The 71,554-nt window shown below is 41.4% G+C and overlaps 5 protein-coding genes across 6 annotated transcripts in view; all 5 read left to right on the top strand.

Annotated features, from left to right (window-relative positions):
* The first annotated feature begins 5,084 nt into the window (after nt 1–5,084).
* pard6gb (par-6 family cell polarity regulator gamma b) lies at nt 5,085–47,649 on the top strand. Its single transcript, XM_050034954.1, has 3 exons — nt 5,085–5,431; nt 12,084–12,306; nt 46,011–47,649. The coding sequence occupies exons 1-3, from the start codon at nt 5,360–5,362 to the stop codon at nt 47,081–47,083; spliced, it is 1,368 nt and encodes a 455-aa protein (XP_049890911.1). The 5' UTR covers nt 5,085–5,359; the 3' UTR covers nt 47,084–47,649.
* A 2,996-nt stretch (nt 47,650–50,645) lies between these two features.
* Nucleotides 50,646–56,755, top strand: bloc1s4 (biogenesis of lysosomal organelles complex-1, subunit 4, cappuccino). The gene is made up of 5 exons (XM_050035148.1): nt 50,646–51,021; nt 53,242–53,313; nt 53,429–53,530; nt 55,421–55,555; nt 55,700–56,755. The coding sequence occupies exons 1-5, from the start codon at nt 50,704–50,706 to the stop codon at nt 55,796–55,798; spliced, it is 726 nt and encodes a 241-aa protein (XP_049891105.1). The 5' UTR covers nt 50,646–50,703; the 3' UTR covers nt 55,799–56,755.
* A 2,262-nt stretch (nt 56,756–59,017) lies between these two features.
* On the top strand, nt 59,018–65,710 carry LOC126383871 (nuclear transport factor 2-like). The gene is made up of 5 exons (XM_050034599.1): nt 59,018–59,113; nt 60,508–60,628; nt 62,081–62,152; nt 62,340–62,438; nt 65,402–65,710. Exons 2-5 carry the CDS (start codon nt 60,524–60,526, stop codon nt 65,516–65,518), a joined length of 393 nt encoding a protein of 130 aa, XP_049890556.1. The 5' UTR covers nt 59,018–59,113; nt 60,508–60,523; the 3' UTR covers nt 65,519–65,710.
* Nucleotides 65,711–65,882: 172 nt separating this feature from the next.
* rrm2b (ribonucleotide reductase M2 b) lies at nt 65,883–70,767 on the top strand. Its single transcript, XM_050034598.1, has 9 exons — nt 65,883–66,066; nt 67,147–67,311; nt 67,622–67,738; nt 67,919–68,052; nt 68,520–68,614; nt 68,737–68,870; nt 69,337–69,441; nt 69,553–69,666; nt 70,136–70,767. Exons 1-9 carry the CDS (start codon nt 66,019–66,021, stop codon nt 70,286–70,288), a joined length of 1,065 nt encoding a protein of 354 aa, XP_049890555.1. The 5' UTR covers nt 65,883–66,018; the 3' UTR covers nt 70,289–70,767.
* Nucleotides 70,768–71,257: 490 nt separating this feature from the next.
* The window catches only part of mtdha (metadherin a), a 10,576-nt gene continuing 10,279 nt past the window's right edge, over nt 71,258–71,554 (top strand). The window contains exon 1 of one of the 2 annotated variants that reach the window (XM_050034369.1): nt 71,258–71,554. This exon is cut by the window's right edge and continues 129 nt beyond it. In XM_050034369.1, coding sequence (XP_049890326.1) covers nt 71,339–71,554 — 216 coding nt within the window. In that variant the 5' untranslated portion in view covers nt 71,258–71,338. The other variant, XM_050034370.1, reaches the window with a different exon arrangement.

The raw sequence follows: 71,554 nt of genomic DNA on the forward strand, positions 1-71,554 counted from the left end.
ACAGAAAAGTAAGAAAAACATCCACATCATACTTTTTGGCCTCATTTGGCAGTGACAGCAGCAGCTGGAGCTGTCTGTGGTTAAACATACCAAACGTGCACGCATGATCATTTCACTTCATCTTGCAACATACATGAAACACCGTACACATCATTTATATCACCCATTTACCGGTTCTTCGACTTCCAACTGTCACACTGTCGTACTGTTGCACTGTCTACATTATTGTACTGTTGGACCGACCGCAACTCTCTCTGCTCACTGCTCCCTGCTACGCGCTTGGCAGCTGGGCACGTCACGGCAACATGTCAGGTGAAGGGTCATGTGACGTCATATGATGAACTGGCTGGCGGCAGGTAATTTATTATGAATTATTAATAATGATAAATGTTCTTGTGAAGGGCCGCAGGAAGGCCTTCTGCACCAACAAAAACTTGGAGGGTCAAGGGGCAAATGGGGCACGTGCATGCTGATCAGTCTGCTTTTGCAAAATGATTTAACACTGAAGTACCTGCTGTCTTACGTATGTACGATGTGTTAGAATTACTGCAGACAATTTAGAGTCATAATGAATGAAGGCTTTGTTTAGTCAAGATGTAATTAGGCCAGCTCCTGATCCTGATATAACTAACACTAACTTTTGATTTGATTTTATTGACTATACATACTGTATATATGTTGATTTGAAGTCATCTTTGACATGATTTCGTTCATGAATGTTGTATTTTTGTTGAGCACATAATTTGATTTTTGGAAATTTAATTAAAGGTCCAGCGTGTAGGATTTAGGGACATCTATTGATGGTCAGAAATGGTCATGTCTATAACTATGTTTTCATTCATTTATAATGACTTGAAAATAAGAATGGTGTTTTTGTTGCCTTATATCTAGGCTACAAAGTGAGTGGGTCTTTGTCCAGGAAGTCCACCATGTTGGTCTACAGTAGCCCAGAGCAAACAAATCAAACACTTTTGTGATAGTCACTGTAGCTCTCCTACATGCTTTGCACATGGTAAAAGTTTCAGTTTTGCATTTTCACCACTAGATGCCACAAAATCCCACACACTGGACCTTTAAAGGCGCTGTATGTAAGAATGTGGCCAAAACAGTTACTGCACTCAAATTCAAAATACTGCCGCCAGTCCTGTCCGCCCCCCCTCCCCTACAGATTCGAGGTTGCTGGACAGCGGCACGCTGGAGACTGATTTGTTTGCCCATGGGCGGCTGCCGTGGCAGGGCCGCGTCGCCGGCTTCTCTGCTGCTAACGCTGCTGCAGGGATACAGCGGAGGAGCCGTCTGCTAATGCTATGTACTGGGACACCGCTAATGCTGCTTGCCGTGCTGCTGTAGCTCAGTCGTAACTGTAACTGATGCTGAGACTCTACTGACTGCGTGACTGGTAGACGGCGGTGGGTGGCGCAACAGGCCAAAACACAAATTCAAAACATAAACATGATTTGCAGACCGTAAAATATTTTTTTAAATGCGAATATTCTGGCTGTACTATTGTTGTCGGTGAGATCAGTATGTTATATGAACATTATTCCTTAGTCTCTGTGACGTATTAGGAGGATTTTACGACTATTTGCTTTAGATTTCTTACATATAGCTCCTTTAATAATACGGTATAAAGCTTTCTCCACATTTAAATGTTGCACCAATGTTCATTCTGTTGGAAAAACGAAACAAACGGAGAATTAGGTTCCACATGACATGCTTTCTTCTGAGTGTTGTTTTCCCAGAGAGTAACAAGGAGATGTCTCTACTTCTGTAGCACAAGGGAAAAAAAACTCTTTGAGTATCCAGAGTATTTAATGGTACTTAGCGTTACCGAGGGGGATATGTGCAATACCTGAAACTGGCCTTGAGTGGGCACCATAAGCTACCTAATCAGCCTGATTTACTGTTCACCATTGATCATATCTGAATATTGATCACATTTACTGTACACAGTGTCATCAGTTATCATCTCTTCATTTCAGACTACTTGTATCACTTCACATACAAAGGTATGTGTGTGCACCTCATAGCCCACTGTTAGATACAGCGACAGTGTAATTCAAATAAGTGTCTGATCAAGCCTTCTGGTTTTTCATACCAGTAAACAACAATAATAACAAACAGATGAAACACAAACTGTGGAAAGTGTAACCATGGTGTTTTGAGTGTTTTTATTTGAAAGTTAAAGAAAAATGATGAGCTCCACATCTGAAACTGTCACAATCATTGATCTTTTCATAGTCATTGTCAACAATTGGACTCTTAAAATACTACCACTTTAAATCGAATCCAGTTGCAGCAGAAAACAATATGAGGCATAATCCAACTTGTGAGACAGAAACTCGAGCTCTGCAGCCATTACTGGAACCAGAACATGGTTATTAATATACCAGAAGTAGAAATACTACAGAGTACTACTACACATAACCACACAGGAAACACTGGTACATTTTTAGTCCTTGGTTTCAGTGAAACTAGCATCTGACGGTGGGTTTCTAACTGGTCAACACATTCCTCTAGTGAGTAAACAAGCAAAGGTTGCAGCTACTGTGTGGCATTACAAACTGCAGCTGTTGTACACAGGCGGCTTCAGGGGCCCAGGAATGTTGTAAAGCAGGATGGCAGTCAGAGGCTGCCTCTTTATCAGGATGACTCAAGGGAAATGATGCACTATTTTTTTTTTATTTTTATTTTTTTTTTGGACCTGCACAACATTTATATGTCATTGTGCCAGTGACATTTAGGCTTTAGTGTCGCTGTGGCACTTTGATGCTCTCTGCTGACACAAGTATTGCTGACTACTGGACTTAACACTTTGAGACTTTGATTTGAATGTTTTGATGCAGATTGTTTATAACTTATGTAAATGGTTGTGCATGTATTAGTCTTAAAAGCTGCATCTGAAACATAAACCCTAAGTTACATCTGGCACAGCTATGTTGTCTGGAATTGAATGTAGTAACACCTGACTTGTCTGACAAGTTGAGCAGGCCTAAGAGATCATATAGATAATAGATAATGAGCTGTTACGTGTATGACATGTTTTTGCTCCTTATAAATAAGAAGTGTTGAAATTAGGCTCAGGTCCTCATATTCTGCAGATCTCACATCAATTTTCTTGTCTTATTTGAACTGCAATGAGCTCCACGTGCATGTTTTAATGATGGAAAAGCAATAATGATATTGTCATGTCTCCTGTCTGTATGTTACTCTGTCTGTCTCAAACCTGTGACATTTCATTACTGGGGACAGATGTTTGTACCAGCCACAACCACACAACATCAGACTGCCCAGGTTTTGGTTGTCATACTCAAATCTAAACTAAAACTATCTGTACATATGATTCATGTGGTGATTACTGCTATTCCGAACTCCAGTTTCCACCATATTCCAGTATAATCAGCTGTTTGGCCTTTTAACTAGAGGCTTTGAAATAGTGTTGAGAAATGCGTCCTCTGGCGCTCCGGAGGACCGGAGTGCGTGGCGATGACTTCAAAGACTGTCGGAATTTTTAGAGCTATTATTAAAGTGTCCTAAACGACCATAAATGTTTAAATAGGAATGGGGAAGTTTAAGTGCTGGTTAGTATTCATTAAAAGCCTGCTTGTCAAATGCAAGCCATTTAAATTACTGTGTTCCACATTTATCAAACGATGCTCAGTTAAACATGGATGATTTGCTTAATTTATCTTCTTTAATGTTCCTCAACTGCCAAAGCTTGATGGGGGAAAGGAAAAACTTGGCCACTAAAAAATAAATAAATAAAATTTGTATGGGATAACGGGGTTACTCATCACACAGTTAAAAAATGGAGGCAATCCTAGAAATGAATTTTAAAAGTTTAATTTCATTGAAATGTTGTATTGAAATGCAATAACCTGACACACCTCCTCCATCGAGAGAACATAAACAGGAAAAAAATCATTCCACTGAGTGCATTTTTGAGCCATATATGACTACGAAAGAAAAATACAAAAACATGTGACAACCGGCCCTGATGAAAAAGTGACAGGCCCAACTGTGATATTTTTTTTTGCACAAAATCATATTTTTTGTTCTATTATAAACTCATTGTGTGAAAGCCTACAAGAGAAACACAGAGGAGCTATATCTACATTTTCACATAAAAAAACCCCAAAAGATTAAAAGCCTTCTGACCTCAGTGTCAAGTTTCTTACATCTGAAATGACCCTGTAGGTGACCCCCGCGGAGCAAGATCTGATGAACATGACAACCAAACCTGTTCTCCCCTATTTCATTTATATAAAGCATTCATGTCATTTTTATCTGTTCCAATATGACCATAGGCTGCAAATAAGCCAGATATCTGGAGGAAGCCTGGGAGAAAAATAAATGTTTGGCAGGTGTTTGTTTGTTTGTGAGAGCAGTTTATTTGGGATGTTGTTTTTTAATTTTTTTTGGAATTTGTTTGTGTTTTTTCTTCCCCACATGTTTTGTTTTGTACATGCAAGACCAGAAATAATAGTGTTTTGTAATCCCAAATGTGCCATATAAATGAGTGCATTTATATAACCAAGCAAGATTGTTATTTTATTTTTAATCAGTGTCTTAATATATGTTTATGTTGTATTAACCCTTTGAAACCTGGTGCATCAACACTTTTCTTGTGCTGCTTTCAGATGCCTTTCGCAAGTATTTCATTTGAATCCTGAGCAAATTTTTTGCAATTTCTTTCACAAACATGGGGGAAAAGGCAATGAGCAACCTGATAAGAAATGTCCCACAAATTGCAAAAAAAATAAATAGATTCAGAAAATTATTTTTTTTTTAATTTAGGGAAAAAACTAGGGGAAAACTAGCCTATATTTTTTTAATTATTATTACTTTTTGAAATTATGCTCTGGATTTTTAAAAATATTTTTTAAGCACTTTTTCAAAGTCTTTTCCTTCCCTTTTTTTGTTTTTTATTTTCACTAATTTTCTTGTTTTTTAAAGCAATCAAGTCAAGTTACATGCGATAGGGCTACTACGAGGTCTTGGTTGAGGATACTGGGGATTACGAGCCGTACATGAAGGCCTCATAGGATCCCTTTTTTTTTTTTTTTTTTTTTTTTTTTTGGGAGGGCTGATGTCATTTCAAAACTTAACTCACACTCCCGAGTCAACGCGGCGACTTGCTCACCTCCTATTCTCCGGTAAACTCGTCTCTTGTGTCTGACGGAGCGCACCTAAAGAAAACTGCGGGAGGTGAAATAAAACCAAAGAAGACTCAAACTTCTCGACCAGACCCGAAGCAGGAGGATCTAACAGCACAAACCCCGGGACCAGAGCCCCTCTTTCTGCGGGCAAAGGCGGCTCAACTTTTTTTTTTCTTTCTTTAAACTGCAACCATATAAAAATGAATCGGAGCTTTAATAAGTCGCAGCCGCTGCGGAATGCGGATTGTAACGCTGTGGAAGTGAAAAGCAAGGTGAGTGTTGAGGCTTTGTTATTTGTAGGGCTCCAAATGGGGATTTGAGCAGAAAATAATGAGTTCACATGGTCGTCCCGTAACGGAGCTGGAGCTGCTCGGACAAACTGTGTGCAACTAACACTAATTCATCCTTTCATTCACAAATCTCATGTCTACTTCATGAACCAGGAGCAGGACGCACCAGAATGTGGATGTTTCTGTAATTTGCACTGATTATCGTCTTCTTACTTCCGACCATGCACATTGTGCTGATTTGGCTCTTTCCCTCTCTGTCACGGAGCTGATGGGAAAAACTGGTTTGACATTAACAATCCCTATTTGTTACAATAAGGAGGTGTTATCTGTTGGGTCGGATGTTTTTGCCACATTAGAAGCTTTCACTGCGGGTTTGCTGCCACATAGTTTCAGCCTACTCATTGTTTTGAGGAGTTGGTGAGAGGCTGACAGTGTAATAGCTGCATAAATTAAGTTAACCAGCAAGTAAATGACCACAGTTATCTGCTCATTTTGGGGCTTATGTAATGCAGACCACCAATTTATACAGCATGTGAGCAGGCTTCACATGCATTACGTTTTCCTTATTTAAAAAAGCATCAGATACATTAAAACATTAGAGCTTTGACACCTCTGATAAGATCTGCTACAACCTATAAACTCAAAAACTTGACATCTGTTTACACAGCATGTGGGCATAGTGAAAATCCTCCCAGATAAACACACGGCACTGTATTCAATCCTGACCACAAAGTGGAACAAACAGTCAGCTATTTATAATTTTGCCACAGCCTCTCAAGGACTTCTTGTAACCAACATTTTTCTCCGGATTCCAGTGAAGTGACGACAATCTTGAGTGGCAGTCATACCTGTGTGTTTGCACATGAGTGTGTACACGCACATACGAAGGACTGGCTCCTGAATCACACACTTGACATGTCAGATTGAGATGGACAAGAGGTGACTCACTCAGGTCTTTTCTTAGGGAGAACACATACTCTGATGGTGGGTGAGAATCTATCCCAGGATGCTCGTACACCATCACTGAGGAGTTGTGGGTTGTTGTGAAGCAGGGTGGGTTTCACAGAAACAGGAGTGGTTGCTTTTAGATTGTTTGTGGGTGGAACTGACAAAAAAAAAAAAAGAAACCCAGGAGCTGCTGGGGCCAGAACAGACAGGTTTAACAGCGTCATCATCACAGCTGACTCACTGTCATACAGCGTCACATGTTTCCCTTTTTGGATCCGGACTCTTATCACGTCACTTTGTTCCTCTGGTTTTGTTATTCAAAAATCTAGAACATTTAGTCGAGTGTCATCTGGCTAAACCTGAATGATAACTCAGAGCATTTGAATGCTTGTAAAAATTCCTTATCATGTAGCGCCACTACTGTGGAGTCTCGTTTTGAATGTGTAAAAGCAGCAAGGGGGAATTTCCTGAACACACAGCATATGTGTTGCAAGCTGAAAAGACATAAATAACAAGGGGTTCATCTCAAGCCACTACCCAGAAATGGTACTTGAAATGTTCAAAATGTGTCCATGGATGGTGTAAAAAAAAACCAAGATAGAAACTTGTACAAACTTTGACTTAGCATTTACAGATATTGTATGACCCGAACGACCGAGAATCTTCACGTAAAACCAAGTAAGAGCTTCCATACAGCCAAACATGATCAGGTAATGCCAGAGATATATGTTTAAGTCCCAAAAACACTTCCCCAAATGATAGTTTAAGTTGAGCATCCACATCCGCTAGTGTGCCAAGGTGTCGTGTTGGTGTGTTTGTCGTCCGTACAGTGCAGTGTGGTGCATGTGATGTGCTGCCCGGTTCCCACTGGTTAGCGTTTGGTTTTCTCAGGGGAAACTGTTCCAGTGATAAGCTTATCAGGGATAACACTGGAGGTGTCTGGCTGCCTGTCGTGGAGCCTTGGCCAGGAGCTGGTTTCACTCACTTAATCTCTTATCAAGGACAGAGAGAGTGCGGAGGGATGTTGGGGGTGGGGTGGGATTTTTTTTTCCCTCACTCCCTTTGCATTTATCTTGACTCAACCAGATTGTCAAGTACTTTTTATTTTAGATAAAAAGTAATCAGGATATTTGCTTGAAGCCTGATCTGTACCTGTAGCACTCAAGATCAATCTCAAGCCCGCTTTTTGAAGGTCTCGGCCTCGCATTTTTACTCAGCCTTGATTCTGTGCAAAGAAGGAGTGTTGAATAAAGATGGACAAGTTCACTTTCTCATAGAAAACAAAGGAAAATTTGCCTCTGCGACACCTTTTGATTATTTATTTCTCATGGTACACTTACGCATACACACATTTATACAGTAGGTGCTATCTGTGGGGGTTTATATGAAACTGTGGATCTTTTTAGATCAATTCTAGGAGTGCCTATGATTTGCATGCTCCACATTTTATTGCATGTGTGTCATTTAGTGCAGGACTCGCACTGGTCTGGTTTTGACTTGGTCACAGCCCCTGAAAGTCTTGTCTTAGGGTGCATTCACACCAGGATAGTCCGGGGGACTCGGCTCAATTGGGCGGGGAATGCCGAAAAATTTCACACCCTCATTTGGTTCGGTTCACTTTCACACTACACTTTATAAAGCGGACCAAACCGCCTGGACAGCGTCACGCAGCTGGTCGTTTGGGGGCGGTATTGCCCGAAACGACCACTGACCAGGAAGAAAAAAAGCACGAGGAAGAAGAAAACCCAGCTCATCGATTGGCCAGGACTGAAAACGGGAATCCATCCCCTTCAGTTATGGACCTTAATATATTGCTGTCGCAGTTTATTTTCACCTTGATGCGACACTGATCCGGTGACCAATTAAATCCGCATGCCGCCATCCTCTCGCTAAACAATTTAAAAACTGCTTCTACCAGTTCGCGCTGTTGGCTTTTTTTTCTACCCAAAATGCATTGCGCTCTACGTCACTTCCTCTCTTTGGTTCACTTCCTCTCTTTGGTTCGCTGGATAGTCCATTTGCATTTCCCCCTGTAAGCAAACCGCACCAGGGTTCACTTACAAGTAAACCGAGACCCCCAGTTTTCAAGCGGACCAGGGTTCGCTTGTTTGGTCCGCACCAGAGTTCAAATGAGCGTTCACACCACTCCAAACAAACCGAACTATCCGTGGAAGCGGACCAGGGTTTTTTTAAAGCGGCCAAATAGCGCCAGTGTGAATGCGTCCTAAGTCTCGATACACTCTGGAACTTGATCTCAGTTTAGGTGGTCTTGACTACAACACTGGCCTGATACAATCCACAATAAGCTGCAGATCATGTTACATATTTATTCATCTGTTTAATGCCAAGATCATGTTGGTGTTTCTCAGGTGAGTTGTCCCCGACTTGCGGAATATTGCGTAAGGACAAATCCAAAAGACGGAAGTAGGGCTGGGCAGTGTATTGATATCAGATCAATATTGTGATATGAGACGAGATATTGTCTCAGATTTTGGGTATTGTGATACAGTAAGTGTTGTCTTTCCCTGGTTTTAAAGGCTGTGTTACACTAAAATGATGTATTTTTTCTGAACTTACCAGACTGTTCTAGCTGTTGTATTGTTTTCTTTTTCCAACTTAGTCATTAGGCCTATATCGACAACACTGATTATTTATTAATCCAATATTATTAATACAATATCGTCAAGGTGTTTGGTCAAAAATATAATATTTGATTTTCTCCACATCCCCTTGCTCTAGACAGAAGTCAGCTATGTTCCCTTTTCTCCAGTGTTTCAGAGTTCAGTGTTTCCAGACGTGTTTCAACCTGTTGACATCACCTCGCCCTGATAGGCTGGGAGGACAGGTGATGTCACGTTTGTAGTGATGTATTCTTAGGTTTAGCTTCGAGGCCCCGTGATTAATCGTCCTGTGTTCAGACTTGTTCATACCACAGGGCCCTGCGTTCTGCTTGTGAAAACAGATTGTTCAGACTGAACACAGAACACGGTGCCAAAAGAACATTCAGGTTCAATGCAATGAACGATTTTACTGATACGCAGAAGTGTAATTATTCGGTAAGTCAAGTGTGACATGTTTAAGTCTTACAGTGTTAATTACAGTTCAGCCATGTGTAGGTTTCAGTTTTCTAAATGTGAAGGACGCCTACTGAGGACTGTCAAACCCGTTAGTCAACTTCTTGTGCCATTTTTTTAATGTAGGTTGAGTTTTATAAGCTGGAATCCAAGTTACGCTTTGAAAATTGGAGTTCACATGTGCCTTTGTTGCCTTCAGTGAATCTGGCAGCAAACTACACAGCCGCCTGGCATCCCCCTCGTCCCATAACATGCCTCCTCTTAAATTCATATGTCATCTTCTAATTACAGAGCTGGTTAATGTATCCCCCGCTCTTCTTCTTCTCCTCCCAGTCAACACTGCTACTCTTTTCTGCTTCTCTGTCAGCAGTTTTCCTTTCCCTCCCTCCTCCTCCTCCTCCTCCTCCTTCTCCTTCTCCATGATCATCATCTCCTCTCCTCTGCTGTCAGCTTCCCTCCGCTGTGAGCTGATGATTACAGTTACAAACTGCACCTTCGTCTACAAATCACCACTGTGATTCAGACTCCAGGGCTGCTGCAGTTGTGTGTTGTTGTGGTTTATGGAGCTTTTGTGCCTTGGTTGTATCTCTGCTCCTCAAGTCCATTCTTGTCTATGAGTCACATGATGACCCCGCAGTGACCCTCAGCCGTGCTCTCATTGGTGGTTCGGCAACCTAGCCGGGAAAGCTGTAGCACAATTGTTCAAGTCTGTGCTCTTGAGCGTTAACGGTGGGTGGGAGGTGGAGCTGCCAGCCACTGTCATTTATATATACTGAGACAGCTGACTCATCCACCTGTATTGTTCTATTGTTCCTTTTTTCCTGCTGTTTTCTTTGTCAAAGTTACATGTGATGTGCAACTGGCATTTGTTTTGTATCTTGGCATGCAGTGTGACACGGAGCTGCAGGGTTTCCAACAGGAAATTGTTAAACTGAGGTGGTTAGCCATCTACATCCTGATGCATCTCATTTTGTTATCAGTTAAGTGTGTGGATGAGGGTCTAAACACACCAAGCCCCCAGGACCAGGAACAGCACCAGGCTTTGAAGCCAAGCTCACATTATGGGCAAACTGTCGTAATACAACTTTGGGGTTCGTCATGTAATGCCATTGGGCAGTTTGTTGACTAGTTGATTAAACGTTGCTACTGTCAGTCGGCTGCACCCAAAATACTAGCTGGTTAAACCAACAAAAATGCCATTCTAGTACTCAGGGAGTTTTCCTAAAGATTTATTTCCCCCAAGAATATTGCTTTCAATAAATGTTATTTGTTAACTTTTATTTATTGAGTTGTTGACATGTTTTAGGGGAAAGTGTCACACATTTAAAATACGATTTGGTCATTGAAAAATGTGATTAATTATTTCCAAGGGCTGCTTTGTGTGTCTGAATGTAATGCTAATTTGGTGTTGGGGCTTTGTGTTGCTTGCATGTCTGTTTGTGCTAACATGCTGTTTGTTGTTGTTGTGTTATTGTGTTGTACTGGTGCTCTGCTGTTGCTTGCTGCTTCGCATGGCTTCTTTTCTATGTTGACGATTTCCAACTGCTGTAGTGCTAAGTCTTTATACTGTCTTTGTCCAGTGAATTGTCCTGTGAATCTTTATCCTTTCATTGGTTTCAAAACATCTTGCCAAAGGACTGCAGTTGAAAATTAGCCAGCTGGCTAACACTGGCACATTTACAGAAATGCTGATTAATGTGCATTGTCCTTATAAATAAATAAGATAAATAAAATTTTAAAAAGTATAATAGACACAATATATTTCAGACAGTGTTTAAACTTATAGATTATATTCTACTCAGTTTTTACTGTTGTCTTACTTGAAGACTGACTACTGGTTTAAGTTTGAACTTTCATTTAAATACGAGTGACATTAGTCCCTACATTGGGTCCAAAAAGACTTTTTTCCCATAGATTTACATTGTGAAAGACACATCTGTAAATCAGGGGATGCATTTATTTGAGCATCTCAACCCCGCAAAATTACTGATGTCACAATCTGGGTTTGATCATTTTAGTGCGATAACATTCAATAATATATGGTATTTACTGTTTCAAACGCACCCCTCTCTTTTCCCCTGGAGTTTATTGTCTCATTACATAAAAGCATGTACATTTTTTATGATGTTAGTAGAGGTGTTTTAGACGAGGTGGCCCACTTCAGTCATAAAACACTGATTTAACAGTCTTTCATATGCAGAGGCTCTTATTTTGAATTCATTTATTTAGGTGCATGTTGTTAAATGTTGCCAATTTGCTATGCTGTCAATAACATTGGCTGTATTTGTCTGCAAATATCAAACTCTTCCTATTTGCTTGTGTGAGTGTAATATGTAAATGTATGTGTATGCTTTGGCTGCTTTGAAACCAGTTTTGAAAAGGATTACCGCTAATTCAGTTAGTGCTTGGAAACAGCTTCCCCTGTTCCATTTTGTACATAAGGTCATGACCGCAGCTGTGACAGAGCTCAGCGGACTTCCACCCTGTTAGTTTAATGTGTGCCAGTCAGATAGTTTAGATAAGTGCAAGAGGTCGGACATCCCGGCTTCCTCTTTCTGTTTGGCAACTGTCCTTTTTAATGACCCTGTCTTTTGATCTTCCCCTCTCTGCAGTATGGGGCAGAATTTCGCCGGTTCTCAGTGGACCGGGTCAAGCCCGGCAAGTTCGAGGAGTTTTACAAGCTCATCCTGCACATTCACCGCATCGCCAATATGGAGGTGATGATAGGCTATGCTGACGTCCACGGTGATTTGCTGCCGATCAACAACGACGACAACTTCTGCAAGGCGGTGTCAACGGCTCATCCACTGCTCAGGATCTTCATACAGAGACAAGGTATGTTGTCTGACAGTCCTTAAGACAGTATGACTTCCTTGTGGCTCTTTCTTTTAATAATTAAAGGGATACTTAACTGATATCCAACCAGCATTGCATTACAACAATGTGGATAGTATGTGTACACGAACTGTGGTAAACGTCTCTTCACTGAACCAGTACCCAGATCTCCCTGCTCCCTTCTCAGCAAAACTCTGCCAGATGATGCATTTTGCATCATGCATAATGTGGCATTTTCGTATTGCCCGCCACTGCAGACACAAAGATTATAGAAGTGGGTCAAGACACTGACCTGCTCCTTTCTCTCTCAAACTCAGACCAAACTGTAATGAAACGGTAAAACTAGGCAGTGCTGATCAAATATAAGCCAAGATTCTGTTACTGTATTGCCTTTTTCTCGCCTAAAATGTTGTCAGAAACAAATTTTAGTGCACTGTTTAGCTGTAATAGCGGGAGTATGTGGACAATGCTATACTATTTCCAGCACAGTGAAAACAAAGGTTGGAAAAAATGACATCAAATCGTAAAACAAGGCAGCGATGATCAAATATAAACCACGATTCTGTTACTATCAATCAGTCAGTGCATTTATTGTCACTGCACAGCCGTACAATGAAATCAGGTGTCTTCAGTGGACACATACAGCAGTTCAGACACGCAGACAGTACAAGTACACTAAAGTATTGCTCGTAGTCGTGAAATATTGCACATATACAAGATATTTCCTTAGATGTTGTTGTACATATCTTTAAGCTTGGTTATTTACCTGCTATTTACATGTTTTAGCTTACTGTTAGGTAGTAATACAAGATCATTTGTCACCACTTGGCCACTATTGTGTCCAACAGCCAAGCTCACATCACGTCACCCATCAGCAGGAGCATTTATTAGTCCGGTGCAGCGCTGTGCATTGTGGTAGTTGTAGGTTTTCAATCTCTTGAGCAACACCAAATGCCACATTCCTTGTTTATGGTTTTCTCTGGTCACGTAGCACCAATTTCAAAAGTATTTGCGTCTTTCTGCTGCATTGACAGCCTTGTTTTATGAGATGACCATCTTCCCAGCAGTGAAATACGTCTGGAAGGAGGAATCAAGCTCACCAGGGTTTTTTCTCCAACATTATAATTATAAACATTGTCTCTTGGAGCTGGTTGATAGTTTAAGTGAACATTGGATGGATATTAGTTTTCAGCTGGTAAACCTATAAAACAATGATCTCTTGCAATAACTGCATCTTGGGCTGCAATTATCGTGCTGACTCGAATCGAGTTTCCCCACATAATATTTCCTCATCCAATTATGCCTCTCTTCCCTCTCTGGGAACTCAAGGCCTTTTTGTTTACTTCATGCAAGGCTTTCTGTGTGTGTGTCTGTGTGTGTGTTTTTGTGTTTCCTGCCCTCTTATTGGCTGGATCGTCTCAGTCTCTGTCTGTCTGCCTGGCTAAGTCCTGTGTCTTATCCAGAGGAAGGGCTCGCAGGCAGATGAAAACACACACACACACATGCACACAGGCCGGTGCCTTGGCAGCCCCATAGAAATCAGGTCATTGAGCAAAGCCTGTATCCCGGCATACCAGACATTACTAAGAGACAAAAGATCTGCATGAAAAGAGAGACTCCTTACTGAGCTCCCTCCATTTGTGTTTGTGTGTGTGTGTGTGCATATGAGTGTGTATTTGTTCAAAGACAACAGCACGGTACCCTGAATGGGAACCAGTCCTCGTCTCTCTCTCTTTCCCTCTCAATCTCGCTCTCATTGATCCCAAGTCTGGAGTGGGCCTTGACTGCCTGCCAGCCAGCCAGCGAGCATACAAATGAATCTATCACCATTCACATCTATTCATACCCTCAATCCTCCCTGGAATGCACCTCGTTCAGTTGTGTAATGAACATGTACACTCCAGGGTATTGTTTTAATTGTCGTCCAGTGGTTCAAATACAAAAGCTGGCTACCGCACGGTGAGTTATCTTGTTGCATATTTCCAGTAAGAAATGAGGTTTGGATATTGAAGAGGCCCCACCTGACGTTTTCATTGTGTGATTCACTGTCTTGAGAGCTCAGACGGCTGCAGCTGAATGAACTCTGTACAATAACTGATATGACATCAGCCAAAGATATCAAATGTAGAAATTAAAATGTGGAATTAACTAGGTTTTTATTGTTGGGTAACTTTTTTTCATTGTCTGGGAACTTTTGACGCACAAATTAATATGTGTGTCTTTAGTTGGCATCTCTCAGTGCAAAGACAGCATGCCTATAAGTTACCTTTCTCTTATTTCTCTTCTTTTTGTTTATAAGGGAATATGTAACATTTATTATATGGTAACCTTATCTTTGCACTCTTAAGGTACTTAAGGTAGCATGCAAAGTTTCCACAAGAGAATTGTCTAGCAGGGGCGATAAGGCGGCAAGACTGTGATGCATCTTGTGATCAATTGTCTAAGTACTTGATGGCCTTGCCGATTAGATATGTGCTGTGTGCGATATTCAGAGCATTAATACAGCAATAAACAACCATTTGCTATGTAAAGATACAGTAGAGTAATGGCGTCCTGAGCAAAGAATGAAGTCACGCTACCTCTGTGTGTGTTGTAATCTCAGCTTCTCTGTTCATTGTTGTGGTAGTAGACGGCCCGTCCGTGCAAGCACATTATTGCATGCAAGTGTGTGTGTGTGTATTTGGCTGGCTAGCTAATCACCTCTGCACTGCGCTCATATGGCGGTCACTGCTGATATCAGGAGGGCATAGCAGCGGAAGCGTAACGTCCACCCTCCAGTTCCCCCCAGGTTAAGTCCATTAGTTCTGTCAGTACTTTTGTCATTGTTGCGTTGTTTGTGCTCTTGTTAGTTCCTTTAAGTGATTTAAAATAATGTCATAATAGATTCCTGAGCCCCATAGTTTGTGTTTTGGTGGTTCACACCCGTACATGCAAGGATTCTGCCCCTGCCTTTTTTCTGTGAGATGTCACCCATATCCGTCTTATACATTCAGCGTGGTTGTCCCTGTTCCATGAGATGGGTCTTTACCTGTGTCACATCCCTTTTATGTCCTGCGTTCCCTTTATGCCACTTTCTGGAATACAAAAATGCCTCAAAGCACCAGAGGAACTGACACTTCTACAATGGGATCTATGTAGTGTTGTAGTCAGCGGTGTGGTGGAAGGTATACACAGGTATATGGAGTATGCCCACCTTTTTTTCTGGCCGTTTACCATGTACCCACATGTCAACCAAAAAGCCTTTGGAATATACTGTATAATAGATAGGATACATAGGAATGTATAGTAGAGTATACCCTCTATCCATCCAGCTGCCACCACACCACTGGTTGTAGTAGTTCAGTGGTGTTCATTATGTCTTTAGTTTCTGATAATGACTTTAGTTGTTCCTTTATCTCAGACATGTTGAGATGTTACATACCTTGACATGTTTCGGTGGAAACTTCCGCCTTCCTCAGAAGTGTCACTTGGTGGTGGTTGTGACGCATCTTTATCAGCTGATCTGTCAATCAGCCGATATTAGGGAGGCGTGACCGTCCTGTCAAAAAGTTTCCGCCGAAACATGTCAAGGTATGTGACATCCTAACATGTCTGAGATAAAGAACAGCTAAAGTCATTACTGGTTGTAGTATTGTTGTTTTTGTTGTGGTGTAAACACACTGCTGACATGGTGATGTGGTTTAGGTGAATGTGCACTGTTGTGACTGATGCTGAGGCAGTCTGAGCTGTGCACTGTTGTGACTGATGCTGAGGCAGTCTGAGCATCTCCAGCCTCACTGCAGTCTATTGTTCGTCGCCAGACAAAGAGGTGTGTGTTTTACTGTGAGTACCTCATGTCTCAGAAGAGCTGACCCGCACCCAGTATGCTACATACACGAGAAAGTGTGTGTGTGTGTGTGATAATGACTGTATCAGTCAGTGCCAGCCTGTTAGTACAGGTCATTAGTGGTGTCACCGTGTGTCTTCACTGTCTCGGTCAGCAGACCACCCCAGATGAAAGAAAAGACTTCACACACATATAAAGACACTGTGACTCATTCCTCAGCCACAGAAGGGACATTTTGTGTAGTAACTTAAACTGGACTGCTCTTTGACATGCATATGAGCGTGAAGGGGGGAAAAAAAACTTTTAATTGGGCCGCTCCCCTGACAGCTCAGCCCATAAAGTTTATATGTCTCTTTCTATTTGCACTGAAAAGCAAAAAAAGTCACCTCACAGTAAATTTGAAAAGTTGTTACAATGATTAAAACTTGCCTTTTTTCAAAGATGTCACATAGAACAGGATGTGAAACCCCCCAAGTTCATGGATACATTGTACAAAAAGGCTTTTATAAGAGTTAAAGATGAAACACACTGAGAGATGAGAGGGGAAAAGGGGGGATTTAAAAGGAAAACTAGGAGAGGAGGGGTCTGCAAATTTGAATCAGAGAAAGCTGGAAAGGAAGAAAGAAAATTTACTAACCTTACATCCTTTGTATTTCATTTTCTCAGTAGGATCAGACAAGCAGCACGTTTCTGTGACTGGCTGCGTGTGTGTACATTTGTCCACATAACAATAGGTATTATAACACGTCTCTTTCATCTACCTGACACCCCCCTTCTGGGCTTAGATTGCCATTGTTGGTGAGATCACTGGAGCACGTGCGGCAGTTGTGTGGCGACACAGCAATAATCCAGCCGATGATACCTGTTACTCCCTGTGGGGGATGATGGCGGCTTGTTTAATGATGACTTCACCTGCAGAACAGAGGCTCGCACTTTGTGGTTAATTCCCAACAACATACAATATCCTGTGGGTGTAGACGATTGCACATGCTTGTCTTCAGTCAGAGCAAGAGGAAATTAAAGGATAACACCCTTTTCAACCAGGAAGTGCACTGATACTTAAAACACAAGCGACTTCTATCCACATACTTTGGACGTGCCTCTCTCTGCATAACTTTTGATTGGAAATATTTAGTTAGTTGTCTCTGTCAAACTATCTGCAGTTACTGCCTTATTTGGAGTCATCTGCAATATCATATTATATTTTGTGTAGACCTCTGGTTCTTGCCAAGTGCAAATCGCCTGCTCCACCGACCCATCACTCTCAGATTAGAGACATCTTCCACACAATTAGGTGTACGCTGAGAAGATCCATCGCTAGTTTCAAGAGGACATGGGTACCTTTTTTGCATATGCTAATGAACTGAATTTCACTACAATCCCAGACAAACAAACATAGTCCCTAACTAATCAAGTAAAATGATTCATTTCGTGTTTTATTGTTGCAGAGTAAAACACACATTTAGGGCCTGTTTATATGGTTCTGTATATTTCTGAAAATGGGTATTTATCTATCTGTGTTTGCACCTGTCGTTTACACGTAACTGGCGTTTTTCCCAACGAAAACAGAGATTTTCAAAAACGGCTTCCAAACTGAAAGTTTTTGAAAATATCTGTTTCTATGGAGACGTGTAAACAGGATAAACAGAGATTTTGGAAAACGATGACATTGCAGCCCAGTTCACACATGCCCATTAGGCGCCCGGGAACATCAACAACAATGGCAGATATATGCCGGGTTGTTTACGTTTTGTTAGCACTTTTGGGACTACTTACGAGCTTTCAAATGAACCTAACACTGCTGCATCAACATCACTGCTACATCGGCGCACAAAGACGTCTGCCGTGCCCAATATTAGTAAGTGCATAGCAGCTAACTATGCTACATAAGGTTAAAATGTAGTTTATCATTGTTTTTATCACTAGCGCAGATAGGGAAACAAATCACTGTGCATGCGCAGGACGTTATTCTATGGTGTTTGACATATGGTGTATCGCCACCTACTGGCCTGGCATGCTAATTGCAGCAAAAAGCTGCCGTTTTTGTGTTTTCGTGTAAACAGGGATATCATTTTCACAATTGATCTGTAAACCCAGAATTTTTTTTATACGGGATAAATAAAAATCCATTTTTATTTGTATCGGTATCCGTGTAAACAAGGCCTTAGATGTTAACTTCTACAGTTGCCCTGTTACTACATGATTTCTTAGTTCTCACAGGTGACCGATTCAGTTCGTATTTACGTTCTCGTAAAGTGTTCTGTGTCTTTTCTTTGATCTTCTGTTTTATAATGATTTACAGCCTTATTTGAAACTCGGTAGAAATCCAATAAATTAAGTTAAAAAAAATAAAACATGGGTAGAGTTGCTCGAAAAAAGGACAGAGGTATTGTTGTAGTCTTAAAGTAAAAGCTTGAGATTGAAACGGCCACAATGCCTCTCTACATTTTGGAGTAACTCACTTTTATTTTTAAGAAATCTGTTGCTTTGTCTTGCCATTACTCCTAGTTGTGTCTGTACACAGTTGTAAATGGAGATTCTTTCTCACATCTTCCACTGAATTAAAAGTTGCCCAATTTAGATAAATTAGAAATGTCCATTGGTACTGTGATTAATTGAGTGATATCCTCTTATGAGATAATCCTCTAAAGAACTCTTATTGGCAGCTACTCAGCAAGTCTTACTTTGTCAGCAATGCAAAGCTATTAGTAGGTGTATTGAGCTCAGTTTGGATCTGTTTCACATCAGCATGGTGCACTCCATTAGATGCAAATTGATAAAATGTTTAAAAATAGAAAATGCCTCTTATCTGGTTGAACACGCAGCAGAAAGGAGCCTTTATATTAAGCCGTTTACATAATAACTTAAATCCCAGGGAGCCAGTCTGTTTGTAATGTAATGATTAACACAAATAATAGATGGAGCGAAAACTTATCTTCGACTTGGATTTGTCCCAGTGCTCCCATTAGTAGTAAAATAAAGATTAGTCCAGTTTAATGCTGCATTACATCTGCAGCCTCTACTGTTTTAATTTCAAGCTTTACACAAGGTGACCTTAGGAGCCGACGGTGTCAAAACCTGTGGTGAAAAATATCAGTTTGTAGACAGAGGGGGAGGGTAGTCACCTCACAGGGGGGAGTTTTGCACCGGGACACTTCTACATCTCTCATGAAGGCACAATCAGGAGGGGGCGAGGAAGTGATGAGAAGAAATGGGACGCATCAAAAGATCTGCGAGCAAAGGGGAGTGAGCGAACCAGCTCTGTATGTGGAGGTGGACTCCTCGTCTGGTTGAATGTGTGGGTGTGTGTGATTGTAGTGGTTTAGTCATGTGTGGTCAACTGATGATTGATGTGAGAGCGGGGTCACATGTACATTTCTGCACTTTTAATTGCTGTGTGAGTTTCTACGTGTTCATCCAGAGAGAAATGATAGGATATTCTAACTCATGCACCCTTATATTGACTCAGCTTTTAGCTTCCTGTTTAGTGCATTTGGTTTCTGGACATTGTGATCAGAGGCACATGTTGAAGTTATTCAGATAGGTAGTCTGACGTTTTGTCAAAGGTTTATAGTGTTTATCGAGGGAAACTACTGGAAGAGTACTAACTGTTCATTCATACTCTGCCTCTTGTGCAAAATGATGCAAATTAGGATATAGATAAGAGAGAGGGAACACTGCCTACATAGTTATTTAGGCAAGATAACTCGGACAGGAAACCAGCCACTGACTTTAGAATTTCCACATTTCACCAGCAACTTTTACTGATAAAAGATTAAAGACATACTGTAAACGATCCCTCTTAGTGGTGAAAACATTAGAATATATCTAATCTGTTCCCACAAATCTATTTCTGGAGTGTGGCCGTGAGTGAATGCTGTTAATGCGCTAAAAGGCTTTTAGAGCTGGCACGGTCTGACACAATCTTAGCAGGCGTTGGTGTAGCTACTAATTTCCCACACTACTGTACTGTAATGACTGTAGTAATCTTGATAATAGTCTTTTATGATTCTGTGCACAGTGGAGCACAAGCAGGGTTCAAGTAAGGACATGGGTATTAAAGGTCCAGTGTGTAGGATTTAGGGGGATATATTGGCAGAAATGGATTATGAAAGTATGTTTTTTTAGTCTATAATCACCTGAAAATAAGAATTGTCGTGTTTTCGGTACCTTAGAGTGAGACGTTTATATGTACATAGGGAGCACGGCTGACTCTAAATGGGAGTATTATTGGAATTAGTTAGCCATGTAAACAGCTCAGTAGGGCAAAACCCAAAATATTATGTGCATGTAAAATTACTCACTGATTTGTAACCTTTAACTTCTTTATTCAGTGTTTTTACCCGTTTTAATCGCCTAGTCTGTTTGTTTTGGAGAGGAGGAGACCTCTGCAGATGATTCAGCTCCCAGTAAAAACCTCCTGCATGATGAATACTGAAGAAATCCCAACCTAGATGCTAGATGCCACTAAATACCCCTAAATCTTACACACTGCCCCTTTAAAGTCAATTTGTATTTTACCTGTAATTACACTAATGGTCGACAAGAAAATTATCCTGATCCAAGCAAAACACAGGCCTGCTTATGAAAGCTCAATTTTGGGGGGGAAAATGGAGTTGTTTTTGTAGACAGTGCCAGTGGCCTGCACACAGACTAAACTTTCAACAAAGAGAAGACACCCCTGTTTGTCAAAGGGCTAAAAGTTTAAATAAATAGAGCAGAAGAGGTAGGCCAAGGTCGTGTCTGTGTGGTTTCGTATCTAACATGCTGAGTACAGGGGGTTTTCAGCCCCGGCAAACCGACCGCTCTCCACACCTGTGAAAACTAGAGGGCCGGGTATTAACATCTGCCAAACTAAAGAGAGATGTGGCACCACAGCACAAATAGAAAAAAACGCCAGAGTAAAACAGCAGCTACGGCAGTAAAAGCTGACATCCAGACCAGCGCTGTTTCGCAACAGCTTGGATCGCACAGTTGCTTGGAGATCAAATAAATGCTGCCGTTATTGTATTTCTACGGCTGCCCCGACTGTCTGCACTTTGCCGACTTCCCACACTTGGCTGTCTCTCTTTTTCTTTGTGCCTCAGTGAGATCAGAAATGTGTTGTTAACAGAACAAAGCTCGGCAGGCTGAGAAAAGAAAGGTGTCATTTACACCGATAACTGTTGTGGAAGAGTTGAATGCAGCTTGAGCAAAAAAATTCTAATATGTTTTAGTGTATTTGTCACTCGTCACTGGAGTACTTGAATATGGAAACTACTTAAAATGCCCATTTCTGATATAGAGATATGGATGATGGGTAGAACCTTGGCCTAAACCAGACCTGACCTGAGCTTTCTAACTATGGAGTCACGCTGGAGCTCTGGTCAATCATCAGCCGCACTCAACACACTTTTTTTCCAGGGTTTTGCATAGAATGTGGTTCCTAATGATCAAAGAGATAACATAAGGCCGAATAACTAGTCTGTGAAACAGACACTCTGCTGTCATGGTCAGAGTTTAATGCCTGAAATGGTTTACAATCCAAATGTTGAAATGGAGAGGATGTTTAATGGGCTTGTGTTTGTGTCTGGTTTCTCTTATTTCCTCTTATAAAAGAATATGATTGCAAGCAGACATCTAATTTCTTCAATCTTGGTTTTGAACTTTTGAAGCTTGAATTCTTAAACCTTTATTTTCAGACGCTCTTTGTTTTAAAGGAGCTGTGTGTAGGATTTAGTGGTGTCTAGCCATGACGACTGCAGATTGCAACCAGGTGAAAGTTCTCCCATGTGCCAAGCGTGAACTCCCGGTTAGGATTCCTTTAAAGTTCATTGTTCACAAGGTTTTTACCGTGAGCTGAATTATCAGCAGAGGTCTCTTCCTCATCAAATCAAACAGAAAAATACTGGATAAAGCGCTAAAAAGTGAGTGGACGATCGGCTGTTGCTGAGTGAATGTGACCTATCGCAGAATCACTGAATTTTATAATGGCACTGCACAGAAACTGGATTGGTTGCATCACAGCCTGACACCTGATGTGCCTGATAAGGTCAGTATCGGCGCCAATACCTATCCAGTGTATCAGATAAGTGCATCTGTAATTCTTATTACATTCTTATTCTTATACATTACATATATGTGATGTAAAATGCCTCCTTATACATCCATAAAGCAGCTGTTATACATTAAGAGCCACAGTCTCTGTTGAGTTGCTCTCAGTCTGTGTGCTGTTGTAGTGGCCGAGTGCAGGGACATTGTCAGCACATCTGGCCACTCTCACACCATCGCCAAGGGGCTTCTGAGAACACGTGGTGCATGTGTGTGTATGTGTGTGTTGTGTACTCTTGTCCACATGCCCTGTTCACTAGATGGGATTGTGTGGCAGATGTGTCAACATGCCAGTGCTCAGTCATGGTAGCTGTAGGTTAAAGCTTTGACCCCACAGCATTTGATCCATGTATACAAGAGGAAGAGCCACCTCAGTAATTAGTGTTTGCTCTTTATCCCAGTCAGACCTCCCAAAGCTGATTTAGTCCTCTGACACTGGAACAGAATAGCTCTCTTGTTTAGTATACATGGTTCAGAATTTATTCATGCCAACGTGCAGCTTTTTCTGTTTTGTCTTCTGTGCGTATTTCAGTGGATTATAAACCTGCATGCCAGCCACGTAATCAAATACCACGATGGGCAGAAAGCATCCTTTTCCTCATTCCAGCAGAACTATTTTGGCCATGTAAAGGCCCTGCCTTGTTGCATTGCCTCAGTGTGCTCTCTTTGCACAACATCAAAGTCATTAAGAGTGAGTCTGAGTGCGGTCTGTTATGTTGAGGCTGCCACTACCTCCAGTCTTTGTGCTCGGTACCAGCGAGCAGCCTCAGGCTGTGCGACGATGAAGCTGGCTGAGTGAAAGGGATCACTATGAAACAACAGGCCCTACTCACTGCCTACTGCTCCTTGAAGCAGAAGAAGACAGCAGCTGTCAGATGGAGCTCATCTTTTATTTATTTTTTTTGTTTTATTTGTTACATCTCCACCCTGCTATGCTCTCCCTCTTTCTGAGCAGAGTGGTGAAAGTGTGCAGTTCCTGTCAGATAGGATGCCAGCAGAACAGTGCAACTCCTCCGTCTGATCATCTTGGTCCACATTCAAGAATGCTGTTTTAGGTAGCTGCTTGGACCGATCCTCATTCTTTTCACATTAGAGCTCAGGCATGACTCAATTGTCGAGGGCAAAGGGGGAGAAAACCACGGCAGACAGTGGGGAGTCAGCCTGACAGTAAGAAAGACAGACAGGCAGGGAGTAGGAAGGAAGGAGGGAGGACTGGGCAGGTTGAGTCCACCTCCATCCTGCGGTCTGGCTGTTATCCTCCTGTTGCAACCTGAGCCAACAGAAATCAGGAATTTTCTGGAGAAGAGGGGAAGCCCGTGCAGGCAGAGGTGGTACAGGCAAATGTCATGTACCGTGTGAGACAAAAAGCCTTTTATTAGAGCTTTGTGTAAGCTTCACGCAGATACTTTGATGACACATCTGGGTCACATTCAGAGGGCAGCAGCAAGGGAAAATCCACTGCCTTTGAAAACATCTCAGGCAAGTGAGGTGTTCAAGGCCTCGTCAGTGTTGGAATTTTTTTCCCGGTTGCTGTGTGCACGTGCGTGTGTCACAGTGCATCTCTGCGCCATATCAAATAAATCCCTGTCTCCATACTGGGAAAGTTTCAGTGCCATAAAACCTTCTAGGTGGTGTGTGTGGGCCTCTCAATAAAACCTGTGTGTGGCCTTTTCTCTGCATGTCTTCAGACAATGCCAGCCATAGTTAAAGTGCGATGGAGACGCCTGGTGCCTGCCAGGAGCAGGACAGAGAAGCAGCAGCCATGTCCGACGGGGAGCTGCCTCCCTTTGTGCCTCTGACTGGAGACCAGCTTGGATGTTGCTGTAAACCATGTCAGCTGGCACAATAAGGAACAAACACAAATCCACACCCATGCTAAACATGCAGCCAGATGCAAGCATGCACACACACACACACACACACACACACACTCGGCCCCATTACATCTAATTTGCGCTTGTATAGTGTGTTTGTGAACTGAGTCATTTTATTTGCACCACATAAGTCTTTTGCTTTAAAGCAGAAGATGCACACAGGATTGCTTTCTTACTACCACATGCACATGTTCATATGCATCACAAATCCCATTTGAGGCACATCTTCGGCCCTGCTCTCTGTTGTTGTGGCGTGGGAGGGGGAGGTCCTGTGTTTTAATTAAACTTGTAAGGGCTGTTATGTTTGGCAGAACTATATTGGTGTTTGTGTTTCCTAAGTCCCTGCTTTCATTTTGGTTTACGACCTCGCTTTGAACTGCGTCCCCGCTCCCCCACAATGAAGTTTCCAGACACTGTGGGACAGGAGTGTCTGTGTCGGAGCCTCCTGTCATGTGTTTGTCACGTTTGATGAACATTTTATAGGGTTATTTTTACATTTTTTTAGAGTCCACAATGTTCCCTTTATGGTTTTGCGTGGTCACAAATTGTTCAAAGAAAAAAAATTTGAGTACATAGAAAATTGATACTACTAACAAAACCGCTCAAATGTTTGACATGCAAATTTCCTGAAGGATGCGGTTTATTTGCAGCTCTGCATATTGGTAAAAATGAAGTATACACACAGCTGCACTCAATTCAGGAACACTATCACACCTCGACAGACTTTCTGTTATGACTACTCCGGTTCTCAAAAACTCAGTGGCTCAGTTGAAATTGACCTCATCCTGCATCTAAATAAGCTCAGAGAGACGCAAGGCTTTTGGAAATTGCATGCTGGATGTGATGAATATAGCCGGTCCTTCAGGGACAAACAAACAACTTCCTAAGCCACCGTCACCACCAGGCCACTCCTCCGCAGCATGAACCTTCAAAGAGAGAAAAACAAGCTTGAAATACTTCCATGCCTTATTTCGTTCCCTCAGTGTATGGCTTGAAAGTGGAATGAGATCCTGTGACATGTGCGACTGAATTTCCAACTGTGAATCGTTTTTTTGTTCTTTGTTTGTATTGTTGTTTGTATGTTGTCACAAGCATAAGGGGCAGGGTTTGTTTGGGGACTTCCTTTATTTCAACTTGATAGAATAAACCGGTTATTCTAGAGCATCTGCTTATCTATGCAGAAGGATTTTACTTTATTTGGAGCTGTTATATGGAATTTTTCAATAGATGCCTATCATTACTATTTAATTGTAAAACAGATAGCTTTAAAAATTATTATTTTTTAAAAAGGGTTCATTTATGCTCATTGTTGAATAATGTATATGGACACAGACAGAGCCCCGTCTGTACTTTGCATTCATTTCATCCATATTTGTCCCATTTTCCGAACATTTTAAAAATTGCAAAACTGAAAAAAAAAAACAGTAACATAGCGAAAGGAACTGTACATTCACATAGTGAATAGATCAAAAATTTTGATAGAAATCGAAAGAGTCATAATTGACCTCACTCACATTTGAGGTGTCCTGTCGACAGTTCTACAGATGTCTCTTTTATAATGGTGGTCTATGGGGGAAATGCTTTTTGGGCCGCAGGGGTGTTTTTTCACTGCAGTACCGCGAGTGGCCACTGGGAAAATTGTCTGCAAGGCTAAGCGGCTCTCCTGGGGGCCTGATGCCAACATAAAAGACGCAATGAAGCATATGGGAAGTGAGGTGTACAGCATTTCAGATGAACATATCTATTTTCATACGTAAAGGGAGTATAAATGAGCCTTAAGACTACTTAAGACTGCCTGTTAGCCGAGCTTAGCAAGAATTTGCAGCTAGGGAAGAGCTAGCTAGCTTGATTTGTTTTTTGTACGCATAAACACACAAGATATAGCATGTTAATTAGTGAGCTTTATAGGTGCTGATAGGTGGATTTTGTTATGTGCGAACAGAGCAAGGCTAGTTTTCCACAGCATTTAAAGGCTTCATGCTGAGCTAAGCTAACTGTCTCTTGGCCCTAGCTCTATGTTAAGCACACAGATATGAGAGTGGTATCAATCTTCCCAGTCTAATGTTGTATAGAGAAATGAATCATAGAAAATATCAGCATCAGTGGCTGCTGATATTCTGTTGGAGTGGTTGAACCTAATTCTGGGAACTACAAGATGTCATCAGCTTCTTCACATGACAGTCTGAGGGTTCAGCTAACACATTTAAACAGGAAATGCCTCCTTTAATGCATTATAAATCACAGGTAAATGATGTATAACAACGTAAGGATGGATTTCCTTTCAAACAGGACAGAGACGATACAGAGAGTGGTCGAGTAAGAGTACGCAGTGGAAAATTCCCAGGCCAAGTTTAGAACCGAGCCATGAGCAAAGTGAGGGAAGAGGGTGAAGATTTGGGGTTAGAGGGAGCGGGGGATATGGACGCTGGGTGGATGTTAGTGGGTTTTTGAGGGAGGAGTTGCTGGTTTTGTGCAGAGACGGCTCGCTGCGAGGCTGCTCACTGCAGTTCCTCCTTAATTACAGCTCTACTGGAGGACAAGGCCAGGCATGCTCTGTGTGTAGCACTGGAGCACACACACAAATTCACACGTACAAATGGGATGAACACAAGTGCAAGCCTGAGCAAAGGATTTGCGTCCTTTGAGGAAATCCGAGTTTATCTCACATTATCAAAGCATGGGGGTTGGCTTGAAAAGAGTGTGTAGTCAGTGACGCATGTGCTGTATTATCAAATTGGTCTTCTCTCCTATCTGGTTTGATCTGTTGTGCAAGGACTCACTGTCTCAGCCTGGGATACAGTTTGAAATCTTCTTATAAGTTTTGGATCTGTTTTACTTTAAGTGAACAGTGTGCAAGATTTAGGGGGATTTAGTGGCATCTAGTGGTGAGGATTACAGATTGCAACCGGCTGAAACTCCTCCCAGTCAGAAGTTTTTTATTTGGAGCCGTATTATCCACAAAGGTCTCTTCCTCTCCAAAACAAACAAACAAACCAGGTGATTCAAACAGCTTAAAACGCTGAATAAAGCAGTTTAACATTACAAATCAGTGTTTGTCCAATGCTGTTTGGCATGTCAGAGACAGGCAACTAGCCCAGCACCTGTTAATTTGTGCTCACCTTTTTTCTCTGATTACATAAGATCCAGACATTCAGGAGGTTGTTATCAGGAGCTGAATTATCTGCAGAGATCTCTTCCTCTCCAAAACAAACAGACCTGGTGATGTTAAACTAGTAAAACACTGAATAAAGCAGTTTTATGTAAAAAAATTTAAAAAAAAATGCGTGAAATGTGAACATTCAAATGGCCCTATCTGGAACCCATATTTGGTTTGTCCATTTTGGACTACTGTAGAAACATGGCAGTGTAACAAAGAAAACTTACTTATTATATAATATTTAATTTCTGCCAATATATCAACCCAAATCTTTCACACTGGACCTTGAAAGATCATTAAACGGTTCATTTGAATTCTCTTCTAATCAACAAGAAATACATCTACTTCAGGTTCTGGCCTGAGAGACAAAATAAAGCTTCCTGGCCTAAGCAAGCTGAGCCATGAGAAGTGCATGGTAGCTAGCATCAACATCAGCCTAGCATTGCCTCTGCAAAGGGTTATTTTGGGAGTCCATAATTACAAAGGAGGGACTGACTTTGCTTCTCGACAGCTCACCCGCAGCAAACACACACACACACACACACCACTGGCAAGGTTGACTTCAGAGCCACCCAGCTTTACTTTAGGTGAACTGTGTCTTCACTACAATAACATGCTAACTGCTGGTAGCTTGTCTGTTAATTAATAAACAATAATTTAAGGATCTCAACCTGCACACTGCTGCTGATCCACATGGCAGGCGCATATGCTACATGCACTGTACATTGCAAACACACACACGTCTCCTCCATTGACGTGAAACCAATCAGATGTGCTCGACCTCATAGCATGTGATGTTATTTATTTTCCCCATTTGGTGACCCTGGTCAGAAGTTCACAGCCCCTGAAGCAAAACCATCCAGAACTAAATCCACTCAACATGAAAGCCTGTGCAAACATGGCTGCATGGGCTGCGTACAAGTGCACTGTATGAACTCTTGTGTCATTTGGCCTGTGTGGACACTAGTGTGCCTGTCGGAGTCGAGGTCCATGTTTTTTACATTTTTGTGTTTCTTGGTTTTTGGTCAGTGGGACCTCTGGATCCCTAAATGTGGGAGAATAATTATAGGCCATATGTGCACAAAGCACATGTGTGTAGCATTCACTAACATGATTATATGCAATACTGCATGTTCATACTGGACACACAATCGTGCCTCCAGTATAGAAAGGCATGTTTATGCATCACATGCTGAAGATATTGCATTGTGTTTTTCCTAGAAATAGTCTGATCCGGTCTGCTGAGAGGGAGTTGGCTGTTTCTTTAGGATTGTTTACTCCTCTGGTATCCCCCTGTGGCCAAGCCACACTGTTGAAATAGGAAGCCATTTTGTTGTTGTTGTTGTTTGTAAAGGAAGAAAGTGGGCTGTGTTTTAGAGTTATTTATCACTTAATCTGATGGCAGTTGGCATTGGAAATGATTTTAGTCATTGCTTGATTGCCTCTAAAGGATGGTGGTAATTTTTAATTGTAAGTTAATTTCCTGTTGGGTTTTTTTTCACATATGCATTATAGCACATTTGATTTGTGTGGACTTGTGCAACTGTATCGGGTGTGTGGGTGTGTGTGGGTGCTTGAGGAATTAAAGGAACAATTATATCTGGCTAGAAGAAGCCATATATAGGTCATGAGGCTAAAACAATGAGACAAGCTGTCACGCTGCCTCACCAGTCTGGCAATTGTTCAGCCACAACACGCACTGCAGTGATTTGATTGGCTAGAATAGAGCCAGGAGTAATAACGATTGGCTATCACAAATCACCAGAGCCAACAGAAGCCAGTGCAAACTTCATTTAACATCAAAGCAAATCACTAGGAGGATTGAAAGCTTGCGTCATATCTGTGGATTGTTGATGGTGTAATTGATTTTTCTTGGAAGACTTTATGCAATTACCATTTAGCCAATGGATATTTTGTCGTTATGGTGTTTTTTCTCTCAGTTATCAGATTCAAAACTACTTTTTTTTGTGCAGCTGCATTTTGTCTCATCATTGTGTCTCTGATTCAGGGTCATTTGTAAAAATGCAAAGGCAGCATGAAGAAGGGACTTCATTGCAGCTTATAGCACGATCTCTGTGTAAAAAGGGCTATGGTCACATAAAGGTGCACTCTGGGTTTTTCCATTGTGAGTGACTGCAGTATTGCGGTATTCAGCATCAAATATCAAACTTTAATGAACTCTCATAAACCTAAATCCTTGCTTGCCCCTCTGTAAAATGCACCATCTTACGACTCACTGGCAGCAATAGACACACCGTGAGAAGATGCTGCCCCCTCTGCCACCCACCCTCCCCCCTTCTGCAGACATGTGGGCCACGGGTTGGTGGTTGAATCAGGCCAACTCAGCAGTTCAGGATGGGAGAGGAAGGAAAAGAATGGAGGAGGGGAGGAATGAGCCCTGACTCTTGTCCTGATATGAATTGTGTCCCAGAGACTCGCCGAAACAATGGACACTGACAGCTCATGTGGAAATACTCCCACAGACAGTTTTGACATTGTGTGTGTGTGTGCGTGTGTGTGTGTAGAGAGAGTAGTGTTTTGGCCGCAGAGACTAGATGAAGTAAACCACAAATGGAGTCGGTGAAGCAAAGCATGGAGCAGGAAGAACCAAGGATATGTGTCACCACACACAGGAAGTGTTTTGCTATGCTGTGTGGTTGTGTAAGAGAGGGTGTTGGTGTTTTCAGGTGCAGGGGAGGATGGGACGGAGGCCTGCACAAGCTTGCCGAGGATTTACCCAATCACACCCAGGGAACAGGGGCCCCTCACCTGGAGGCCAGGAAGGGGCTCTTCACTGACCCATGCTCATGACTGAATAGAGGTCAATGAGGATGCTCGCGTTAATGGCAGGGTCCGCCACATACCAGTGGAGATCTCATGCTGAATCCCCTTCAAAGGGTTAAGAGTGGTGATGTCCAACAAAAGTGAACAGGAAGCCCATATTCAGCTAATACTGATTTGTTGCAAAACAAGGCGCACTTGACTGCCAGAGCTTCTCAATAGATGAGGTGTGTGTGTGACTGTGCATTAGTCTGCTTGGATAAGGATAAAAAATGATCTCAGTCAGCATGGGAGACAACATTTTCTCTGGCCACTTATGAGTCGAGTTGTAGCGTGATGGATTATTTTTCTTGCCCACAGTGTGAATCAGATGAATGTCTCCAGAGGCAGCTTCATAACAGAGGATCACTTTTCCTGTGGGTTGATGGAAGACCTTCTCAGCGAGGCGTCTTCTGAGACAGACAGTCTCGCCCTTTCTCAGTCTCTCTGTTTTCCCTTGCGCGAGCAGTTTACTACAAATCAGAACTGGCTCCGAGGCAGTGTGATGGGACGTCAGTTTTCAATCCTGCATGTCTGTTTACTGGCTTGGTTGTCTCATTTCCTTATCTGTCTGCTTGAATGTCACATCCGCCAGCATTTCTTGGCCTGTCTGCACTATGTGTTCTTGTGACAGTGAGAGAGCCAGACAGACCATAATCCTCCTAGTGTGCTTGTTGTCTGTCACCTGCAGCAGATAAAAGATTAGAAAGTGACTCAGATCAGCGCCAGAAGGTGGAGGAAGGTAACGGTGGGGGTTAGCAGAGGTCTTTCAAAGTTCACTTGTGGTTTTGAGGAACTGATATCCAACCCGGATCCAAATTACACCAGTTAAGGTCTCATTTGACTCCATTATGGACCTGTGAAGACAGTAGTATGGATGGACGGCTGAGGGCCACAAATCAGGCACACAAACTAGGGATGTGCAGAATTAGTCAGCTACTTGACTGAACATTGCTTGATTGGTGACATTAATCTTGGGTGTCCACCCTGAACTGTGATAATTGTATAGTTCCTCCGTGTTACCTGGGGGGAAGGTGTATGTGAAGCAGCCATGTTTTCACAGACATGGATGTAAACTGTAACTGCAACTTGGCACAACTTTGCAGAGGCAGAGAACCGCAAGGTGGCAAATCTAGTTTTAATAAATGTTATATGTCAACTTTTATTTAGTGACTTGTTGTCATTGGAAAAGCTAACCTCATAGATCAAATTGTGCTCAAAATTTCGACTGTTTTCTGAGAGTTTTCTTTCTTTTAGAGTAGTCGAATAGTCTAAGATTTCCATTTAAACATCAGGAAAATTCGTAGTTAGGAACATTTCTTACACAAACAAAAAATCAACTGATGTCAATGGTAAATTGACTTGCATTTGTATAGCGCTTTTCTAGTCTTCTGCCCACTCGAAGCTCTCTTACACTCTATGTCACATTCACTCATTCACTCACATTCATACACTGGTGGCTGAGGCTACTAGGGCTGACCTTCGACTTCATTTTTGAAAATCGAAGCTTCGGAGCTCAGATTGATTTTAACTAACTATAACTTACAAATTATGGCGAAAAGGTAGTTTCTTGCAACCCTAGAATTAAGATAAAAATATTCACAAATGAAAAAACACTTCTGGTTGCTGATAAGTAGTGTTTAACTTTTGATTTAACACAAGGTCCCCCCAAAATACGGGAGAAAAAAAAGGCTGAATATTTGAATTTTTTTTTTTTCACAATTGAATCCCGTGCCATCGAACGAAGCTTCGAAGCTTCGAATTTTTTGGGTCAGCCGTAGAGGCTACCATGCGAGGTGCCACCTGCTACTCAGTTAAACATTCAAACGTACTCACGCACTGACAGCAGAGTCATCAGGAGCAAATTTGGGGTTCAGTGTCCTGCCCTTCGGCATGCGGACTGAAGAACGGGGGACCGAACTGCAGATCTTCCGATTACTGAACGACCTGTTCAACCTCCTGAGCCATAGCCACCCACACCCTAAGTTTCTTACTAATGTATAATAATGTGTCATTTCCCGTATTTGGCTTCTGAATATTGAATGTTTTCATGCTAGGCAAATAGAAATACCAAGATATGTTGTAACAAGCTTCAGTGGTTTAGTTCATTTCAGTTGGTTTATACAATATAGTAAATGCTTCAGTTCACCGACTGCTCCACAGCCACCACTGCATTCTCTTCACATGTGGGTTTATTATTTTTAGCTCTCTCTCCCACTGTGGCCACTTGTTATGGCAATTCACAAAACCTGTTTGCCGCTATTTAAATAACATGAATAATTTCAAACACGACTACAGCACTGGGTGAGTTTTATTCATTTTTCTAAACTATAAAACTATCTCAACAAGCTGCTGCAAATGAACCATATTCCCCTTTTCCCTCTCCTAAAGCGAGCCCACATGAATAATATTCGCACAGGACTCATAAACTTTGTTCTCTTCATTAAGCAATGCGCAGCAAATCCAATTGAGAACAAATCTGTTCAGCCTGGGGGCTCATTAAACATTGTTTGATAGGCGAAGAGGCTGAAGGCTGCTAAGCTTTTGTTTTGGTTTGTGAGTGTGGGAGAGGAAGTGAATTGTGGACTGTATAAAAGATGATGAGCTGAGACAGAAAGATTTGATATCAGGAGACGGTATCTTGCGTTTCCACATAGTTTAGAGTCATTCTGTTGTCTGTGTTATCCTTAAGTCTGTCGCTGTCTCTCTCACACACACACACACATGCACACTTAATCACTCATGGACTCTTGCACAAACAGAAGGCCAGACAGGTGGCAAGGACTCAAGTCCAAGTCTGCTGCTGCGACTTGTGTCACCGGAGCACAGCCAGAATCTATTTCCCCTGATCCCTCCTTTGCCAAAATGCCTGTAAAATATATTATTTGTCATATGCTTGCAGGAGACTGTTTTAATATCTTGATTTTTCACTTTGTATTGAAAAATCTGTCCACCACTTCTTTCTCAGTATATCTTTTCTTAAGTAAAAAGATTTCCAATAACTTTAATATTCCACACACTGGCAGGTATTTATATCTTCACGTGGGTCAGTAAGCAGCAAAGGCAGAGCCCGGGTACCTGTGGGCCAGATGGTGGTGGAGACTTTGTGGAGCTTAAATCAACAGCATGTGTTTTCTTGGTTGGAAACATGCATATGATCGGCAGAGAGGCAGCTGGATTAAAACCAGAAGCAGTAGTTAGTTATATACAAGAGAGGGAGAGAAGGAGGGAGGAGGCAGGAAGGGTGGTGAACCCCCCCACAACACTGCTGCTCTGAAGGGGGGAACACTTGAGTGGAGATTGAAAGGGTGGAGGAATGCAAGACCTGTCTACTCCATCGCTCCCCTCTTTGATGACCCCCCCCACACACACACACACACACACACACACACACAAACAGGTTAATCTCCTTATGTACGCACACACACTCTCACACTCCCTTCTCTCAAAATACCTTTCTCTTCATCTTACACTCCCCTTGTGATTGGCCCAACCTTTGCGTATGTATAGGTGGTATGTGTGCATGTTTGTGATGGGGGTGGATGATACCTGCAGTGAATCTTAAACCTGTGACTTCCACCCCACCCCACCCTACCCCACCCAACCACACAGGCCAAGCCAGAGCGGAGCAGACAAGGCAGCTCCATTTAACGTGTCCCAGATGTGCAGCCCGGCCCCTGTGTGCCGCGGAGTGAAATGAGTGCAGGGAGTGAAGGAATGGAGGGGGTGCGTGCAAAGTGCTGCCCAGCACATATGCATGCAGAAGTTTCAGAGCTTTGTCTTGTGTTATCAGGGTGGAAAACATCTTTGTTTTACCTCTCGCAGACAGCTTCACCTGACGCGTGCCTGAGTCTCGCTCGTTTTTTCCAATCCCAGGGTCTCTTTGCTTTATCTTCTTTTATCTACAAGAAGCATGACAAAGCAATACTCTCAGATGACTGCAGTTCTTTGAAGTCTGTTAATAAGTTAACGTGACAGTCCAGACTTCAGGCCCCTTTTTTCTATGAGCATTGTTTGTTGTTCACAGAACAGTGATTGCAGTTATGCATGTGTGTATGTGCACAGTAGTGTGTGTTTTCTCTTGTATGCAATAAGCATCATGAGCAAAATGAATGTATCAGAAGTTCTTGTGATGAAGAATGGCTGCTTTTTTGTGTTGTATTTTTATGTGTTATTTAAGTATTGCCGGTATTAGTATTGATGCATGAACTTGAAAGCAGCATTTTAATGTTTCATGGCAATATGATATTTATTTTCTACAATATCAACAAGTTATAAGGGATACTTTGGATCTTTTGAAGTGCGTTTGTAGGAGGAACTTAACCATAATCAGTGTGTTACCTACAGTAGATGTCAGTCAGCATGTCCTCAGTTTGCGACACAAAAAGTAAGCAATGTACTGCTGTGAATGGGGGCAGCAGCAAAATGTACTTTAGCCACCTAAAAAAAGGTCCCACCAAACAAATCCAGAACAGTTTAAGTGTATGCTATACCGAGAATATATTCACCACTTTACCTGTCCATCTGAGCACCCATTCTGACAGGGACGCTGGTAACGGCTTCACTTCCCCATCTATGCTCTCGTCAAACCCACCAGACTCCATTGACAAAAAGGGGCATTTTAGCTCACTGAATAAAAGAGCTGCTGGTCTACCACTGAATCAATCAGTTAGTTAGTTAGTGTTCCTGTGTGACTTTGGTGGAACCGAACTAATCCTTTCAAACGCCAAAGTCACACAATACCACAATCAAATTAGCTGATCGAGGCAGCAGTACACCAGTAGCTCCTGTGTTCAGTGATGTTAAATTGCTGTTTTTCTCAATGGAGTCTGGCTTTGAATAGAGCAATGTAACAACCTCAGCTCCCTGTCGGAAATCGCTGTCTGACAGTGAGATAAAGTGGTGAAAATATTCTAAATGTAACGTACACTTAAACTGATAATGATTTGGCTGGAATATATTTGCTGCTGCCCCTGTCCACAGCAGCACATTGCTTTGTTTCCTTGTCAGACTCAGGCCTGCTTCTCCAAACTGGGAGCGTGCCGACTGACATCTACTGCTTGTACTACACTGACTGTGGACATGTGCCTCATACAACCCCACTTCATATGATCCAGACTATCCCTTTAATCCCAACAATGTATCATATTTTATAAGCTGATCACATGTTTTGTATGTAAACTTACTTTGTGAGGTGACTAGTAATGGCTGTCGATAGCTTTCAGATAAATGTAGTGGAGTAAAAAGAAAAATATTCCCCTCTGAAATGTAAAAATAGAAACTGAAATAACCAAGTTAAGCACAAATACCTCAAAATTGTACTTACCCACTGCAGTGAGTAAATGTTTTTAGTCATTTTCCACCACTGATTATTTTCTGTGCACCTAGCATAACACAGCATGCACAGGATCACAGAAACTTCCAGTAAGTTCCTGCCCAAATCTTCAGTGCAGCTGTCGATTATAACCACGTACGTTTATCAAGCTTCTCCAAATTTCCACCCAGGCCCTGCCTCAACCACCCCTGCAAGAATGTGAAATATGTTTGCATGTTTAAAAAAAGACGTTCTTCTTTATTCTGTCTGGATTCTTTTTCCATGTTAGTGTTAGCCGAACGTCTTGGCAGCGGTCAGCCCCTAAACACACAGATAGACTTCCCGGCCGTCTCCAATGGGGAGGAGAGGAGACGTCCAAGAATACTGATTGTTTTGGTTCATTCCTCACATTTAGATGTGTACGTCCCATTGGAAGGGGCTCCACGTGCACTTTACATTGACAAAGGTTTCAACTTGACCCGGCAACTCAAACATTAGGGGAGAAATGCCTGTTTTAGTATGCTCTGCAGCTTATTTACATGGGAGAGGAATGTAGAAATTTGCTCTTCAGCTCATTTTGCTGTACTTGGATGTGTTGTATGAAACCACTGGAGAGTCATGAAAACCAGCTATTTCTGAGCCCACGCTACGAGGAGGAAGCAGAAGAAAAGCGCTCTGCATTTCATTAAATCCTGTCTTTTCTAATGCAAACAGGAACAAAAAAATGCAAATGTGGCAACAGGAAAAATGTTTCAGACGCTTTACTGTACTGCATTGTACTGGGCTGTCTCGTTTTGTCCTGCACGGCTGTGCTCTGTCATGTGCTGTTTCATCCCGTTCTACTTTATGCCATATTCCTGGTGGTTTGAAAGTGAGGAGCTTCCAGCTGTGTGTGCGTGTGTGTGTGCCTGTCTGTGGGGCCCAGGAATGGAACCCACCGCCACAGCATCCAGTGACCTAATGCAAAAGGCAGCAGGGTCTAGCACTATTCACCATTCTCTGTGTGCTCTCCCCCTCTCCACTGATTATGGTCTCTCCTGTCACTAAGCACTTTGTCACGCTTGGCCGAAAACCATGATGGGGGCTGGGGGGTTGTTGGGGTGCAGGAATGTCACTTGCATAGATGGACTGTAGCTGTAGACAGAGCAACAAGCCGTAGGTCATGGGCTGTAGTTTCAGCATACAGAAGTGAACTGATGAATATATCGTGGCTGTCCTTTGAAAACTGTGTATCTACAATAAATGTTGACTTTTAATATTTATTTTCAGATATTCCAATGTATTTTTAGATTATTTATCTATCTTAAAGGAATATTCCGCCCGCAAAATGTCCATTTGTATGGAGTACAATACAGTTTTTGCAAAACACTAGATTTAAAACACGTCAGTACAAACAGTCTCACACACAGCCGAGTGGTGTGCCTGGGCATGCACGTGCATTTAACCTTTATGTACATGCATGCTCAGGCACACTGAGGGCGTGCTACTCATAGGCGGAAGTGTTTTAAATTATAATTTGTTAGCGAAAACACGTGTTTGGGGAAGTACTGAGCATGCGACTGGATATATGAGACTTCTATTGTACTGCACGAGTTGTGTGCAAGTTTGTTAAAGGATGTTTTGACACAGTTTTGCTGTTGTGAAACACGCCCCCCTTTTACTTTAATTTATGAAGAATGTTCACCTTTTTTGGATTCTTCACTCACCGTGGAGGCCATGCAAGAAAATTTGAAGTAAGCAAATTTTCTCAAAACATAAAATAAGGACTAGTTTGACATTTGGGAAAGATTACCATCACTCTCATGTCTGCACAGTAGCTACAGCCAGCAGGCAGTTAGCTTAGTTTAGTTTAGATTAGCTTAGCTTAGCTTAGCTTAGTTTAGCGTAGTTCAAACACTGGAAACGGGGGGAAACGGCTAGCTTGGCTCTGTCAATATATAACAAAATTTGCTCCAAAGTAAACACGCTTTATCTTATTTGTTTAATCCCCACAAAAGCCAAAATGTGAAGTCATTAGTTTGCATATATCCCAAAATGCTAAACTAGTCCTTTGAGTTTATAGGAGACGTTTATACATGGTTCAACAGACATTGACTATTTACTAATCTAGCATGTAGCTAGGGCAGCCACTGACAATTATTTTCATGGGTGATTAATCTGTCAGTTATTTTTTTAATAACTGATTAGTTGTTTGGTCTTAAAGATGACAGAAAATTGAGAAAAATGACGATTAATGTTTGCCCAAAGCCCAAGATGACGTCCTCAAATGTCTTAGTTTAGTCCACAAACCAAAGGTATTCAGTTTACTGTCACAGAGGAGTAAAGAAACCAGAAAATATTCACCTTTAAGAAACTGATATCAGAGAATTTTTCTTTATACTTAAAAAATTACCCTAACAGATTAATCCATTTTCGATTTGGTGGCAATTAATAGTTGACAGGTAATCAACTAATCGATTAATCGTTGCAGCTCTACATTTGGAATTTCACACAGGCATCATGTATCTCAATACCCAGCTACAGTCAAGTCTTTGCATGGTGTAGTGTTACCACAGTAGTCGTCTACATTGCGTCTTTGTAGCAGCCTGAAAGGATTGTGTGTTTGTAAGTTCCTCAGCAGGGCTGCTAGTGTCTGGGTCGTATCAGTGAGTAAAAATATCATTACCAGGGGTCACACCCCTGAGGGGTCGCTGCTGAAGCTGTTAGCAGGGTGTTGATGTTGTCGCCTCCACCCCAAGTCTCACATGCACATAATAACGAGGCTTTCCACTGATTAAGTTATATTTCTAAATCAGAGATAATGAAAAGTTAATCTGAAGAACATTGTAGCTCTGAAACGTTTTCTTCCAGCTGCTTTGACAGTGACTCATGATGATTGGAGCTTCTTATGTAGGCTAGATGGATACAGCATGTACTGCCCATGAAGCACAAAGATTTCCATTCACATAGATTAACATGTTCATGTGCCCTGACACGCAGGCACTATGCATTCACACATGCTAGCACTGCACACACAACACTGTCAAATCATGAAAAACTGTTATTAAGTCCGGCTCTGGTTCCAACACAGGTATACCAAAAGAACTTGGACATAGCGTGCCGACTTTCACAAAGCCCTGTGTGAAATATCACACATGAGGCCGGCCCCAAACACCTCTTTAAACCTTATTAGTCTGAACTTCTGCTTCGTGGCTCAGTCATGTTACGGCTGTGGTGTTGCATTTTAACATCGCTGCTTACAGAGTGGCGTACACAAACACACATCATAAAAATTCCCTGTTAATTAATTTCCATTTGTGTATTACTCACATTGCTCCGCACGTAAATCACCACCAGAGCCTAAGAGGGATTTGAAACACTTTGTCAAAATCTAAGTGTGTTTTTCTTGTGGTTCGTTCCCATTGTCTGTTCAGTCTCTGTTACAGTTGTGTCGAGTCAGTAGTGAATGTAAGAAGACCTGCCAGGAACAAGTGTGCACAGAGGCCCTAATGGTTGATCATAAAACCCCTTAGATTCCTGTCTTTTATGGGAGATGGTGGAAAAGCAGTAGGACTTTAAAGGGCCTTCTCTTCACAGCTTTGGTTAACTAGAGGTGGGCTGCAGTGGAACAAAGACTATTTTTCTTCTTTTTCCAAGAACAGCATGAGGCGGTCAAAAGCAACCTAGAGCCAGATGCAAAAAAAAAAAAAAATAGTTAGCTGGCTTCTAATTGGTCTGTTTTTCCATCCCGATGTAGCATTGCAACAAAAAGTATATATTTCATTCGTATGATTGTCATGTAGCTCTCATTTAGCACCAAGTGTGGCTGTGAGAAAGATGAGCAATATGCCAGTGATGGATCGCATTACTTTAACAGCTTCATGGCAAGCTTGAAATAGCCAGACACTTTGGTTCAAAGCAGCCCGTGCCTGTCTCGAGAAGTTATGCAGGTCTTCAACCTGTTCGGAGATATCTCCAACTACATTTACCCCCGCATTCCTTAAGTGTCATACACACACACTCACACACACGCAGACTCATGCACACAGCCACACACATCAGCAGAGAGCAAAATGTAGAAGTCACCCAATAGACGTCCACCTCTGACCTCTTTCCCCTGACCTTGTGTGGGCTTTCTGGCATTATGGGGGGATTTCATTAGCGCCAGTATTCCTCAATAAAACATTTCTTTCATGATTACTTTATACCAGTGCTGCAACAGCAGTGTGCAATGTGGAAATCTTTCTTTATCCTCCCAGCTGTGTCAGAGCTCTCGTATTACCCTTACTGTTACTCTCACCACAGATGTTAAATGTTGTTTAAGTGAATGAATGTTTTTTCCATCCCTGTCAGCATTTAGCCTCGCTATTAGCTGTACTTCTCGTACAATTCCCTGACCTTAAGTAAAGAGCAAGCTTAGGTTTAAGGTAAAAGCACACAGCTGGAATGTGCATGGATGCTCTGTGTGTTCTTAGATTGTTATGGAAGCAAATAGGAGTTTAACAACCACTGAATATTTAATACTGACATCTAAAATTATTGAAATTTAAACACCACAAGAATGAAAATACTTTACTTAGCGAACCATGTATCTGAATTTATTTGTTCTGAATTCATCCCTTTGAAATTAAAATATGAAATTTGTGGATTTGCAGTATTAAAAGCTTTTTTCAGTGCCCACAAATTCAGTTCCAGGTATTAAAGCTTCAGAAAATCCCTCCAAAAAAGATTGAGTTGAAAGAAGTTGCCTTAAATTTCAATTTCAGGATAGACCATTGAGTCTGAATGTAGTCGTACCAGAACACGGTCTGTCAGTCATGTGATCTAAGAAAGCAGCTTGAAAATTCAAACTCAGAAAGATAGTTTGTGCTGTTTTATTTGCAATTGATTGAACCGGATGTTGCTATTTCAGCTTGAATTTTTGCATATGAATGTGTTAACACTGAAAAAATATATATCTAAATTCAGCTTTGGAAATGGAAAATAGAGAAATTTCAAAGAGGTGACTTCAGAACAAACAAAGTCTGATACATGGTTTTTAAATAGAATAATTCAATGCAAAGAACTCAGTGGTGTTTAAATTTCAATATTTAAGATTCAGTGGCTGTTAAAATTCAAACACTTATGTCTCTCGTTTGTTTCTGTAGCTTGTGCATCGCCTAAATTGGCATTTCATATTCCATACTGTGATCGTTAAATAACACTTGATGGTAAAATAACACTGTGGAAATGTTGAGTAACAGCTAATTGAACCACCAGGCTTTCCCAACAGGCTTTGATCTGAGGTGTTGTTTAGCCTGCAGATCCTGGCAGTGACCCGACAGTCTTTGATTAATGGGTTCACGTTGGATTACCCATCATGCTTCAGTGTAGCAGGGATTAGGTTTGTCAGGAGTTGTTACGATAACCTTTGTGTGATCGGCTGGAACATGCTCCCTTAGTTTAGCTCTGCACCCGAATCCGTGTGTGTGTGTGTGTGTGTGTGCGTGTGTGTGTGCGTGTATCCCACACAGTTAGGACTAGAAAGCTGTGACACCTGATAGTTCGTCCTTACTTGGCTTCTTTGTAGTAATCAGTGAGCTTTATGAGATTGGACTGGTTTAGAAAAGTCTTTTTCAATGTGTAATTTAAAGGGCAGAGCAATTTTCTTGCATTATCCTAAAATGCAGTCACATTTAGTCAAAACTCCACCGCACAGCACATGCAAGTTCACTTTGAAACACACAATTTTGACTGTGGAGTGTGTTCATCAGGGATTTTTTTTTTCTACAGTAGCAGAGAACATAATGTTTAAGTTTGCAATGGAAAAACCCATTTCAGTTTGATGAATGCACTGGTCCTGAATATAATACCCCAGCCCCGCAGACAGGCTTAATAGACAGACAGGGTTTTGCTGCCACAGTCTGGTTCTATGACTCGACATCTTAATTTGTTTGGCATCTCCAAATGCTGCAATCCAATGATTCTCCAGTGGTTTTAGTTACCAGGGGAACGTGCTGTAGCTCCAGCCGTGCTTGTTATGGAAGGCACGGTGCCCTGTAGGGCTGCAGCGTACAATTATTTTCATAATTGATTAATCTAGTGATTATTTTCTCAAGTAATTTATTAATCATTTGGTGAAAAATCACAATTTCCCAGAGCCCAAGGTGACTTATTCAGATGCCTGACCTCCTGTCTAAAGAGATTCAATTTACTACAACTATTAATGACAACGAAAATTTGAGAGGCTGCAACCAGAGAAATTATTCATTGACAAAAGGCTTAAATGATTCAATTAAGTGTGAGCTTAAAGGTTGTTGGTTTATTTGCTTTTGTTAGCCTGACACCCATTAACCAGTAACGACGCAAAATACAAGATGCCTTTCCTTCTAGTCCAACACTACACTGATGGAGTGAGCTTTAGCACCACACTTCAAAGCACTAACTGTTATCCATTTAGATTTGGTGATATTTTAACGTTATGTGATGTAGGTCTTGGATTATATCTTGTTTTTGGTTGACTTTGCTGACACATAGCTGGCTGGCTGCAGTAACATGCGGAAACATAATGCCAGATGTCCACCTTCTCATCGGGCCGACCTTCGGGCAGACTGGAAGGTGGGCACAGTGTTTCCAGCGTTACTAGCGGTAATCACTGAATGAGCAGCACCGCTAGCGAGCGCCCACTAGGGCCAGATGGTGTGCAGTACGGTCACTGAAGAGCAGTAAAATTAACCCATAGACTGACATGTGTAACCAGTCAAAAAATATTCTCGACAGTCAACTGTTGACATCTCTACTTAAGGGTTTGCGTTCTTTCTTGTACATACTTGGCTTGCATTCGTGTTCTTCTGCAAACTATGTGGCATTACTGGATGCTTGGTAATTATCTAGATATGTACATGAAGTATGATACTTTAATTGACATTCAGGTCTGGTAAACCGCCGTCTCTATGACGTCATCACCTGTGTGATCGGATCGGTTGGTGTGCTAGTTTTCCGCTCAGTATGTTTCCCCTTTGAGTTGCTCGTTTCACTTTTAAAAAAGAGAAATTGGAGTGGAGAGATGTGTATTTTGATTTGTTATTGTTGTTAATCACATTGCTAAACAGTAAAAATCATCAGTGAGATACAATTAAGCAGTAGAGCCTTTAAAATTAAGCGCTTCAGGTGAATTCTGATCAGTGTAATCAACACAAGGTGTCCCAATCCTACATTTATCTTAACTTAATCTTTACTCTTCAGCTTTTGCCACAGGACATATGAAACGCACCCCGCTTCTTTGTATCTGTAGGTTCCTTTAAACAAATTATACCAACATGGGCTTCTTATGGGATTTAGCAGAACAGCTGTGAGACATTACAAATAGAAAGCATAATTATAGTCGTACACATAGGATTTCTGACTGAAGGATCATCTGTCCTACTAAGTACAACTGGTGATGTGGTGTGCTGTGTGGTTTCAGACTGAGGTGAGCATGTGGAGGGAGGAGGGTGTTACACCATAGACCTGTAATGAGACTCTGCAGCCATCCCCTCCAACATGGTTCCCATCAGGGGAGACTTGCACTTGTGGCAGAGATTCCAGCCCTATGGCAGATGCCTTGTCTGGATTCAATCAAATCAGCGTCTGCCTCAACATGCCCAGAAAACTAAGAATACAATACACTTTGTTTGATATTTACAAGCAGTTGGTCAAAAATGGCAGCAAAGTTTGATGAGATTAGGCTACTTCTTTGTCTGGTACGACGCAGTTTTGTCACAGCAGTTTGGCTTGAGTGTTTGAGCGCTTGACAGCATTATTTCATGCTGCGCCAAGAGACGTCAATCTACTCTGTCACTAACACTCATTCATCATTCTTATTTTTCCCCCAATTTAGTCATCATCAATTCCCCATGTGTACTGTGGTCTGTATCACTGCTGACACCCGCAAAAGCTGCTTCTTCTCTACTGACAGACTGATTTCACACTATTTCCCCCCAGACCCTCCATATCTGAAGCTGTAGTAAAACATGCTGCTTAGTCAACATTCTGCTCAGGAGGAGCACGAGAAGGCGGTGGAGGATGAAAACGTGTATTAATGACGAGTCAGCATTGCATAGGGAGTTGTATGGCAGACGTCCACACTCCTCTGAGGCCGCAGGGTCGAGCGGCCAGCTGGCTCTGCTCGCAGACTCCATATTTGTTTCAGTGTTCTCTCCTTCCACTTTGAAGACAAGGCCAAAAATTACAGTGTGCTCACCCACGATAATTTCAGAAAGCAGGTGTCCCAAACAGTAGGGCAAAGATGACTCATCGCCCGTTGCCATGGAAGTGCAGGAGCTGATGCTCCCACTTAGGGACCTTCACTTCCTGTCACATCAGGCTTTGCTGTGTCCAGATTTCCTGTCTGCCTGAGAAGGGAAGATTAGAGAGCTAACATGTTATTTCTTTCATCATGGAGCACACTGAATCATTTCTCACTATCTCACACTGTATTCGTCAGAACCATAACTCAATGATTGTGTTCAAAGATATTTTTTATTCCACTCTTGCAAAGCCTCCCCCTTTTTTAATTTTATTTTAGTAAGTAAGTACATGTTTGGCAGTGACTCTGTTGTTCTGAAGAAGCCAGTCCTCCATGAGGGGTTTCATTGTTTTATTGATTGCTCTAAATCTCTAGTTGGAAACATAATGCTTCAGCTGAAATTACCACACTGAGCTTCCCTCTCAGCTCATTCTTTCCGCACTGTATTATATCCTTCGGGGTCTTTTACCAGCTCAGCTAGTGGAGGACGATTTTTTTCATTTTCCTTTACCGAGTCTGATACGTGAACTTGTGTCGACTGATACCAAGTACTGATCACACTGATCAGCACGCTGGTCATCCAGAACACTACATTTGTCAGTTTTCTCTGCTATCTTTGTTGGTTTTGGCCCATCTTTGTGGAACTTTTCATGGCGTTGGAATTTGGTGTCTAATTTTTTCTCCTGCAGTTCCCCCTGTTTTTATGCCTCTGCGCCGGCGATAACAGTGGCCAAAGGTATTATGTTTTCAGGTTGTCCTTTTGTCCGTCTCATTCTTGAGAACCCAATATCACAAGGAGGCCTCGAGGAATTTTTCTCAAATTTGGTACAAATGTCCATTTGGACTCAAGAACGAACAGATTAGAATTTGGTAAAGTCAAAAGTCTAGGTCACTGTCAACATATCTTTGGCCGTAACTCAAGAACTTACGTTATTTACGACAAAATTTGACGTAAATATCTAATAGGATAAAATGATGAAGTGATGACATTTTATATCCAAAAGGTCAAAGGTCAGCCTCACTGTTACATAATAATGTTCTGCAAAAACACTTTTCTGGCCAGTATTTCATATCTCAGAAACTGAAGGGGAGACTTTCGGTCAGACACTGAACTGATGTGTGTGAAGCGTCCATGTTTTCACAGACAGGGATGTAAACTGTAAGTGCAACGTGACTGGTTTGCAGAGTCATACAACCACAAGGCGGTAATTGTAGTTTCTCCTCTGCTTTCTTCGGCTGTACATACTTTATAAGATCGCTGGTGTTGAAATTGGCAACACTCGTGCCACCCTTCGAATCTGTAGCCTTGCATATTGCACATGTTGCCTTTTTCCTGGTAGTACTTTCTTGTCCTGTGTAAAAGGTTGCCAAATTGCTGTTATTTTGATGGATAACACTGGAGTGTTTACTGGTAATTAAATCTTCTTCACCACTCTAATAAAGCAGTTGCAAGTGGCTGCACAGCGCAACTTGCTGTGAAGGCCACTGTTACGAAGCGGCGAAGAACAATTGATCTCCAGAAAAACTTGTAAACTTTAAGTTTATCGATAAATGACACGGCATCTGATCGGTGCATGGACTTGTGTACTCATGATACCAAATCCAGCATTTTAGGCAGTGCATGAGAGGCGTTTCCCATACTAGCATTGGTATCGGACTAACTCTACGGCTTACTGATCTTTTTAATTTTTTGAGTTCAGTGTTTGCACTGAGGATAGTACATGTATGTGTCTGTGTAGAAGTGCACACTCTGAATCCCTACAGCTGCTGCCTGGTAGCAGAAGGGTGGGTCACCTCTGTCAGCACAGGCAGGAATGCTCTGCACACTCAGCGTTTCATACAAACATGAACAGAGAGAGACTCAGTATTAGCCATATGTGAATCCAGTTAATACGCTCACATGTCATTTTTTCACAAACAGGTTGGACTTATTGCAAAAAAAACTGGCTTCATACTTAACTCACTTGTAGAGGTTCAGTAATAAGAACTGTGCTCTGTCACACATGGCATAAAATCTGTATAAATGATTAGCAGGTCTCTCACAGGAAAGTTATTTTCAAGCACATCTGTGCATAGTTTGATCAAAGGTTGTTGAATTTGTAAGGCAGGTGGTTTGATTTAAATATGTAGGCAAAGACTCATGTACAGGTTTTGTAGTTCCAGGATGGAATTCTTTCTGTTTTCAGTTTGTTTTAACTTTCCAGATCCTCGTCTTAGTCTTTTTGGACCTTAGGTGTTTTAGTTTTTCCTTGTTGCCTTTAACATTTGGGGACAAAGCATGCATGGAAGAAAGAATGTTTTCAGCCTGTGTTGCCTGCACATAAGCAATGATGAAATTTCTAACGCTGTTTCTCCGTCTTCCTTTTATGTCTTTACAGAAGAGGTCGACTACTCCAACTATGGAACCAACACAATAACTCGTAAGAAGAAGGCTGTGGTCGCCCTGCGCAATAACGACATCAACCGCAAGCGCCCACACATCCGCATCGGCATGCCGCAAGACTTCCGGCCCGTCTCCTCTATCATTGATGTGGACATCCTACCTGAATCTCATCGCCGTGTCCGACTGTATCGTCACGGCTCGGACAAACCATTGGGCTTTTACATCCGGGATGGAACCAGCGTACGGGTGACGCCACACGGGCTCGAGAAAGTCCCTGGCATCTTCATATCTCGGCTGGTGCCTGGAGGGTTGGCAGAGAGCACCGGGCTGCTGGCGGTTAATGATGAGGTGCTGGAGGTGAACGGCATTGAAGTGACTGGAAAGTCCTTAGATCAGGTGACAGATATGATGATCGCCAACAGCCACAACCTGATTGTGACGGTCAAGCCGGTGAACCAGCGCAATAATGTGGTCCGCAGCAGCAGGATCTCAGGGAGCTCAGGCCAGTCGTCTGACAGCAGCGGGTCAACTGGTTACCCGAGTTTGTCAGTGGCGTCAATGGGGGTGATGTCCTCTGGAGCACATGGGTACCAAGACGACCTGGAGAGTGACGAAGAGACGGATATAGTCATTGAGAGCAGCCTCAAGCGGCCGTCGCAGAGATCCAATGCTTCCCTGGCGTCCAGTGCATCTCGCACACACCAGCAGACACCAACAACGGCTTCAGGCCCAGCAGCACCTCCAAGCCCGCCCTCACGTCCTTCATCGGTGGTCTCCACTGCCTCCTTCCACTCCCAGCCTAGCCTTAACGGAGGGTCCCACTCCCACCACCACAGCAGCCTCAGCTACCAGCTCCACAGAGACCTGAACCTTCAGCACAACGCGCACCAACAGTCCCAGCACCGCCATCACCAAGCACAGCCTTCACATCACACCAGCAACCCAGCCCTCCGCCACAGCAACGGCAGCCTGCACAAAATCCTCAGCTCCCTGAAAACGGACCCACGACACAGTCTGGCACTGCCCAGGGGAGGGGTGGAGGAGGACGGCACCGTCATTACCCTATAATACTTACAAAACACACACACACACACACACACACACACCCAGAGACAGATACATCCCAACTGTTCAGAGACTTAAACTGGAACACCACGCCGGATAAATATGAGCACGAGTGTGTTTATCAGATACTAATTGTGTAACTTCTCTTTGTTTTATGAGATAACTGATTATTGGAAGTTACAAGCCAGGAAACACAGAAAATGTATTGTATATATTTCCTGTATTTTTTAAAGTTGTCTTTGTCTTACATCAAAAGATTTGTACGTATGTATGTAAAAAGCATCAGAACAAATAACTGTTTTTAGGCGAGTCCACTGTATCCTAGAGTTCTGAATGTGCCTACAGCCTAATATCTTTTGTTAGTGACCACTTTTATTAAGATCCTTCTCATTCTTATTACCGGGACCAACTTGGGGTTGCTTATGGATGTTTTTAAAGAGTAAATCTATATTTCTTATATTCTGATAAATGCTGTTTAGAATATGATTTTTTTTAATAGTTCTTTTATGCATTGATGATTGTGATCAAATCCTTGTATCTGTTCCAATAAATTATTCTAAGTCTGCAAACTAGAGATGGTGATGTGTGGTTCAGCAGTTGCATTGGCAGTTCCTTTACCACGGGTCAAAAGGTTGAAAGCTAAAGGTCTAGTGTGGAGGATTTAGGGGGATATTTTTGGCAGAAATTGAATAAAATAATATAAGTATGTTATCTTTGGTGTAAAATCATCCGAAAACAAGAATAAGAAGAATTGTGTTTTTGTTACCTTAGAATGAGCTGTTTATATCTACATAGTGGCATCCTCTCTGCGAAGAGAGCATCAGAAAAACACTGATTTTTTTTATGTGAAACTGCTTTATTCAGTGTTCTTTCCGGCTTAAATCATTGAGTCCATTTCTTGTGGAGAGGAAGAGAGCTCTGCGGATAATTCGGCTCCTGTTAAAAACCTCCTGAACATCTGGATCATTAGTTATCAGAGAAAAAATGTGAGCAGACAAACAAATGCAAGGCAAGCAGCCTGTCCCAATATGCCAAATAGCATTCGAGAAAAATTGATTTGTAATGACGTGAAACTACTTTAATCAGTGTTTTTAATGGTTTAAATGACAGGGCCTGTTTGTTTTTAGAGGAGAACTTTGCAGATAATTCAGCTCTCTTAAAACCTCTTAACGTCCAGAGCACACATCTGTAACATGCCTAACAGCATAAGAGAAACACTGATTTGTAACATGAAACTGTGTTATTCAGTGTTTTTACAAGTTTTAATCACCTGGTTTGTTTGTTTTGGAGATGAAGATACCTCTGCGGATAATTCGGCTCCCGGTAAAACCCTCCTGAATCACTAAAGGATTTCTAACCAGGAGAAGTTTCAGCTGGTTGCACTCCACAATCCTCACACCTAGATGCCACTTAACCCCCCTAAATCTTACACACTGTTCCTTTAACAGCAATGTTACACTGACAGATGAAAGTTTGTGATTCAGTTTGTCTTAGTTTACCTAATTTCTATATCCTGAATTTAATCACTTAGTTGCTTAGTTATGGGTGTATAAGTTACCTAAAGTTTCACTTGTATCACCAAGCTTTTGTACCAAAGAAAAGCCTTGTCTACTAAGCATACAGTAGATGCAGGTTTATCTGAAAAACACTGGCTAAACAAACACAATGTGACACTGAGATATTTCCAGGTCAGCTTGACTGGGTTTAAGGAGGAAAACTGAATAAAACCACACAGAACATTTTTTTTTTAGTGCAAGTTCCTGAGAACCATAAGTCAGAAGCTTTTCACCGCTGACAGTCAACAAAGCAAATAGTCACAGCAGAGGCTGACATCCCAATTTCTTCATCAGCAGCAGCATCTGCAGACGAGGAATGCATAACCACAAAACATGCCGTAAGGGGTGTGACTTTGGTTTCTCTTGAAATGACTGTTAGTATTATAACCATTCTACAGCTACAAGGAAAACATGAAGACACCTTAGTGCCTACAGCAAGACCACACTGTTTACTGATTATATGACTGTTTTAACATGATGAACTATTGACAGCATCGCAGAGCAGTTTTTATTGTCCTCTCAACCTCATTCCTGCAATGTAAGTCTGCAGTTTAAGTCCTGTGGGAGGCTGAAGGCAGGTTAGGTAGGACACATTGGTCAAGTTTGATCACATATAATTTGCTCTAGGCGTCAAATAATGAGGATGGCATATCTAAAGGTTGACTTCCTTTATTATCATTCAGTATATTCAGCATGGACTTGCAGCAGGCATGCAGCTTTGTCCTAGGTCAGAGGCCCTCCTTTAGCAGCAAACTCCTTCCACCTCTCTGCTAATGAATGTTTGTCTGATGTGTTTACTCGAGGTGCCACACTGCTCAAACAGCTAATAAATCAATGAAGTCCAACCAGTCTGCACCAGCAATCATCGGCAGACCCAAAAGAAACGTCCACAAAAAGTCTGTATTTGCTGTCACTGCCTTTAACACTGGCCTTCAATCATGGACAACCTGCGTATGACCCTTGAAGTCAATATCAGCAGAAGATATGCACATGCAGTTGGTCCTTGCAGTTTGAAATAGTTTTTGCACTTATGTGTGAGAGAACTCTGTCCCTCACGTGTGACACAGATGCTCGTCTTGAGATTAAAGTGTAGCCTGATTAATACTGACAAGGTCTTGTAAAAGATTAAATAAAAAACATCTTAACTAAGGAAATGTAATATTGATGTGCAAAAACAAAAGCTTACATCACTTTAATGCCACCCATTTAATTATTTAACCTGTCACCTCCCGTTAGAGGTGTTCTGGGCACGTCCCACTGGTAGGAGGCCCAGGGGCAGACAAAGGACATGCTGGAGGGATGACACATCTCAGCTGGTGAGGGATGTCTGGGGTGCTTTGCTTGACCTGCTGCCCCTGCAACCTGACCCCAGATAAGCGGATGAAAATGGATGGATGGACCTGTATTTTATATTCCAGGGTGGGGGTCACTGCAACATCTTTATCTCCAAATAAACTGAATTAACAGCTAGTCAGTTTCATTAGATATTTTATATGTTAAAAGATGTGATCAACTTTTTTGACCAGTGCCATAGTGACTGCCTCTGCATCAGACCTGTGCAGACCACTTGAGGCTAGTGCCATGCAGTAATTCTGGCTGCCATCTGCTGGCTGAGATTGCAATGACATAGCATGCCATATGAGTGTCACCATATACTGATATCTGCATTTTATAATTGATCAGATAGTAATTTTGCCAGATCAAAGTTGCTTAGAGCCGATTTTTGTTGATACATCCCAACTGCAGGTTTATATGGGAGAGATTGTAATCATCGGTGTGTGTGTGTGTGTGTGTGTGTGTGTGTGTGTGTGTGTGTGTGTTTGATTTGCTGCAGGGTTTCTAAATATGTCTTTTGCTTTTGTTATTATTTTACTTACACATGTAAGATAGTGATTAATTACAGTTTAGTAAAGTGGGTTAAAAATGAAAGGGAAAGTTTTCCAACGCTTTATTGTCATTTTGCGCTGCGCTGTTTTGACCATTACGAGCCACCGTCGGCTGAACACCTCACGTGACCCAGTCAGTTGACGAGGCAAAACACGGCAGTAGACCTGAAAGACAGGCGATATGGACTATCAACGGGTTGACAGGGTGGGCCTGCTGTCTCCCCTGGAGGAGTCCAGCGCTGAGATAAGCAGGGACAGCGGCATCGTCTCTCAGAGCGCGAGCAGTCTGTCCATGGTGAGCGAAATCCTCAGCAGCGGCACCGTGTCGCAGAGCCCCAGCTTTGGCGCAGCAGCTAACGTTAACATCTCCGAGAGCCCGAGCCTCAACGAAGCAGCAGAACCCGGGACACCCGACCAGCACCACCCGGAGCAGGACGAAGACCTGACACACACCGCCCTCAGCTACTCCTCCTACATCAGGGCGACAGCTGGAGAAGAGGTGTGTGCTCGTGGCTTTGACACGAATGTGCCACCAAGTCATGTGAAGCACTGTACGCACTGACTAGCTAAGTTACCGTTAGCTCTTTGTTAATAAAGTAGCTGTAGCTTATTACTGCGGTATACTTGGCTTCAACTAACGAGCAGTGTAGTGCTTACGTCACATCGTGACATCACATGATTGGTTTGCTGTCACTGGTTAGGGTCCACTGGGATGTGAGCAGTGGCGCGAGACGGACTCAGACACTTTATTTAAGTAGTAGTAACACCACAGGGTAGAGATACTCTGCTACAAGTAAAAGTCCTGCATTCAAAAGTTTTATCAAGTAAAAGTACATGACATTAATTTGAATGCCAAAAGTAAAAATACTCATTTAGAGTAATGTGTATTACATCACTGGGCTGTAGTTACTGATGCATTAATATGTACATCATGTTATTGTTGCAGCTGGTAGAGGTGGAGTTCATTGTGATTAAGGTGCTGATAGATAGCTTGAAAAATATCAATATTCAGTACCATTTTCTATATCATAGGGACAATTTGACATTGAAGACATACTAGTTAAAGTTTTTACTAAAAGATAATTATAAAGAGGCTATACCATGTTAATGATTAGGATAGTGGCAGAGGACAGCAGACTGACAGTAGTTAACATTAACAACAACAGAGAGCGAGAAAGCGCAGCTGGTACTGGTGGATTACAACTGTGAAAAACGATTACTGAAACTGAAAATGTATGAATAAATCAGCATCACCACTAGCTTGTGAATTTGCGACTGAGGATCTATACTCATCTTAAAGGTCCAGTGTGTAGGATTTAGTGGTATCTTCAATAAAGGTTGCATGTGTGAAACTTCTTCCATGTGCCAAGCATGTAGGAGAACTATGATGGCAAACACGAAAACACGATTGGCCCAAGCTAGAGCCAGTGTTTGGTTTGTTTGTTCTGAGCCACAACATGGTGTCTCTGTGGAGCAGGGCCTGCTCTGTATGTAGATATAAACAGCTCATTCAAAGGTAACAAAACACTATGATTCTTAGTTTCTGGTGATATAAACAAATGAAAAAATACTTATGTGCATTATATACTGTTTCTGCCCCTAAATCTGACATGCTGGACCTTTAAAAGTACAACAGTTGCCTCTGAATTGTAGCGGAGTAGAAGTATAAAGTAGCTTAAAATGGAAACACTCAAGTACAAGCACCTCAAAATTGTTCTCAAGTACAGTGCTTGAGTAAATTTACTTTCCACCACTGGATGTGGAGATATTTTATGGCAAAAGTGTCGTAATGTCATTCCAAATAAAGTCTTAAGTAAGTGTCAAGTCTTGGCTGTAAGGTCCAGAGTTAAGTCTTTTATGTCAAGTCCAACTCCTTAAGTTTTGAGTCCTGAACTAGACATTTTGTACCCTTAACCAAATGTTTACCATTTTTACGTTTTAAGCTCCAGAAAGGGGGTTTTATGAAGTTCAGTAAACCTCGATATTGTGTTCCTGTGGCACAATTACATTCAACTGTAATTATTGAGTTTAATATATAGCATATTTCCATTCATTTATGGTTAACCACAGCAGTCTTTTCAGTTGTCATTTAAATTTGATCATTTGTAGTATCATCTTTATATATCACCAGGAAAATGAAGACTCGATTCACGGTTCACAGTTTTATTTTGTGATTTGTATTTTTATGTGAGTGAAACTGTTGTAGTTGCAAGTCATTTTTGATTTCATGACGCCTAAAGTCATCAGATTCATGACTCAAGACTGACTTGCTTGAGTCTGAGTCATGTGACGCAAGTCCACACCTCTGTTTTTTGGTTCACAACTATAAGCCCTACATTCAAATAAAACTGATGTAGAACTTTTGCTTAGCAAGACAGTTGTGTTTATTTGTAGGAACTGACTATGTTTTCTCACACTTTATCTTTATGACGGGCGACTGACCGGGTAACTGTCACTCCTGAGTTGATGTTAACTGGAAATGCGTGATACCAGGCAATTTACAAAGAAGCTGAGCTAGCTAGCTGACTCTGTAGGAAGACAAAGGCCCCTGTGTTTTGGCCCCGTGGTCCTTGCTCACTCAATTTAAAGACATTTTATTGAATTCCAGCTGTGACTAGCATGTGGGACTATTTGAAGTGCACAGAGACGGCCACATAAGGCAGGCTTAGGTCATTGGTAAATCTTCACAGCCTTTTTCTGTTAATGATTTCTCCTCCAGATCCTGTGCTTGGACAAGAGCTTGGAAGAAATGCTGACAAGAGTAGATGAGTTTGTTGGAATGCTGGATATGGTAAGCTAAGTCAGGCTATGACCCTGTAAAATTTAATGAATGCACTGTATGTACATTTTTACTGAATAAAATGCATATTTGTCTCTCACACCCTTTTGTGTTTTTTTTCCTCCAGATCCGTAATGATACCTCCCAGATCGTGAATGAAAACCTACCTCAAATCCAGCAGAAGTCTGATGAAATGAGACAAATATACAGAAGAATTGACAAGTTAGAGGTAAGTGGTCATTTTATTTTTGCAGGGCTGAAGATATTAATACTACTCTCTTCAAGATATTAAGTTGGATATTTTTTTAATGCACACTTGATTGAGGGAATGGAATCATGTGACCAAAACAGACTAAAAACTACAGTAACAAGGATTTTCAAAATAATATAATATGAAACCTGTGATGTTTCGTCATATGAACAGGATTTTGTGTGTTTTTATTTATAATTACAGCAGCAGAAACTGAGAGATTATAACAGGCTGACCATTTCCCTTTTCAATAATGGAAGTAAACACCGGTCCAGGAGCGCAGTTTGTTCCTGTTTTCAAATACAATTACTGTTTCACAGTCACCAAGTGACTAACGAAGATAAAATCCAAAACACAAACATTTATTCAGTTCAATCAGTTATTCCAAACTTCTTTCTGCATTCACTCATCTGCCTCCTTTTTCAAAAACAGCGCATTAATTAATCGCACACGTTTATGAAACCTTTAGTATCTTCAGCTTGTTTTGTATTTATTTATTATTTACATATAGCTTTAATGGCTGAGAGAGTCAGGGCAGATGCCTTTTATTGCATATGAGTGTACAGTTTTCTTCTGAATGTATATGACGATAAACTACAGAAACTCTACTGGTCTGGTTAGCATGGAAGGGTGTAGCAGGCCTGTCATGATGATGACTACTCTTGGTGGTAGGTATATTGTCCCGGAAATAGTTGATATAATAATAAATGATAAACAACGTTATTTTCATTTTAAGACCATTTTATTTTATGCCAATATCATAGCATAATAATGCAAGTACACCCTTTCAGAGAGCAATGAACTTTTGATTCTTAAAGGTGTTGTATGTAATTCTGGAGAAAGATAAGCCACTTTTACACTGCCAGATTTTCGGCGGATGTTGGGCCGTTTTGCCACTGTAAAGATGAGCAACTGGGGAGACAAGGAATTGCGCACCCTCCTTGCCCTCGCAAACGAAGAGGCCATTAACCGTCAGATGACGGGGACGGTGAAGGACGGGCCGACTTATGAGAGAATCGCCGAAGGACTGACCAGCCGTGGCTTCCCTCCCACGTCACTGTTTACGTCACACGCTGAGCTACACGTTTTGTTACTTGCCCCGAAAAAGGCGCATTCTGTATAAACAAAAGTAGGCAGGCGGCATTTTGCTGCACTCCCCAATTTTGTTTTTATACTGCCAATGCTGAACGAAGACTGATTGGGCTTTCCTACAATTCCTGTTTAAAAAGGGATTTAATTGTTGATTCTTGCTCCCAGGTTGTCAAATACTGACATTTTGTGTTGTACCGAGCCAAATCACTAACCCAAAATGATACTCAGCGATGAACCATCTTTCTCCAGAGTGACATACAGCGCTTTTAAGAATATTTAGACTGAAGGACGGAAGCAGTGGGACCAGCAAATTTAAACGTGTCTCAGCATAGTTTTCCTCTGTTTATTCGGCATGGCACTCTGAAAAAATGCTTGCGCACTGCGTCCTAGTAGAAAAATCCCTTTTGTGTTTTTTCTGGTTTTCTGGTTTCTGGTGACTCAAATGTTGGTGACATTCTCATGTAAACAGACATGCAGGTAAACACAGGGCATTATCGTACAATATATAGACATGACCTCGATGATTTTTGCTCAGTAAGTCGATAACGTAATAATTGTGTCAGGCAAAAGGAAGATCCCAAACTTTGGAACAGATTCTAATCACAGGTGGATACGCAAATTATTTTTCAATAGTGTTAACACTACAAGATAAGGCACTTGGTCTTGGTGGAAGTCTGCGCTCTCCAAGAGCCTTTCTATTTTCAAGTGAAGTTTGTCTCACATAATGTTGCAAAGAATCTAAATTTTATCTGCTATATTATTTTGATGTGCCTGCAGGCCTTTGTTAAGATGGTGGGAGCCAACGTCAGTGCGATGGAGGAGCAGGTCACACAGGCAGAGGGAGAACTAGGAACACTACCTGGTGCTTTCAAGAAGATCCTCCGCACGATGACTGTCCCAGGCTTTTTAAATGTGAGAGCTTATTCGTGTACATGTGGATTTGTAGTTCGACATAGTCAGTTTGCTTGCTCAGTACTCATAACAGCAGTTGTTGTGATTCTCTTACAGGCAGTGCTTTTTAATAATTAGGATTCCTTTTGTGTTTGTTCACTCCAGAAACCGGCCAGCCCAAGAAGACCAGCACCACATCAGCGTCAAGAGGTCCCCAGCGTTTTCCGGACAGACGATTATTTCACATCACAGCCAGAGCAGTGACACGCTAGAACTTTTAACACATCACTCGGTTCTAACCTCAGAGGCCTGTTGGGTGAAACTGTAGAGACTACTTTTACTGCCATCCATTGCAAGAGGATCTATTGGTGCAGCGGCCTCACCAAAGCAATAGTAGCCTTTCTGAGCAAGTCACTGGAAGTCAAGCGCAGGAAAACATTCTTCATTTTTGAGTGTCATTTTCCTGGCGGCAGCAACAAGCACTGAACTGTAGCAAACATGATTTTAAAAGTGCCTAAATTGGTCGTATCTCTGTCAGTCTTATTTTCACTATTTGTGAAGAAAACAGTGTCAGATGTTGGATATGTGACACATCAGGAGGACAAAGTCATCTCACTCGCCAATAGGACGCTGTAAAGAAGGTACAATAGGAGGAGCTGTAAAGATCTGTAAAGGTGTATTACGTGAAGAATTGACCCATCTTTTTTATAAGTGACATTCCTGTTACTGGTGTTTGTAAAGACCTGCACGCTGTTACGAATTAATCTGTGTCTCCAATGTCTCATCACTCTCCCCGAGCAATATTGATCTCGTCCAGTTAAGCATTTAATGTCTTCCATTTCAAAATATTCACTTTATTGCTAGCTTGACGTTACTGGCTACAAATGACAGTTGCCTCGTTGATATGGGGCTAAATCTTTGATAGCACCTTTTCAATAAAAGCACACTATAGATGAAATGTTAGTCGATTTTGAAAGTTTGGGGGGTGGAGCTGTTTGTGATGATAACCAGAGGAGGCTTGGATCTCGTCCTTGGGAGACAAGTGTACTTTATAGATGTAACTTGACCCTTACCCATCAAACAAGGTTTAATCGATAATGGTTACAGCTATGATTTATTATTTGATTCATTATTTGCCAAAACAGGAATAAAAATGTTTCATTTACAGGTTGATATTGGTTTGTGTTTTTTAAATAATCATTAAAGCTTTATTTGAGACAAGTTATTTGTTGCATGACCCATCATTAGTTCTTTACACCCTTTAAGTATGATGTTTTTTAGTTACAGCTTACCTACCCTAAAAGTCCAGTCAGTAAGATATAGGGGGATTTAGTGACATCTAGTGGTGAGGAATGCATATTGCAACCAGCTGAAACTTCTGGTTAGAATTCCTCCAGTGTTCATTGTTCAGGAATTGTTTACCGGCGCTGAAACATAGCACCTGCTAATCTGTGTTCACCTTTTTCTCAAGACACTCAGCAGGTTTTTACTTCTAGCCGATTTATCCACAGAGGTCTCTTCCTCTCCAAACAAATGGACCTGGTGATTTTGACTGGTAAAACACTGAATAAAGCAGTTTTGTGTTAAAACATCAAAGGTTTTCTCATGCTTACAAGGTGGCCGACGCAAAGACGCAAATGGCCCTATCTAGAGCCAGTGTTTGGTTTGTCTGTTCTGGGCTACTGTAGAAACGTGGCAGTGCAACATGTTGATCTCCAAAGTAGGGTTGCATGCAGTATGGTTTCATAATATTATGGTATTACAGAATTATCATTAATATCAGTCAAAATGACCCTCATTGAATAAAAATGGAAGGGTTCATTTTGTTTGAATAAATGTTTTATTACGACAATTGAAAGTTGGAACCATTTTTTATGTGTAAAAAGTTTTTGAAAAAAATACTAAAATAAAGGTGACATTCTCCATCCACTTGAATTTCTTTTCAATATGGTAGATATGCAAATGTACACAGTATAACTGTCAATTTTCATTTCATGGTATACCTTAAAACTGGTATACCGCTGCGACCCTACTCTGAAGATGAGGACCCGCCCCCTATGTAAATATAAACAGCTCATTCTAAGGTAAAAAAAAATACACAAGGAATCTTATTTCCATGTGATTATACAGCAATGAAAATATTATATTCAATGTCTGCACATATACCCCCCTAACATACACACTGCACTTTTAAGGTATTACTGAACTTTAAGCCCTGAGTTTAGTTTTTCAGGCATCTCTTTGGTGTGCAATTAAGTCCCGCCTCTATCAGGACTGCCAACCATGTGTACATGGTATTGATTTTGTTGGAGGTGGTCATTATTTGCCATGTTTCCACTGCATAGTACAATTATTTTAGTGTGCGTTCCAAACCGCATACTTTTTCTTTTTACTTTTAGTAGGCACTGCATCTGCCCTTAAAAAGTACATACTGTTGCATGCAGTGTGCACACAATCAGGACATACTACTTCCTCATAACATTATGGCCTGGACCTTGACCCTCTCACTCATATATCTGTCATGATGGAGATAAAACAAAATGCCTTTTTGCAATTTCTCTTTCCTTAACTTTTTTATTTAATCATTCAATCAGGTAAAGTACAAACACAAGACACATATCAAGTATCATATCATCATCTTCCAGGATGCAGTGAACAGAACACCACAGATACAAAACACAAAGACAACAAACAAAACAAAAAAAGGCACAAAACAGAATAAATAAAGCATAATAAACTTTAAATTAAGCATAAATTAATCATTATTGAACATAATGTAGACAAAAATAAAAGATATAATGAGGCTGAATAAGCAATTTATAATATTTATTCATTACCGATTAATCTATAGAGGTATTTTGCACATTTGGAGTTTATTAATTTAAGGGACTTGGTGTAAACTTGAATTTCATTGTAGTAGCCAATAAAGATGGGTGGGGTTTTAATACATTTAGCTTTGTGAATTAAACATTTGGCTAACATAAATAAAACAATGATCATCAGGTCCAATTTTTTATCTTAGAATACCCTTATGATCTAATACAGCCATCATCGTGGTTTCCTACTCAACTATTCTCTAAAGTGTTTCCACAATAACTGTGTGTGAGAGCAGGAAATACAGAGATCTGTTCTGTTGCAGAAAATGCAAACATTGTTCTCAAAAACAAATCTTAGTCTTAAAAGTTCATTGGAAGGTTAAAGATCATTCATTATTTTGTGGTGGGTTTATTTTGTTTTGTGTGGAACTGGGTATTTGATATTGATATTATTGGTGTTTATATTTAGTATTTTATTTATCTAATACCTGTGACCTTTTGCTGTTGGTTATATTATGATTAATTTATTCAATTCAACCACTATTATTTCTATTATTATTGTCATCCATCAACTATGGTTATTGGAACACACAACGAAGAACTCCTGACAGCCTTACCTCAGGGCAAGATTCCATATCCTCGTTTTGATTGGTCAGCTGCATTTACGTCATTGATTCGTCATAACTCGGAGGAAGCGGGAACCCCGTCATCCTCGCCTGGGTCTGTGTAGCTCCACGCTGGCTCGCCCGCTAATTTAAAAAAAGTAAGCCAAAACTTACACACACGGTAAAGTACTGTTTTTGAGCCGAGTGCTTCTCAACAACAGCTTGCCCTGTTGTAGTAACGCGGTTTTGTCGAGACGAATACAGCGAAGATAGAGTTAACGGTCAATGCAACGGTTCCGGGTAGAGCAAATCTGTGTGCTAACGTTAGCCGCTACTGGGTGGCTCGTGAGGGTAGCTCGCTATGTTGAATGGTGGACACGGTTTGGGTGTAGTTTTCTCCTTAACGCTGGTCCCAGTTTTACTCCATGAGTTACGTCTCAAATGCCTTTGGGAGTGCTCAGCCATACAGAAGGAATGTGAATGAGAGGAGACAACAGTAACTTTACCTACTGCCACAAAAGAAGAGCTTCCACTAGCTATGCCCTAATATGTGTATTTTCGGATGCTTCCCATTTACAATAAGAAGATGGATTTATCCCGTTAACTTGAAGCTAAGAATCTCTTGATAGACCAAGCAAGCCAAGTTGGGCTGATGGGTTGTTGTGATGTCTGGCTTTGGAGAAACTTGGGCTCATTAATGAAATATCTGGAGGGGGAAAGATTTTGATAAGGCCTTGTATTGAACTACCATTTTCATTTACTTTTTCTGTTTTGTGTTAAAGGTGAAACTACAATTATTATGTGTTAAACACTTCAAAAATAGAAATAAAAGAAAACAGTAGGAACAAAAAATGTCACACTCCTTTAAATCTTACGTTGAGAGTACAAAAGAAAGATATAACAACATCTAATATCTGTATGAGCAAAAGTGAAAGTGTCCACAGTCTGTGTATCTTCCCACAATTATGAAATCATATTGAATTGTGTCGGGCCTCCATTTTAGTCCAGATATCTCAACGCAGCCATCCTACCTGTGCTGTAATCTTTAATTTTGGTAGTGTCGTGAATGTAAAGTAACAAGAGATCATGCAAGGTGGTGGATTCTCATTAAATAAACCTGCAACAGTTTTTTTTTGTGGGTTTACCTACATAAAGTCATGGTTTTAACCCGCAAGTGACAATGTTAATGCATTCTGTCAAAATGGAGCAAGACTTAAGTCTGAGATTTTCTCTGTCATCGGTTAAGTTGTTAGATGTGTAACTAATAGAGTGTCTGGCATTCCTAACTAGAGTAGAAGCCTTCCTTCAGTACCTTTTTTCCTTGACTAAAGCATCGACACCTTTTCATTCATCCATATACAGCGTTTATTTTATATGAACAGTCCTAAGTTGTGTAATTTATCACAGTGTGGAATGTTTAAATTATTGGAGTGACCACAGAAATGTTATTTTAGAGAATGTGTTCACAAAGTATTGAATGAGTTCAGTGAACAGCTTGCAGTCCGCTGCAACTTTGACTGACCGCTAATAACCAGATTCACCTCTTTTACAGATACAAAGCTCCATAGATGGCTTGCGAGAAAGAAATATGGCAGAAGATTGGAGAAGGCTTTGTCCAAGAATATTACAACCAGTTTGACAATACCAACAGGACAGCACTGGGTAACCTCTATGTAAGTTTGTACAGTGTCTGTTTTATTATTGCCTGTTTGTTAAACATCAACCAGGGTCCCTGTGGATCCTAAAATGTTTTGAATTTAGTATTTGATAGTCAAGGTCTAAAAATGTCTAGAATTGTTGGAGGGGAGGCATTAAATTTGGTCTGAGGTAGTGTTGTCACGGTACCAAAATTGGGACCCACGGTATGATACCAGTGAAAGTGTCACGGTTCTGAGTAGTATCACGATACCACAGCAAAAATTAGGCAGATGTGCCTTTTGTCATTTATAAAAAGATAAATCACTTTTCTATAATACATCAATGATATTTCAATGGAATAAATTACTTATTGACTTATTCATACTTCTAAAACAGCATCAATAAGTGATTAACATAGGGGGGATCAAAATAAAATAAATAAATAAAATAAAAATCAACCAGCCACCCTCCTCCCCTGACAAGTTAAGAACAGTCCCGTAAGTGCGGTGAGGTTTGTGGACCGTTACCTGACACAAAGAGAGAAATGTGAACAGCTCGTTTCTCCTCTGACACGTCACATACCTGTGTGCCGCCTTTTGTTTCTGCTGCTGGTTGAAATCTGTACTCGCACAGCGTGCTCCTGAATGATTTCTTTTGCTCGCACAAAACTATTTTTAGTCGCAAATGCGAGTAAAATGCTCGCGCCGTAGAGCTCTGTGGAAAACGAATCACTGTAGCATATATAAACAAATCTAAAAAAAGGTACATAATGATACATATTATGGTATCATATGTACCGTAGTGTTTTAGTACTGTGGTCTACCGCTGGTACCAGTATACCGTGCAACACTAGTCTGAGGCAGAATTAATGTCTATTTTTTGTTAAGTATTTGTATTTGATTTTACTATTTTTTTCTTTAATATCGCACAGCATAGACCATTTCTTCAGCCTCCAGCACATATTTGCTCGTGCGTACGTTACCGCTTAGTGGGTGGCACTATTACACCTTGTGTGGCTGTGATCCACATTTTAACCTCGAAGAAGAACGTGTTTATCCAGCTTCCAATTGAAGGGGTGGGGCAGGGAAAAGAACAAACAAGAACATGGCACTGCAAGCAGGCAATGCAGGCTCAGCCATGGGTAAAGCAAATTCAGTAACAAGTAGTTGAAGAATGACAAATATAGTGGCTGTCTGAAACTATCCAGTGAGTTGTATAAGGCGTGATGTGAACTTTGTCAAGCCTTATAGTAGCGCTTGAAAAAGTACTATGGCCATCGAGTTGTTAGAATTAAACTGGTGGATCAAGTGGTCCTCCATGTGCTGAGAAAATGCTTATACTTTTTAAGCCAAATAAACTATTAATAACAAGACTAAACGTCTAGTTTGTCCATTTCTTTTGCTGCAGTACTGGTGATAGAAATATGCAGATACTATTAACAACATGTGGTGTGCATGTATTTGATGTAAACATTTTTTTTCTCTTAGTCTCCTGAGGCCTGTTTGACGTGGGAAGGATCCCCTTTTCAGGGGAGAGACGCGATCACTAGCAAATTAGCAGTAAGTATCTCTTCTTGCTCCATTTGCATCAATCCTAGTCCGCAAAAAAATGTTGAAAATGTAGGTTTCCAACAGGTTATTTTCTAAGGGGAAGGAGGAGCGGAGCCGTTCACTGGCAGCTCCCTATGTGTGTGGCCATGTATTATTGTACATTCCATTTATAAATTTTGTTGTTTCCAATCTACAGAGTTTGCCTTTCAAGCGAATTAAGCACATCATCACAGAACAAGACTGCCAGCCCACGGTAGATGGTTGTATCCTCATCATGGTGTTTGGGCAGTTACAGGTAAGATGGTTCATTTTGTTTAAAACTTTGGGCCTGCACTTGGGGTCTGTATCACAAAGCGAATTCAGATCAGTCTGGCTATCTTTGGGTTACCTAAATTCACTGAACCTAATATTGATGGTCCTGGATCTTAAAGCTGATTGTCAGCTGGCTCTGTTAGCGATGTTTTTTTTTTTGTTGTTGTTTTTTAAATCCAGCTTCAGGCATCTGTTTTTCTTAACATACTGTATTTAGTCTTTGGGCACATTGGACTGTTTTTTATATATATGTTTATTATGTATTTATTATCTGTGAAGTATCACAGATATGAACACATACGCAGTGTGGAAAAAAATTCATATAGAAGACATTTTAACATTTAACATAATGTTAGAGATTTTCCTTTTTGTTTTTAAATCCTGACTTTGACTATTGATAAAAGTATGATTTTTTCAAAGGTGTATCGTTAGATACTTGCGCAAAGAATGTCCGTACCAGTAGGGTTGGGTCGGTATGAGGGGGGAAAAAAAAGGGTCCGGTTTTTGTTAAAAAAAAACAAAAAAAACGCATCAAGTCGGTAATACCGGATTTTCGCCACATGGGGGCGCAATTGACTCATTTAAAATAAAAAACGACCTCAGGACAACAGAGTGACAGTAACAAGTTGTTTCTTTTATTCCTTACAAATAAATTTTGCAGCTTACTTAATCAGTGCAAACAAGGGTTGCCTCCTTCGTCTGGCTCAAAGCCAAAGTGTTGCCATAGTGGCGCATTCTTTGATTTTGTCGAGACTAAATTGTCCGCCATTATCGACTCCCCGTCACTATTAAACAAACTCCAGGCAAAGGTAAAGGTAAAGTTCCACTGATTGTCACACACCTGAGTGTGTGAAATTTGTTCTCCGCATTTGACCCATCCCCTGAGGGAGCGGTGAGCAACAGCGGTGCCGCGCTCGGGTATCACGTGGTGATCTAACCCCCCAATTCCAACCCCTGATGCTGAGTGCCAAGCAGGGAGGCAATGGGTCCCATTTTTATAGTCTTTGGTATGACCCGGCCGGGGATCGAACCCACGACCTCCCAGTCTCAGGGCGGACACTCTACGACTAGGCCACTGAGCTGGTTGGTGAGGCTACAGTAGAGGCGCATGCGCACTCACACCTCCTAGCTCAGTCCCCGCCCCACCCCCTTCTCTCTACTGCTTGCTGTGCGCTTGGTGAAGAGGCAGACACAGGTGCTCACAGACTCGGGCTTACTATAAGCAGAGCGGACTACGTGTAAAAATGTCCGTGAAAAATCCCCGTGATGTGAAAAATACATGCCGAACAGTCTTTTGTGTGACACTGGTGCGCGGAGCGGAGTCCGCGCGGTCGTGCTTTGCGCGCACAGGGCTTGCGGACGTCCACTTTTACCGGGCGCACGTTCTGCCCAAGTATGCGGTCCGGTCGGTCTCAAAAAATAAAACCCGGTCCAAGACGGAGTACCGGACCAAATTGGTATTACCGAGAACCGACCCAACCCTACGTACCAGATTTCAAGACTTTAGACCAAACAGATCAAATGTGCATTTTCCCTATCTTACAAATGTAGTCTTTGGGCACAAATGGGTTAATGTAAAGTGTGATTAAATTTGGTCAACCCACCATCAAAAGTAAAATGTATACAATCACATAACCAGAGGAGAGTAAGTAACATTAGCAACAATGTCCAAATATTAAAGTGAGGCTGAGGCTATAAATAAACATGGGATTTATTATACATGTCTTCAGTGCAGAGTGATTATTTACTTCGTGATGGAATAAGGGTGTAAAGCACCAACACTGTTAGGATGAAAGACACTGTAACTAAGGGTGTTTTCACACTTGGTCCTTTTCAGCCCTCTGAGTGGACTCAGAGCTGTGACTCAGCATTTTTGGTGCATTTGCGAACACTCAGACCCCTCTGATACGAACCGAACGAGGTGGTCTGAGTTTGGTTCACTTAACCTGTGAACTGTGAACACAAAGTGCTCCAAGTTCGCTTTGCTCTCCGCCATTGTATTTAGCCTTCTAGATCACACACTATTGCACTGGGATGCTTGAAAAAACAGACAAAACTTCGTCAGCCTGTAACACTTGCAAGGACGCAGGATGAGGAGTAGTTTGGTCCACGGAAGATACTGCACATCTCCAGATGTGGAATGTAGGATACATCAAATGGCAACAGTCTACAGCACACAGAAACGCTAAGGGTTTCCTCCAGTTTTAAGTTAATCTGAAAGTGAGGGGCTTCATAACCACACTGCAGTGCCACATCAAAGTAAAAACAAAACTATATCAATATATGTGTATATATATATATATATATATATATATATATATATATATATATATATATATATATATATAGGCTATAGTGTGAACAGAAGAGGGCTGAGTCCCCATCAGAGCTGAAGGTGAACACAAAAAGAACTGAGTCCCTTGTCTGTTGGTCCACCTTTGGTCTACTTTAAGAGGACTGAGTTTGGTTTGTTAAAATAGGACTATATGTGAAAACACCCTAAAATGCAGCTATGATCGTCATTGTGTACTTAGTGTGGTAAACTGTCCCTCCGTTTTTTAGAAGCTGAATGATTCTACTGACCTATAAAATATTTATTATTCTGTATCTCTTGTCACCTTAATGTGAAGTCAGTACGCTGGTCTCTGACAGAATCCTGTAGCCCAAAGATGGCTGGTTAACCCACCAATCTTGCTTCATGTTACCAACCCCAGGTGTTACCACCTTTTGCCCCACTATTACACACTTGCTGTATCTGATTGCAGTTTTTCTTATAAATCAATCGTCTTTCTTAATCTGTTTCTGAATATTGCATGAATAGTAAATAAAGTATATGACAGAAAAATAGGCCTGTGTAATGTATGTGTGATGCATTTCTGCTTTAGTCAACATTACCGTATGTCATCATTGTACTCACAAATACCTCTGTAACCTTTTCTGCAACAGGCAGATGAAGATCAACCGATGGCCTTTCACCAAGTGTTTATGCTGAAGTCCGTAAACTGCTCGTGGGCCTGCACAAACGACGTGTTCCGGTTGGGGGTACACAACATACCAGTGTAGCCATCTGAACATGTTGGTTCGCACAGATTAACATCCTGCTCAGAAAGGCCTACTATGGTCATGCTGTCATTGAAAACACAAGGGATTACATGCAGACTTCCACCATGTTCACAATGCATCTACATGCATGCTCATTGTATGAAAGATGTATTATATTACATTCCTGTCCAATAAAAGAGTTCATCAATGAAATCCTGGCTCAGTTTTTCTGTACCTTAATGTCACCCATGACTAACAGTGAGTAGTTCGCAGCAGGAAATTAAAAGTTTAGTCAAAGTGATTTGGGGTGGAGGGGGATTTCTATTTTACTATGCCAATGACGTGGTTTCCTATCATGTGTATGAGCACTGGGGGCGCTGCACCCTCTGTGAGTGGGTGCCAGTTTAAAGGGCTCAGCCAACAAAGCTACTTTTGCATCCACACAAGGTTATGGCACGGAGCTGGAGGAGCTACATTCAGCTCTCCTAATGACACCGACGGTGGAAAAATAACCTCAGGAAATGGATTTAATGAATATATGTCGGCAGCCTGATCGTCTTAAAGAGTCGGTAAGCAGTAAACTACTATGAACTGTATCCATAAGGGACGTAACGTTAAAATAACCAGTAATATACGTAAGTTTGCGTTACTCTGCTGTACACCTCCGGATAACTGGAGGTGTATGAGTTTGTCTTTGTCAAATTAAAGTCTTTGCTTTATGAATTTAGGCAGGTTTTCGACATATTTATTAACGTTAGCTGTTACAAAACTGGCCTTAGCTGCTCATGTAAGCTAGCTAGCTAGCTTAACTGTCAGTGACGGTGTAACGTTGGGGGGTTGTCGGATTTAAGAAAATCGTCGAGAGAAGGGACAATGTAAGTGTTGGCAATAACAGACTTCCATTGGGTAAAGTAACTAGAAAACCTGAGACTGAATATGTAACGACATGTCCTTTGTGTAGTATCATGTTGTGGATGTTGTTGGACACAGTGCGCAGGCGCGGTGGCCTATTTCATAATTATAAACACAAACCCTTGAGCCGTTTTGTCTAGCAAACTCCAAAACCTGTAAGAAACTGTTCGTTACTTATGAGAGAGGTGGAGGTGGTGCATTAAAGAGGAGCAGAGGAGGCATGTCAAATGACTGTATAAGCTTTAATGAGTGACTTGTGTTTTTTATTTTGTCTTAAGTGAAGGGCATACAACCTAAAATGGCTGTAGCACATGTCTTCCAAGTGCAGGCAGAGTCTATAATAACAGAAAATGTTGGATTATGACATTTCTGATGGTCCTTGAACACATTATGTGGGAGGAACAACATAACTGAATCTAAACTGTAAATAGTGATATTTCATCTAAAGCATTTTACATGTCTCATTTAAGATTTTGCCAAAATAAACTATCTGCGTTAACTCATTTATAGTGGAGGGAAGGTCATGCATTTTCCCCAAGTCACTCAGGGAGGCTCAACAAAGAGTATTTGTAGCTTCAGGTAAAGAACATCTGTAAAGAACAGTCCCTAATGATAGTAAGATTACTTCTACTGATCGAATTAAGCAATCGAAATACAAGCCAGATACCATACCAAATGTGAGGTGAGAATGTGTTAACTTGCTGTTAAGTCGCATACTCTGCTCTTGTTCTTTGCAGAATGGCCTCAAGGATAAAGACCCAGACTGGCAAAATGGTTCAGAGACAGAGGAAGAACCTTTGCTTCGAGAAAACCCCAGGCGGTTTGTCGTCTTCCCCATCCAGTACCCCGACATCTGGAAGATGTACAAGCAGGCACAGGCCTCTTTCTGGACCGTGGAGGAGGTGGGTATCAGTTCTACTGTGCCAAGTAAATCTTGTCATTTGAGTGTTTCACCAGCTGGCTTATTAGGAAGTTTTACTGATCAAATGCATTTTGATAAAAACACTAACTTAACAGTCTCATTATGTTCAACTGTCCTACTATCCTTGGGGTCAATTTGACCCCGTTCAATTTTTAATGTCTCTTAAGAAATGGTCGATGTCACACTACTTCATATTTAATGACTTTTCTAAATCTAACGGGGACAACTGGGTAAACACAAAACCAACATGATTATATGTTTTCAATGTCTGTTGATGTTGTGTCTTTCAGGTTGATCTATCCAAAGATTTGGCACACTGGGAACGCTTAAAGCCTGAGGAGAAACACTTCATCTCACATGTGCTAGCCTTCTTTGCTGCAAGTGACGGCATCGTCAATGAGAACCTGGTGAGGGATTTCACTCAGCTGTAACAGATGTTTTGTGGATTGTATGCTGAAGAGATGATCATTTCTAGATCAACCTACAACAGACACTAATAGATTGAAAGCAGATGATACTTTAAAATAATGTGACAGGGTATTGAAGTTATTTTTTCTTCATATTTGTGTTTCTGTCATATCCATCAGGTGCAGAGGTTCTGCCAGGAGGTGCAGGTCCCTGAAGCACGCTCCTTCTACAGCTTCCAGATCCTCATAGAGACTGTTCATTCAGAGATGTACAGCATGCTCATTAACACCTACATCAGGGACCTGAAGGAGAGGTTAGTTCCTCTGATGCTCAGTGGCGATGATTAGATGGTAAAGATTATGTGCCTCAGTGCCTTTGGAGCAACTGCATATCCACACACAGACATGTTCTCTGCACTCATCTAATCTTCTGAAGATTCAGACAAACTGTAAGACTTGCACCTGTTCGTCGCAGGCTGTGTCTGCTCCACATTGTGGTTCATTTCTGATACATTTCCAGCTACAGCAGCTTTCATGTCCCAACAGACAAGGCAACAGTTTAACGGCCTCTGCATCAACTGGCAGTTCACAAAAGCTAAATGATTTTTTTTTTTATTTTTTTTAAATGCATCAAGTTCAATTCACTTTTGGGTGTCCGTAATTTAAAAAAAAAAAAACTGCAAGGCAGTCAATGCTTTTTCTAGTTACTGTATTCGCTATGCTGATGCTATGTGTTTATAGCTAGTAATGAAGGTCATTTTGTATTTATCGTGTGTTTCAGGGACTACTTATTTAATGCCATTCAGACCATGCCTTGTGTCAAAAGAAAAGCAGACTGGGCCCTCCAGTGGATAAATGACAGCAAATCCACATTTGGTATGAAAGATACGACATTCAAAACATCATATTGTACATCACATAATAATGAGAAAGTGTTGTCTAGAGGAGCTTCCTATTTACCTGTAGTTAATAGCAGTCTTAACACTTTTTGCTTTCAGGGGAGCGCATTGTGGCTTTTTCAGCAGTGGAGGGCATCTTCTTCTCTGGCTCGTTCGCAGCCATCTATTGGCTCAAGAAGAGAGGACTAATGCCTGGCCTCACCTACTCCAATGAGCTGATTAGCAGGGATGAGGTGAGATGAGTTCACACAAAAAAAGACGTGATTTCATCTGTTAAAAGGATCAATTTAAGGTGTAGCTGGGGAAAAAGGTGGGAAGAGGAGATGTGTATGATCTCAGGCTCAGACTCTCAGACTTCTTGTTCTTGCAGCACATTAAATAATACAACACAGAAATCTTAGGCATTGCTTTTGCATAGGCTGTGCAAGTCCTTCCTGCCATTTCAGGCCATTCAACTAACTTTAAGCTTAGTGTTCTGGATTACTGTTTGCATGTGCCACTCCTCTGATGTGACTGCTGGCCTGTTCAGCTCTACCATTCACACTGTGCTGTTTAAAAATGTTCAGAGTAGTCATGGTGGTCTTCGGTCAGTTTAGGTGGCAAATATGGTCACAGCTTGCACATCAACACAGTAAATGGCTTATTTTTTCTGGTTTCATATCATCTACTCTTACGTATATATATTTATGTGTTTCCTAGGGCCTGCACTGTACCTTCGCCTGCCTGCTGTACAGCTACCTGGTGAAGAAACCATCAGAGGACCGGGTCAAGGACATCATCACCAAAGCTGTTAGCATTGAGCAGGTCAGCTAGTGTTGGAGGAAATATGCTCAATCCAGACCACACATTTATAAATTGCTTTGCATGTTTTTAATTTGTTTGTTTGTTTTTTACATATCATGTTTGGTGTTGCAGGAGTTTTTGACAGAGGCCTTACCAGTGGATCTCATTGGAATCAACAGTTGTCTGATGAAGCAGTACATTGAGTTTGTGGCCGACCGGCTTCTCTCTGACCTCGGACTGGCCAAGGTAACTATCATTTAAAAGGTACAATGACAAAACAATGTGGAGGGCATCGTCTTCTCTGGCTTTCATACATCTACTCATGGACGAGAGGTTTGTGCTTGTGACAGTTTAAGATGTAAACATTAGTGGCGTCCTCCTTGGCTGAGCTGTGATATTAGCTAGCTTCATGGTGCTGGGTGAGCTAGCGGTAGGTGCACGCTTCCTTCTGCGTAGTGGTGAGGTTGGCAGAAAGAAACTGAAACTGCTCACAACAAGGTCTGTGGATTATCTTGAGTAACTGGGTCATGATTTCTGGAAAGAGACATTGCTGTTAAATTTTTCAAATTATTTTTTTCTGCGCTTTGAGTACCCCAAGCTGAGTGTCACCTAATTCCACTATATTTTAGAGAAGGCAGACATCTCTATGACCAGTATCTCCGACACTCCACAAGTAACCCTTTTCTCTCTCCCTCTCTCTCTCCTCTAATCAAAGGTATACCAAGCTGAAAATCCCTTTGACTTCATGGAGTCCATTTCACTCGAGGGGAAAACCAACTTCTTTGAAAAACGAGTCGCAGAGTACCAGAGATTCGGGGTTATGTCAAGTACGATGGACTATGAATTCACTCTGGATGCAGACTTCTGAAACTTGGATAACATTTCGTACATTAGACCTATTTATTTATTTTTGTTTAAGCAGTTACTGACATAAAGCCATGCTCAAGTCTTGTCACAATACTATCATAGTATTACAAAGGACAAATGAATGGTTTTAGATTAAATAAAGCTGCACAGTTTCAGCTTGCATGTATAACTTTTGGCAATAGGGACTGAGAATCACACCTGGAGTTAAGCAGCCTCAAGTAGAGTATATAACACATGGATCGTTCAAGCCCTGCTCACGTCTACTCTTTACCTCAGCATACTGCAAGGCAGGCATATGACCTCAATTTTGGTGAGTGAGGTGATGGGAGAGATTATTCTGCATCTCATTGGACATTTGAAGATGGTTAATATCTAGAATATATTTTATTGAGTCTGCAGATCTGGCAGCTGGCTTCTATGGTTGATTGTTTTAACTTTTTTGTCATTTTTAATGTACAATAAAATGTTTTTTTAAAATAACATTTTCTTTGTTGTAATTAAATAGTGCTTGTGATGCAGCTATCAGACAGCATTGTTCAGCAGCTTCATTTTCAAATAGGGCTGCAACTAACAATTCATTTTGTTACTGATTAATCAGCCGGTTAGTTTTACGACCAATCATTTAGTCCATAAAATATAATTTAAAAAGTGAGAAATGCTCACAATTTCACAGAGCCCAAAGTGATGTCTTCAGATTGCTTCTTTTCCCCAACCAAAACCTTAATTTACTATCATAAATGACCAAGAAAAACAAAATTATTGCATTTAAGAGGCTGAAACCAACAGAAAAATGACTGAAACGATTAATCGATTGTCAAAATAGTTGGTGATTAAATATCTTTGTATTTCAGAATATGAGTTACTAGTTATAAACATGGTTTAATGACATGATTTACATCTATAGAGCGGTCAGAATAAAGCCGTGTTGATGTGCATTGTAGTTTTACTGACACTTGACACAGTCAGATTAGATTAGCCACTCCTCCGTTAGCATACGGATGCTGGCAATGATAGCTAACAGTTAGCTTGTGTTTTCGCATTTTGAAAAAAGATGGCTGGGGACCTGCGAGGTTTTGCGCTGGAAAAAGCCGAGCTGCTCTCCATCCGTTTGAAGGAGCTCCTGTCTTCGGGACAAGGATATGTTCGGGCTCAGTTCGGGGTGGATTTGGGTCTGAAACCTGATGTGTACCCGACGTGGGTCGTCCTGTCCACGGCCGCGGCGGGTCTGCTGATGCTCTGTCTGTCCTGGGCCGCTGTCTGTGGCGGT

This window comes from Epinephelus moara, chromosome 22 (assembly GCF_006386435.1).
Source record: "Epinephelus moara isolate mb chromosome 22, YSFRI_EMoa_1.0, whole genome shotgun sequence".
NCBI classification, from domain to species: Eukaryota; Metazoa; Chordata; class Actinopteri; order Perciformes; family Serranidae; genus Epinephelus; species Epinephelus moara.

Bases quoted from the DNA above. Each gene is read 5' to 3' on its own strand.
- LOC126383871 (XM_050034599.1), top strand. From the start codon at position 60,524: ATGGCTTGCGAGAAAGAAATATGGCAGAAGATTGGAGAAGGCTTTGTC. The intron at 60,629-62,080 runs GTAAGTTTGTAC...TTTTTCTCTTAG, and splicing joins CAGCACTGGGTAACCTCTAT to TCTCCTGAGGCCTGTTTGAC. The intron at 62,153-62,339 runs GTAAGTATCTCT...TCCAATCTACAG, and splicing joins CGATCACTAGCAAATTAGCA to AGTTTGCCTTTCAAGCGAAT.
- rrm2b (XM_050034598.1), top strand. From the start codon at position 66,019: ATGGATTTAATGAATATATGTCGGCAGCCTGATCGTCTTAAAGAGTCG. The intron at 68,871-69,336 runs GTGAGATGAGTT...TGTGTTTCCTAG, and splicing joins AGCTGATTAGCAGGGATGAG to GGCCTGCACTGTACCTTCGC. The intron at 69,667-70,135 runs GTAACTATCATT...CTCTAATCAAAG, and splicing joins CTGACCTCGGACTGGCCAAG to GTATACCAAGCTGAAAATCC.
- pard6gb (XM_050034954.1), top strand. From the start codon at position 5,360: ATGAATCGGAGCTTTAATAAGTCGCAGCCGCTGCGGAATGCGGATTGT. The intron at 5,432-12,083 runs GTGAGTGTTGAG...CCCTCTCTGCAG, and splicing joins CTGTGGAAGTGAAAAGCAAG to TATGGGGCAGAATTTCGCCG. The intron at 12,307-46,010 runs GTATGTTGTCTG...ATGTCTTTACAG, and splicing joins GATCTTCATACAGAGACAAG to AAGAGGTCGACTACTCCAAC.
- bloc1s4 (XM_050035148.1), top strand. From the start codon at position 50,704: ATGGACTATCAACGGGTTGACAGGGTGGGCCTGCTGTCTCCCCTGGAG. The intron at 53,314-53,428 runs GTAAGCTAAGTC...TTTTTCCTCCAG, and splicing joins TTGTTGGAATGCTGGATATG to ATCCGTAATGATACCTCCCA. The intron at 53,531-55,420 runs GTAAGTGGTCAT...ATGTGCCTGCAG, and splicing joins GAAGAATTGACAAGTTAGAG to GCCTTTGTTAAGATGGTGGG.